This window comes from Lagopus muta, chromosome 1, assembly GCF_023343835.1.
Source record: "Lagopus muta isolate bLagMut1 chromosome 1, bLagMut1 primary, whole genome shotgun sequence".
Taxonomy (NCBI): domain Eukaryota; kingdom Metazoa; phylum Chordata; class Aves; order Galliformes; family Phasianidae; genus Lagopus; species Lagopus muta.
Genome location: NC_064433.1, coordinates 41213885 through 41285973, shown reverse-complemented (window position 1 = coordinate 41285973; position 72089 = coordinate 41213885). Strand labels below are relative to the sequence as shown.

Below are 72089 nucleotides of genomic sequence, written 5' to 3'. Positions count from 1 at the left end.
GTTCTTACTCTCTACCAAGAGAAGAAAACAATAAACTAATTTAAGTTTCATTAGTTTGGGGTATGTGCCCTATAGTCTCCACCCAACCTCTTATGCATCACCTAATCTATTCACTGGAGGGGGCAAGAGAGAAAGAGAAAGCCCTGATGCTCTGCAAACACTGGTCAGCCACTGTTAAAACATTGGTGTTCTATCAGCACTGTTTTGATCACAAACTTGAAACACAAAGCCATACCAGCTGCTATGAAGAAAATGAAATATATCCCAGGCAGACTCAGTACAGCTAATTTGGAAACCCTCTCAATTTTGGAGAATAAAAACTGAGGAGTGTCATCCTTGGCATTTGTAGGCATTTTCTATCAGTATAGCTATTCACACTACTGAGAGAAGGTTTTTAATTGTACGTACACTAGTAAAAAATTAATTCTAAATTGTATAAAATTGTTATCATATACAATTTATTTCAATTGAAGAGACAATCTCATTTTGGAAGAAAAATAATAATATTATTGTATGCTGGTTTTTTTTTTGTTTTTTTTTTGTTTTTTTTTTCAGTTTCTGTGACTGTAATTGCAGTAGAAAGCCTCACTTTGAGTGTAAAAGTAGCCATGACCAACTTGGTAAAGGCAAAAAGAGAGTTAATCCTCTCCTAAATGCAGTTAATTAGAAACAGGAAGATTACAAGAAAAAAAAAAAAAAAAAAAAAAAAACAAATTAAGAATTGAAATGGGTGAAAAGTCCCAAACAATCCTATGCAGCTTTTGTTTATCCAACAATAATGCACATAGAAAACTAACACCATCAGTGTTACGTTTCACTACTTATCTGATAAACCTAAACAAGAGACGCACAGGCACACTGGAAAGCCCTGTCAGTCACCACTAACTAGGTCAGGAGTTTCCCTAATAGAACACTCAGACTTTTCCGATATATGATTTAATCTTTATTGTGGGAAATAATTTTTAATAATATTTTAAATTGGTGTATTTAAATAAACAAATCAAATTTAAGCTGGAATAGATCACTGAATGTTTTTAATGAAGTATTAATACACAACCACAAATCTTGTTTTGATTTAACTACAGTGTGTGTAGTTAAAGGAAAAGGAATCTGTGGAAGAACACAGAATGGGAGGTAAGCACCATCACCTGTGGTTGGAAAAAAAAGAAAAGAAAAAAAAAAAAAAAAAGGAGAAAATAAAAAGAAGGAAAGTTCGATTTAGTGAGGTGGGTGGATCTCAGATTCCGTCACTGGATGCAACTGCTGGAAAAAGAGCTAAATGAAAAATGGCAGGGTGTTAACAGAAAAAAAGGAAAACTCCCCAGATTATAAATAACTTCTTTTAAAAATGGACCCTGAACTTCCATGGCTCCCTTTTGGCTCCCTTTTTGCTACACATTGTAAGCTGTAAGCTTATTGAATGCTCTTACATCTATTTTCCATCATGATTTGAAACACTGTGGTTAAACCAGGCAGGTGTCTGAGCACCACACAGTCATTTGTTCACTCCCCCTCTTTCCCAGTGGAATGAGGGAATCAGGAAAAATAAATAAGGAGAACTCACGGGTTGAGATCAAGCTATTAGATAAAGGATAATAATTATGACAAATATATATATATATATATATACACATATATACATATGAATGTGTATATAACAAGTGATACACAAGCAATTGCTCACCGGCAGCCAGCCAATGCCTAGCTAGCTCCCTGAGCAATGGAAGAGTGAGATGAACTCCCACCCCCTCCAAAATTTCTTCTGCATGATATCATATGATATGGAATATCCCTTTGGAAAATGTAAGTGTCCTAATTCTGTTTCCTCCCAGCTCCTTGGGCTCCTCACTGTGAATGGCCTTGGCTCTATACAACATTGCTTAGCAGCAACTGTATTCATCGGTGTGTTATCAAAACTGTTTTTACTCCTAGAACCAAAACATAGCATCATCCAGATACTCTGAAGTAAACGATTCCATCCTAGATGAAACTAAGTCAAACATACTTTTGCTATTTAATCTTAATTGTTTTACAAATTATTTGGTGTTCTCAGTGTTTCAAATCTCTTAAAGAGATTACTGGATTACTGTATGTTTGAAGTTTTTTGTTTGTTTTTTGAGGAAAGTTTGGAACTATTGCTTACTTCAAGTTCACAAAAATAATCAAGCCTAAGTATAACTGAATGATAACTGTAAGTCAAAATGTTTCAGACATTATAACTAAGTAAATGCTAGAAAAAAAAAGTCCAGACTGACTTCATTATTGCACACTTTATATCATAGAGTCATAAAATCACAGAATTGTTTGAATTGGAAGGGTCCCTCAAAGATCATCTAGTCCAACTCCCCTGCAATGAACAGGGACTGCTACAGCTAGATCGGGTTGCTCAGTTTGACCTTGGGTGTCTCCATGGACAGAGCATTCAACATATCTCTGGGCAACATGTTCCTGTGCCTCACCATCCTTACGGTAAAAGTCTTCTTCTTTATAACCCACTTAAATCTCCCTTTTTTAGTTTGAAACCATTTCACTTGTCCTATTACAACAGACCCTGCTAAACAGTCTGTCCCCTTCTTTTGTAATGATAGGAAAAGGTGAAATGGTTTTCAATTCAAGGAGGGAAGGTTTAGATTGGATATCAGGGGGAAGTTCTTCACAGAGAGAGTGGTGAGATGCTAGAACAGGCTGGATGCTCTGTCTCAGGAGGTGTTCAGGACAAGGCTGGATGAGGCCCTGGGCAACCTGGTCTAGTACCAGATCTGGAGGTTGGTGGCCTTGCCTGTGACAAAGAGCTTGGTATCTGATGATCCTTTGGGTCCATTCCAACCCAAGCCATTCTAGATTCTATGATTCTTATCACCCTTCTTTAGATACTGAAAGGCTGCTCTCAGGTCTCACCAGAGCCTTCTCTTTCCCAAGCTGGACTGCCCAAGCTCTCTGAACCTGCCCTTGTAAGGGAGGTGTTCCATTCCTTGAATTATTCCTATGGCTCTCCTCTGGGTGCTCTCCAAACTTCTGTTGTGTCTATTTACCAGCTTGATTTTATTTTTTTTCATGGAAGAGAAATTTGTATCTATCAAGATCAGCTTCTGTTTATTCAGAGCTGTTAAACTGTATTTTAAGCTGAGTGAGTGCTTATTTTTCTATCTGAGGATTCACTGAGCAATGAAAAGATTGCTGTTTGGAAAACTGACATTACCTGTGATATTTGACGTCAGCAGGAAAGGACATCAGATAATGTTTAATTATGATGAATAATATTGCATTTCCAGATTTGTATAATCTAGTAGGTTTATTTCATTCATGAAATCTTATTCAAAACTTGAAATTGTATGAAATTTTACATAACAACATTAAAACACTTTTGGTGTGAGCTCTTCACTAGAGTGGATCATGATAGGAAAAGGAGGAATGGTTTTAAACTAAGGTGGAGGAGGTTTAGGTTAGATATTAGGAGGAAGTTCTCCACACAGAGGGTTGTGATGCACTGGAACAGGTTGCCAAAGGAGGTTGTGGATCCCCATCCCTGGAGGTATTCAAGGTCAGGTTGGGTGTGGCTCTGGGCAGCCTGGTCTGGTGGTTGGTGACCTTGCACATAGCAGGGGGTTGGAACTAGACAATCTTTGAGGAACTTTTCCACCCAGGCCATTCTGTGATTGTATGACTCTAAAGTTTCAGCTTTCTGCATTAATGTAAAAGTTTGACAACGTGCTTTGTCCTATCTCTAAGTGTAACAAAACTAATGAATGAAGTTGACATTTGTAATATGAATGATTGTGCTCCAAGTATGTGTACTTTATTAAACTTTATGTATATTGAAGGATTTCAAGGATTCAGCGTTTTTCAACATTATCAGTAAAACAGTAGAAATACTAGTGTAATCTTGGAGACCTTTATCTTAGAGACTTTTATGTCCTGAATATGAAGATGTATTTATAAAATACTTTATTTATTCTTTTAGTCTAAAGGAAATATGTACCTTGCTAATTCATAATTACCAGAACCTTACAAAGGTTTTGTTATAATATAGGAAATGGAATTTACTGAGGATAATAAAATCTTCTTTAGGTTGTGTTTCTGCAGATTTGTTTCCCCAGGTGAATGTAAACTTTCTTTTCTTTTTTTTTTTTTTTTTAATGAACTAATGCTATGACTCCTAGTAAAGAATAAGCAGATTACCAGAAATTATTAAAGCCAATATCTCTCTTCTCGTTAGACCAAATAACTGTCATTGCACCAAATAACTGCAAAATAATAATAATAATAATAACAACAACAATAATGGCAATAAATTCAAGAAAATCTTAAATATAACTTGAGACATTTTAGAGGGGGATTTCATTAAATTGTAATACTTTAAATCCTGTCATCTTCTGCTGCATTCTCCTTTATAATGCTGTTAAGTACTAAAAGTTTGCTTGCAAATTCCACAGGTCATTAGCCATTGCGTATGGTTTTGAGTAGACTATTCCATATTTCAAAATAAAATGCTATACATGGTACCCATTTAGGAGGACTATTACTGCTCACATTAAAAAATATGCCTATTGTTTATAGCTAGGAATTACATAAAACCCCTTTCCATAGAATTTTTTTTAATTATTCCATGAGAGTGAGCTGTAATTTCATAGTCTAATAAAACAGTAATGGTATTCCACACATATGTATTACCTAACAATGCTGAACATGCTATTTTCCTGGCATCAGCTGAAATTAATTTGAATCGCTCATTAGCAAGAACACTACCATAAACCAAAACCATAATGTTAAAAATTGTATAAGATCTGTTGCCTAGTGGTGACTAATATTCCCATTTTTTTTCTGCATTTGAATGGCATTAATAGCTTACCACTGCTCTGCAACTTTTTGATTATGTATGTCTTTTCACACCCAAACTATAAAAAACAACAAATATTGTTTTAATCCAAAACACATTTTATCTGCTTTTCTGTTCTTCAGATTTCAATAACACATAGATCAGAAAGGACTGTATATTGTTATTGAAACAAGAAGTTCATCATCTTTAGTGTTTTCACTTAAGTAACCGGTGTGTTAATGGAGAAAGATCATTATCAGACAAATTTTTTATTGTCCTAGTGAAAAAAAAAAAAAAAGAAAAAAAAAAAAAAAGAGATGTAAATCACTTGTTTTGCACTAGGATTCATGGTGTGAACTCTAAGGTCCTTCTCAGAGGTCTTCTGGCCCATGAATCCATACAGCACAGCATTTACATTGTTTTCTATCAGATCAGTAAGATGCCATCCAAATGTGAAAAAATCTCAAGATCAGCACTGTTTTGGAAATCAATGAAAATATAGTTAATTTTTTTTTCTGGATAAAGTCTGGAGAGAGACCTTTGATGCAGTCTCAGATAGTAAACCAAGAGATAGTAAAGCCTCAGACAGTAAATCATAAAGTTAGTTTGGGTCAGGTTATAGCTTCTGCTATAAATAGGTTCTCTTGACCTCATACTCATCATACTCAATCTGAATTTGGCTGTGGCATCATACTAATTTTAGCTAATCTTTAGTCATTCAAAATAATTAAATATAATATTTTCTTGCTGTGTTTAATGCATCGAGGAGATGCAAATGATGCTTTATCTTTACAGATACACTTCAACTCACTTCTTTTGGAACTAAGTAAATTATCTGTTGTGTAGATGTATTCTATTTTGCTTGAGGGATTTGAAATAGAAAATATCAAAGCAGTTTGTTGTGAACTCTTGTGTCATAGTTGAATAGAAAAGAGTGCTAAACTCTTAACATGGTTATCTTTTGTCCAAAGAGTCAGTAGAAGCTAGATTCAGCTACTGGATTCAGAAAAAACAATTTACCTAATTGCACTTTCACTCAGTGAAGATTAAGATGACCCTACTGAAGTTAATTCATTAGTATGGTAAAAAGCCACGAATAAGGCTTGCAAAAGCTTTTTCTTTTTTTAGATTTTCCAAAGTTTATCTGTAATTTGGACAGCAGTGTCAATTTCAAAAATATGAAAAGAGGTACTGACATTGTCTACTTTCTCCCATGTCAAGCCATATCTTTAGAAATTTAATTTATTTAATCCTTATATCTAGATCTATGTTAGGCATGTCAATCAGTGGAGAAATATGGGAACATCTAAAACAAATTCATTCAATCATAAAGTACAGAAAGAATCAAAACATGGCAGAAAGAACTTATCTTAGAAGTTCTGGTTTTAATCTTATAACTATTGGGGAGTTTAAAAATTCTAATAGTGCCTAAACATTGGTAGAACTTGCTCTTAGCCATCACCTAAGTGTCCACAATCACCAGCATACTGACTTCTAGGAGGTAACAATATTTACAGGATAATTTTTTGCGTATGAAGGAAATAATTCTGCTTTCTTTTTTCTCATTAGTCTATAGTTAGTGACCAAGGAAAGAATAACAGGAGCTATCTCTGAAGTCAGAGACAACAACAGTAATAACTTTCCTGGAATGGAAAACTATTCTTTTTTTTTATGAGTAGTTTCTAGGTAGATCTTATTACCAAATCAACTGACAACTTCCTACATACCTACCACTTTGCTGTACTTTTGCTCTGCTGGTAATTTTTTTCAAATGGTCTTAAAAAATTCTATCAGTCCTTCAAACTGACTATGGGCTGAAGAAAGTAGTATCCTGCCTTGTTCCTCTATGAATAGAACAGATCTTTTTAATTTAACAGCAAAGCAAGCACTGGATATTTTGTCCCCTATTAGTTGTTCACATTTTTGCAGCTAACACATGATTTATTTGATAGATCATCAGTGAGGGCACAGAGCAAATATGTTATGAAATGACTTTGCTGCATTTATTTCTGGTGTGTAAGATTTGCCTGTTATAAAAGAGAAGGAAAAATATGAAGTGAGAATCAGAAGATTCATTTTTAAGCTCACCTGCTGTCTAATTCTGAAATGTATTCAGGCTGATATGATTAAGATCTTAACCTAAAAATGTAGCTGTGATTAGCTGAAATGTGAAAGGGTTTTAAATCCTAACATGAAATTTGGTACAAATGCAATACAACACGGTATTCGAAATGCAGTACAAACTTCACTTCAAAATATGTGTTTTTTAGAAGTTAGTTTTACCTTAGCTATTACAATCTAAATCCTTCATTCAATTAACTTGATCAACCACACTCAAGTAATGAAGTTCTTTTATGTAGATATGACACTTAGCTACAATCTGATTTAGTATATTATTAACTCAATATCACATATTGTAAGTACAGTCTCAAACTACTTTTTAATTAAAAAAAAAATATGCAGACATGAAATTGGTGTTTAGATCAGAGCTGTTTAATTTAACTTTATGGCTTTGTCACATCATTTCCCTCCTTTGAAGCATGCTGAGTATGTGTAGTTTTTCTTCTATAACGGGAGTGATTCGTAATAATAGAGTGAGGGAGATGGCTTTTGAACTGTTTCTTCCCTCAGTTCTGTCTGTCTTCACATCATCACATTTCCAGGAAGAAGAATTGCCTGAAAAACGATTCTGAGTAAACCCCACTCAGTGCTTTTTCAGTGTAAAACTTAAAAGTGACATTAAGGTATCAGGCAACTGCTTTTCTTCCCCCCCAGCCAGATGCAAGGGCAATGATATGAAACTGAAAGAAACCATAGCTCAATCATCTGCCTTCCACTTAATTTTTCATACAAATTTAAGGTCAGGTTGTGGCCTGGTAACCAGTAAGGTGTATGTAACATTAGAACAATAATTCTCTGAAACTGATTATAAAGAGAAACCGGGGAGAATGGACAAGAGGCTGCTCTTGGTTAAACTAAAACTAGATGAGCTCCATTACTGTGTGGAGTAATGGACTCCTTCAGATCTGTACTACTGCTAAGTAAGTGCAGAATCAGTCAGTGAATAAGTATGACACAGTTCTGTTTCACTTCCAAGAAAGTAATTTTTATGTACATATATATGAGTTTTATATATTTTACATGCATGTATATGTGCTTGAGTGCATAAAAGACATAGCTACACATAAAAAACATGACAGTATGACACATGCCACGTATTTCAGACTAGATAATAAAATCATTTTTTATATTGGAAAGGTTATTTTCACAAACAAAAGCAAAAGTATCAGTAAAGCAACATTAAAGAATTGCCCTTATTTTTTATTTTTATTTGCTAATACAAGCCTTGCCCACATTTGTTCTGTGTTCACACACTTATAGGTGATTTGAAAAACACATATATGTCAGGGCAAGTTATTCTTAAGAGGTTTTTTGGTTTTCTCTTTCTCTTTCTTATCTACCTTCTCTTATGTGCTTCTGTCATCTGTGCAGGTTTCCTCAGGCGGACATGTACATAAAGAGCCATTTATAGTAGCTTCTTAAGCTTCTTACCTTTTAAGGCATGAAGATGGAACTCACCTGGTAATTAAGAAGAACCAGTAGTTTCATCTCAGAGATCCCAGCTACCGTCTAGTCTCTGACTTAAGTTGTTGAGGGGCTTGATAATTTTTGGATTTACATATACCCTGGATCTGTAATCCGGTACCTGAAGACTGCAAGAGACATTGATAGATCATTTATATATATCTTATCAAATATTTCCTCATGAGAAATGAGTCTAAGAACACTCTTAACAACAAAAAAATCTTATAATAATACCCGCCTGTTACTCAGTGGTGAGTAACTAGGAATTTGACATGTGCCAGTCTCAGGGAGCTAGTGCCAGTCTAACAAGCTCTGACAGGCGACCAGGTGCCAGCAAAGGATGCATGCAGAGAGAAGATAGCAAGGTACTGAAAATTACATTTTTCTTAATTGTTTTCCATTATTTGTTGGTTGGGGTTTTGGTTTTGGTTTTGTCTTTGTTTTTAGCTTTTGGCTTTTATCCTTGTATCAAACAAGCCAAAAATTTTGAACATTTCCGTATTTTCCCTGAACTGCAACCCAAGATTCCAGACCGTGAATATCTTGTTGCAAATGCAATCAAATCTATGTTATTTAATTTCAGGGAAACTAAAGGATTCCTACTATTCTGCACTGTTCTCTTCCTTTTCAAGATTTAACTCTATAGGTCACCTTGTTTAAACTTCAGTGAACTGTGTAACAATAATTAATATCTAATCTTTCAGCTAAGAAAGATGGTAGGCATTAATTCTTTTTTCTTGATGAGAAGAAAGTGGAAAAGCAGATCAGGTTGCAGGAAACATTTTAAGTTTGTATCAAAGGTATTTTAGGAAGGTCTTCTGGTTAAGGTAAAGAATATCCAAAATGAAGGCCCTCAAAATGCTGCATTGACTGATTCTTCCACTTCCTATTGACCATATACTTAGGGCCAATGAAATAATAAAATACCAGAGAAAAAGCATTCAGAAAAAAAGACTTTGATAATTTATAAGATTAGTGTGTAACTGTGTCTCTATTTATGCTAGCCTGTTACAGACAAGGTTCATTGAATGGACCAATTTTTGCAATAAAGTTAATTGAAAACAGTTAATAAGCCTGTTTGGCTAATGAAGTACCATGATTTTCTAGCATTCTGATGGCAGAAAACTGCTAGTGTTAAATAATATTCTTTCCTCTGTCAGTGGGCAAAGTGATGGTTGTTTTATTACAAACATATTTCCAACTTACATAGCAAACCTCAGCTTTGCTGAAAGCATTTTGAATTTTCCCATTAATTTCTGTAGGGACTTAAGTTTTCCCCTTTGGGCTTTTTGTACAATGGGAATCCTGCTGACATTCAGAAAAGGTGAAGATATCAGTAAAAAAGTAGCCCTTATGTTGCAGAAATTCAATAAAATAATGCATCACAGCTGAGTAGAATAGCTCAAAAAGAGCAAATAATTTCCTGTTTAGATATTGAAGGAAGATCTAGGATTTCCAGCACTTTAAACAATGCTGCCCATAAAGCATATAAACATAAAGAATATTCTACTTGTGAAAGTGGTATATTTTATGTGAAAACAAAAAGTACTTATATTTAATGCACCAACAGTGTTTTCATGCACATTCTTGATAGTGTACATTTTTTTTCAGTTCCACACAATGACAACGTTCTTGTCAATCGCTGTCCAGGAATGCAAATAAGAAATTGCATCTGTTGTAATTTCCCCAATCAAACTCTGCGCTCTTTGCTTAATGTTTTCAACAATTCTAGCATATGGTATTGAGATAATCCTGAATCCAGTATGTTTTCCCGATGGCTAGATTTGCCTGTCACAAGTGTTTGCTTACCAGCAGTATCCTATGAATGAAGTGAATTTTCACTAGAAGAAGCATATTGAAAACGTGTGTGTATCCTGCTTTGTCACATCTGCGTAAAGTTTCCCCCCTCCCAATGCAATTGTTTTTACTTTCTTTTAATCTTGCAAAGAAATGTAAAAGTGGAATAACTGACCCCATGTTCAAAGTCATTGTCAGAGACAATGAAGTCATAGGCTTCTGTTTTTAATAATGTCTTGCAAAACACAAAGCATCATTAATCATATTCAGAGGATAAAAGACACGCAGATTTCCTAGTCTCAAACTTTCCTGAAGTGTTGTAGATTCACAGAGATAACATCCTCCAGCTCTGCACAGAAAGTTCAATCAGTAAAGGAAATGTGAAATAAAACCATTTTTTATTCTAATATATAGAAAACTGAGACTGTCCTTTATGCAAAGCAAAATAGCCTAGAATGTCTATTTCACAATAGTAGTTTCACAAAAGATTATGTCCTTTCATAGATTTTCTTATGATCCCTTTGAGACTGATTCATTTAAAATACACCTGGAAACAAAAATATGGATGTTCATACAAGAAGTAAAACTGACAAAAATCACACTTCTGCAATATTCACATTCTTACTTCCTTCCCAAGTACTTCCACTTGAAGACAAGTCTGAGTTGAATGGGTTTTAGATGAATGGCAGAAGGTAAGCCGGACTACAAATTCCTTTAAATATTAATCATTTATCCAACTGTCCAGATGTTCATATCAAGCCAAATTCTACCAAATCTAATTACTTTCAATTTTAAATAAATTTTTATCCTGAAATACAGTCTAAGTTCCTTTGTGCATTAAGACTTTGGGAAAATCATGTTGCTCTAAAAGGGGAGAAATATAATGGTACAGTTGAAATTTGGACCTCTCCAACTCAGCACATGCCAATTTGGATCCAACAGAAGAAATAACTGCAATATTTTCTTTAAAGATATTTGTCTGTGTTCAGCAAAATGTTTGAGAAATGGCTTCATTCTGTCTTATATTTAAATGTGCTTAAAATACAATTATGTTGGGACTATGTTCTCAATATGAATGTAAACCAGTAATTAAAAATGAAATATTTATTGTATACTTAAGTGCATATGAGAAGCAAGAAAGACTGTGTCTTGCCTAGAGCTGCAGTTTATGTGGTCACATACAAAAGGAGGACTCAATGTAGTATTTGGAGGAAATTCAGCCTTTGTGAAGGTCATGGAAGATTGACAATTGATTTCAAGACAACCAAGATTTCGGTTGCAATAGGATGGATACAGTAAAAATCTTCTCAGCACTGTAAATAGTCAGCAGAACTGAATTTACGGTGAGACTTACTGCTGGTGAGAGGAAGGAAGTGAGGAGTAGTTAACAAAAAAGATGGAAGATTCACTACAATTTTGAGCAGGAGGTAAGCAAAACCTTTAGAGGTTCTTCCTTCCCCATCATCCAGAAGTTGACACTTCAACAATTTCAACCTAGCACCTTCCAATACCCACAGACACTAGCAGTGCATACACCTTCTCTCAGTTTGTTCTTCAGTGGCCTTCACAGACAACGTGATCCACCTTCGTGCCTTTACAACAAAAAAGTGCATAGCAGAGACAGATCGTTTAGACTACAGCATCCTACTCACATTTCTTCAAGAGGAAGGTGAAAATGAAAACCTTGCATTCGATTGTGTAAGGTGTCTGCTGACCATCCATAATACTATCTTGAGCCAGCCCAAGAATGTTTCCTCAATACATATGACAAAAAAATATTTTAACCATTATTTATAAGTAGGAATGAATTTCAAAAGGATAGCTACTACAAGAAAAATCTTGAAAATCTATGTTAATGACTTGGCTTAAACATATTCATAAATTAATGTTACATATGTATGTATGCTGATAAATATGTAGCTCTGTGACTTCTGTACAGTGTGCTTAGTCATCTATGTGAAAAATGTATATTTTCTTTTATTGTTCATACCAGACAAGAACATACCATGTACAATTTTATGTAGCTGCTTATTTACAGTAAACATTTTCTTTCTTAGTTTATTCCATCCTAGTGTTAAGTGGCATTTCCTGCTAAATGATTTCACTATTATTATTTAGCACAGCTACAAGAAATTTGAAGAGAATTGAAAATATTCTTATCAGTCTAAAGAGCAAAATTTATTCACTGATACAAGCCAGGAGTGCAGACCAGAAGTACAGAGGTTAAGTGTGAAGATTCACACTATTCCCTCCAAAGAGTCAATAAAAAAGAAATTGTGTATTTAGAATTTAGTATATGTAGTTACAAATAACGGTTTGGCTGAATGTGCTTATCTACATTTACAGCAACTTTTCTAGGCACAGCCAAGAATTTCTATAGCTGTCATCAAAAGTCATAAACATTTACATAAGGTTTTTATATTCATTTTACATTTATTCTAAGAAACTATTTTAAGAGTTACATAGTGACTATTAAAAAACAATAATGGGAATCAAAATTTGAAAATTTTAACTGTAATTGTCCTCACTGAAAATCCAGTTCTTAGTATTGTCTTCAAGTGTGAAAGTAGCCTATGCACTTCATGATCTTCTGTTGAGTCAATTTGTATAATGATATGCTACGAAGGTATAATAAAACAATTACTGTAATAGATTTGCTGTCGTGTTTGTAAGATATACAAAGCAATATTTGGAAGAAGCCACTAATAACCTGCTATCAATAAACTAGTCGAGTTATTCCTAACAAGAAGTGGGATGAAATACAAAATAAAACCAAATCATCATGCTATGTTATCTACATAGCAGCAACTAAAAAGTACACTTTTGACTCTGTTTCCCTTTCCGAAGGGAAACCATACATCTAGTGTTACATCTATTTCACAATGATGTGATCTTTAGATGTGTTCCAGATTCAACATCAGAAACTGTATTTTTTTTTCAATGTGATATAGTTCTGTCTCTGATTGCTCTCTTTCTGGAGAGCTCAGACTATTCATAAATGTGGGAACGGGGCTGATTGGGATGGCTAGAAAAGGAACAAGAAATTCTTGAAAGGGGTTTCAAGATTCAAGAAGTTCTTAAATTATACAGATTCATGGGTACATCAAAAATTTGTGCAGAACAATTCTTCAGAAAAAAGATAAAACATGAGTAAGTAAACATTCTTTCCTACATTCTTCCTTAACTAGCTTACTGTATCATTTAGAGACCTGTATTTTTTAAGTTAGCATACAATGTGTCTCTTAACTTCAAAAAGACATTATACAATTTCTTGATTTCCCTTCTACCCAAAAAGAATGCAATTTGTACTCATTTCCTCCATTCTGAGCACTGCAAAAATACATAAGTTATGCGAGGTAATGGTTTATCTTCTGTACCCATATATTCTTTGTTTATCTATGAATGAAGCAAAAAGGTAGCTCTTAGAAGGCCATTTCTTTGCTTCTCATATTTTTATCTTCTATGCATAATTCAGCATAAACAAAACCATAAATTAAGAGTTAGGCGTGGCAGAAATTTTCTCTTTGTTATCTAAATTGCAGCTTTTCCTTGTTTTATCATTTCATGAACTTTTACTTTAGACTCAAATTTTGCTTCTTAAAGAACGTCATCTGAAAAAAATAATATCTGATTGTAACAGATGGTAGATTTTTGATCCAAAATGCAGTATAAAGAGAATTTATCTGTATCTAATAAAAATAAAACTATTTCTAATCAATTCATATAATGAACAAAAGAGAAAAATATATTTAATGAAATTTCTCTAAAAGAATTAATCAACAATAAAATACTTGAAATAAAGAAGGATAGCAGGGTGGAACATGCTAGTTGTAGTATAGATCAGAGCAACAAAATATGAGCTTCAATAGCTTTTCTAATTTATTTCAGATGTCTGGGAAAGAATACTGGCTTTCACCACTAGGGAGGACTGTGATATACTCCTTTTCTCATTAAGGTAAAAGATTTACATTTTGAAATCATCTTTTGTACTTTATAAATATTTTAAAAGCTATGGAGCACCTCTGCCTGTACTTTCTTTTTTTTAAAAAAAAGTATTTTCTACTAACAGCTCACACAATCTGTCCCTCTTTCCTCTGTTCCCTGCCTCACTGAGCAAGAAAAACATTTATACTTAGATAGCCAGTCTGGGAAAGTGTTTTGTGTTGAAATTACCTTTCTGTTCTTTAAAACTAGATCCATTCCCAATTCTGAAATATTCCTTATCTATACTATAAGAGCAGGTGTGGGAAGAAGATGGGAATGCTCCTTCCATTAGCATTAAGTGTATGACACTTTAAAATGTCTTTCATTCAAGGCTAAGCAACATCAAAATCAACTATCAGAGTGAAGATGGGAGATCTGCTGCCACCACTTTTTTTTGTCATATTGTCAAGTACCACGCATGAATATTGAATATACTACAATTGCTTAGATGGCTTAAATAACTGAGTTACTTATGGCTTAAAAATCCATAAGGTAGTATTACAGCAGGACCTAATAATGAAGCTGTGCTATGTCATATGTGAGAGCTCTTTTTATTCTGAGTGTAAACAAAGGCATCATTTTAATACAAAATGAAAGTAAAAAGTTAAAAACAAAACCACAAAAGCAAACAAACAAACAGACAAAATCTACCTTACCTGGGAGGATATCTCTCTAACCAAAGCATTGAAATAAGGAGTGTTTTCTTTCACAAGTTTTCTTTCACAATATCTTTTCGTTTTTAAATGAGGGATTATAGAATAGAGGAAATACAGCACAGAATCAAGAATATTCTCATTTTTCCTTGTCCAGTTCTCAAAAGCTAAAAGTAACTGAGATTCTGATTATTGGCAGTGTATTTAAATATTCCATAGTCTTGCCCAAAAATAATTAAAAACAAAAAAATTGTTCAAAAGGTTTAATACCAGACTTTATTCAGAGTGAGAGAAAGTCAAGAGAATGAATGTTTCTGAAATGTCAGATATCTTTATCTTCTACTGAGGTTATTTGTGCTTTTCTTTTTCACATATAAAAAGGAAGATTCTAAACAGCTTTTGTGGATGTTTACTGAATTTATCTGTGACAGAGTTGTTTTTTTAACACGTGGTAAAAAGGCAACCTTAGTCTATTTCTTTTTTTCTATAAATGCCTGACTACTACTTGATGATTTCTTTAACCTTGAACTATATAAATCAGTAAATCCTTTCTGGGAGCAGAACGATTTTGTAATGCAATGTTGAACATCTGTCTTTAGAAAAACTGTAAATTTATTTTATAAAGAAGCAATTCAGCATAGCTAATAAATATGATTTCATGCTTCTTACTTTCCAGCTGGTTCTAAGTTCTGGAGTACAATGAATTAGAAACTTCTGAAATCTACTGTAAGAGAATATGCTACTAAGTGCAAAAAAAAAAGTTTTCCGAGTAATAGCATAGTACTTTACAGAAGTATTAAGATGTTCATTTCTCCAGGTAGCACTAATGTCCGAGGATCTGAGATGTGCTGAACATCATACTGAGACAATTTCTTAGCTGGTGTAAATTCTAAGGGTTGCAGCAGCTGCAGTGAAGTGTATTTTGAAGGAGAACAATCACATCCAAGATGAGAAGCATCCTGTCCTACTGGACATACCTGAAACAATATAAATCTTTTCACTCTTCTGATGGTAAGAGAGAAATGCAATTAGCTCAAATCTATATCAGGGCCTGAAATGTGGGCATCTACAATTAGAGAATTTTTCAGAGTGTTGAGAATGCAACAGCCTCAACTCAGTTTTGAAAGATATGTGCAATGTTTCAGTGGAACAAGTTAGAGTAATGATAGCGCTTATCTTCAGCTCAGTCCTCTGGCATTAATATTTGGTTCCTCACTCAGACTTCTACAGAATACTTCCATTTTAATTTTTTAAACTGAGTACCCTTTGGGCGTGAGCAAAGTCACTGCAACCATTATTCTTAGTTTCTTTTTTATATCTGTTGGAGAGAACTCGTAATCTGCAATGGTATTTCTAAGGAATCTTGTAATTTATCCTCATATTATCATAGGTGTCAGTGTATTGATCTTAACTGAGTTGATACACTTAGCCGTGCTGCTTTATCTACAGGATCATTACCCTGAATTTGTTGTCTTTGTTTTCCAGAGGCGAGCTATCAATTAAGTGCATACTAACCAGAGTAAGAGGATGGACTTGAGGCATTAGCACTTCCTTTCTAAAAAGAGAGCACCTGCTGAGAGCTCAGTGGTAAACCTGAAATGAAGGAAAGCGTCAAAATATTTGCTGGATGGATACTTTGAGTAAAGGCTGTCCATTAAGCTTAACTGCAATTAGGGAGCGAGTGGCTATCACTTCTCTTAATTCACTATGAAAACATGAATTCTAATTAGCTTCAGGCAAAGGTGTAAGTTTCCCCAGAGGGATTTTAGGTCCATGTACAAGCTCCCAGTGGGAGACAGCCTGACCATCCTCCAGCAGACTGGAGATAGGTCTTTATTAGAAACATCTTTAACCTATCTGCTATGCCTTCAATACCACAAATAGCAGCACATGGAATACTTTGTTTAATAAATCCTGGTTTCTGCTTGTAAAACATCCAGAGGATATTTTATGATAATAGCAACATCATGGGCTCTGTAGTCTCAAAATTTTCCCATGTACTTACGTAGGTGATTTGCCTTTGAAAACTGAGCAATGTAATTAGTCAAATGATAAATATAATTTTCAGATTATCTATAAAAGCAATCTCACTGCACATTCTAAACTACTTTAAGCGGCAGTTATGAACTAATTATGCTTTTAAATCTGTTCATCCTTTATTTCTTGGTTTAAATTATACTTAAGTGGGATTTGAAGTTGTGTGATTGGAAATCCAATGTTAATCCCTTTGTTGTTGACTGAATTGCTACTTCACATTATTGTGAAAATGCATTAAAAAATATGCATCTAACACTCAAGGAATGGCATATTCACTCATTAGCAAATGCTTTTAGTAACTTACAGTTTTAACACATAAGATTATTCCAAATTAGGTTTCCAGAAACCAGAATTTCTCTGAATTTCCAAAGTTATTTACATATTTTATTTCTATGAACTCAAACATTCTGTGAAGCCTTTTCTGAGTTCTGTCTTTAAGTTTGAATACAGACAAATTTTTATCAAAAATGCTGAGGTCAGCTATTGCCTAGGACTTTAGCTTTAGTAATTAATTATTTCTTTAGATTTAACGATTCAACTAGTGTGGGATTTAATCCTAATTTTGGTACTAATCTGTCATCCTTTCCTCAGCAAGATCCAACATCCTTGTTCTAACTTTTTACTAAAAAGCACTGGCTATCATACTCTTGGCCTCAGCACTGGTGGATCCACAGTGGACTCCATGTGTGTACCCAATTGACTGCCTTGAAAAACTAAGGTGGTACAAGGCATTTGCCTTCCCTATTCTGGATTGCTCCTGCCCTGAGAGGACAAATAGGAGGCGTGCCAAAGGGACTACAATGTTAGCAAGGCAACAGAAGTAAAATAAAAGAGTGAATAACATGGAGGAATTACGAGCTGACTTGCTTAAGGCCACACTTCGGGGATGATTTTTCACACTCTATTCTCTTCTTGATGTGGAGAGTAACACTTCCTCTTCTCCTTCCATGTCTGTCCCTTCTTGGAGCCATTGGTAACCACACTCCAGGTGTGTCATCTGACGTTGGATCTTACCCCTTTTGCTCCAGTTCATTTACATTTCTTATTTGAGAATCTCAGTCTGTGTGTTCTGCCCTTCATGCATTATATACTTACTGTCAGGAGTGTGACAAACTATAAATGTCCCATGTTGATTCTTTGAGGAGCGGAAGAATGTAACGTAAAATGTACAGTAAGCTGCAAAGTAACTGTCATTCTTTAAATGCTGTGGAAAAACAACACCATTATGTGCATGAAGAACACCAGAAATTAGTTTTTCATGGATGGAAAATACTTTCCCAGAGGCAATAGAAACCAAATAAAACAAAACACAGTAATTCTGTAATCATAGGGCATAACCAAATATTTTCCCTACCTGCATTTTCTGTTCAAACTTTATATATCTTTTGAAGGATTGCCAAAATAGTCCAACTTGTCTCTCCATAAAGTTATGTGCTGTTCCTTCTGGAGTGGGTGGGGAAAGGGGAGTCAAATGAGGCATGTTATCAAGTAAAATAAATAGTTTACTGTGTTTTGAAATCACGGTGCCTTTGTCTGACAGGGAATTTTGCCAAGAATAGACATTAAGAGCAGGAGGAATTTAAATAAGATTGACTACTAGCCTGCCAGAAGCACTGATCTTTATAATTTCATCCCAAACCTGCAGCTCCACTGTTTTTCCAGAGCATACATTTTGGCTTCTTTCCATCTAAAACTTTTGCTGATCCACAGTATTTGGCACATTCATTTTCTTTGATCATTTTGGCAATCATTAGACATTGTGAAAAAGAAAAAAAAAAAGAAAAAAGGAAAGGGAAAAGAGGGGAAAGGAAGGGAAGGGAAGGGAAGGGAAGGGAAGGGAAGGGAAGGGAAGGGAAGGGAAGGGAAGGGAAGGGAAGGGAAGGGAAGGGAAGGGAAGGGAAGGGAAGGGAAGGGAAGGGAAGGGAAGGGAAGGGAAGGGAAATGGGTATGTTTGACACAGTGCAATTTTTCTGTTCTGTTATACTACTGATAGCAAGGGACAGGATAGGAGAGAAACACATGTTCATCACATTCATCAGTTTGTGAAGAAACAAGGAAATTGTGCAACACACAGAGGAGAAGGAGAAATTGGGGTGGCCATTGGAATATATATGGAGGTCAGTACTGTATTTATTCTCAAGTATTTCTGATGTCTCACTGGCTTTTGAATGTGAATATGAGACTGATACTCAGGAAAAGTGAAAGTGTCTGGCTTCTGATGTTCAGGTCTGTCAAACAATAAGTGACCTCTCCTGGCAAACACATGAATCACCATACATCTACAGTGTTACAATAAAAATTTTACATGAGCTAAGTAACAAAAGCAATTCCAAGTTAATAAAACTGTTTTAGAAAATCACAATATTTTTATAATATATCTTGTTTCAATAATAGAATGCACTATAACCAAAATAAACCATAATTAGTGGAAAATCCAAAAAATAGAACAAGAAAAGAACTGATGTCTTTTATGAAATACAATAAGAGAACATATCAAGATCCCATAGAAAACTTTTAATAATTTTGTGTTGCTAATCAGTTCCTAATTTCCTTGTTACTGCCATTGTTTTATGGCTGTAGTACTGCAGTCAGCAAATACTAAAAAGGGTTTTATGCCAGAACTGGATTCATATTCTCTCCACAGTTATCCATCTGAGTGTGTACAGTGTACGGCATCTCTAAATGTATCCTACTGATGATATGTAAAACAAGAGAAGATTAAGCAAGTAAAATACACATTAAGTTTGCACAAAACAATCTATTAATAGTGGTCTGATTTCAAACTGCCTTATTCAGGCTGCTCACTTTAAGAAAACACCTTTTAAACATAATCAGTGGCAAAAATAATCAAATATATCTCAAAACATGGTGAAACTTAAAGAATGTTAAGATACGCACAATTATTTTCAGACTCATAATTTTCAGCTGTGAGAGGATAGAATATTACATGTGTGTGTGTGTTTAAAATCAGTTTTGATGCTACATGTCTTAAGCCAATTATTAAGAAAATAATTAACCAAGCCAATTACTGGTAAAAGAAATTCTTCAGTCTTTAAAATAGTACTGTTGCCAACTGAGATTCTCAGTAACAAAGAATTGTGCAGCTTGGCCAGCTAATTTTTCCTAAGAGAAGCTATGGCTTACAACGTGTTTTTCAGAAATGCCACTTGTTATTTTATGTAGAAGCCAGTAAGTATGAGTGAAATCTCAAAATAGCCAGTAGCCCTACAGATAAGAGAAAAATTCCTAAAAGCCGGTATTGTGCATTTTTCTATACTTAATATTCTAGAAAAAATGTAGACTGTTTCAGATTTCACTTTGTTGTGAAGTCATTCCCTTCTGTCTCATACAGTCTTTTACCCTGAGTTAACAAGTGAGTTTCTCTACTTTTGAAGTACTCTCATTTAAACTACTTTGAAATCATTATATATTCAGCAGCATTTGGATTCCGGAGAACTCCAAACTACACACTAAACATACTAAGAACTTGTGTTGAACTACATAGTGTTAGACCGTGAACCTCCATGGATGTGCTACAGCTCAGGTGAGTGACTACTGGCATTCTTCTCCATCCTTTTCTTGGAAATTCCCAAATTATTTGAGATGCCTTGGTAAAGAACAAAAGCAATGGCTAAACCTCTGAATATTTCAGTTGATATTTTTTCAGGCAAGTATAGAAAATGTAGAAGATGTTCATTCTATCAGTGTGAAAGCAGCATAGAGAGGAGTTGAAAAAAATGAGAAAGTGGATTATTATTGTTGATAAGCTTCTGTTATTGAAATTTTCCTCAGATAAAGAGAATAAAATTATGAATGGTTTATACATAATGGTTAATTTTCAATTTTTTTCAGCTTTCCACTCCTTTAGGAAGCTGCAAGGATATTTTACATTAATTCACTCCGAATTTGTATGCGTGATATGTTCTTTTGCACTGTCTTTGGGCCCACATGAAGATCAAATAAGAACTCATTCTCTCTTCCTGCAGATCTCCCAAAATATTACAGCTCTGAGGAAAACATTTATAAAATTCTTAATTATTAAATTTAATAAACATATAAGACCAGAGTGTTGCCAGTTCCTATACTATGTAGCCAACAAAATATCCTATCCTGCTGATGAGAATCATGAGACAGCCTAGAGTTAGGAACGCAAAGGAAGAAAAATGGTTCCTGAACCAGTGTGCAATATAAGCCAGCAAACAGAAGGGAGACTCACAAAAATTCTTTAACAGAAAATTCTCAGAATAGTAACCAAATCAGGCTCCATCTTTGTCTTTCAATCTTATTCTGCAACACAAACAGATACTTCCTTGGGGTTCACAAATTCCAAATTTTGCTTACATTGAGTATTATTATTACTTTTCCTGCAAAATAATTTGATTCTCTTTTAACCCATTTGATGAAAGCCTTCTACAGAAGGCTAGAATTCCAGCATTAGCTTGAGAGAGTAGAAAAGTTCTGCTTTCATGGAAAGTGTTACAATGCTATTAAAGTTATTCCGAATAGATTACAAATGGCACCAAAAAAAAAAAGAAAAAAGTTTTATTAGATGAAAGGAAATAAAGTGATAAAGTGTAGAGATAAGTCTGCTCTTTTTTCATCATTAGAAAGTGAGAAAATCCTAGTTCCAGTACAATGTTCAGGACACAATGAAATTGTCATTTGACTGTTTGATGAAGACACTATCATCAACAAAGGAGATGGGGGGAGAACAGAACTTTCTCAGTTTTGGCTTTAGTCAGTCCAGATTTGATAAGAATTATTTTCTTATTTGATAAGGCTGCTAGAGTAGCCCCAACTGGACACAAAATTGGTAGAATGTTCATGTCTTGACTCCCAGTGTACTGATGTGTGCATAATTGCCTCTGTCTTAGAAAACCTAGTGAAATTCTTCAGGCATCCCACTGCAGATACATATACAACTGAGGTCTTGAAGGATAACAAAACATCTACACTAGTAGCAGAAATTTTAACTTAGGCACTTAACATGTGAATTTGTCACCCTCATTGTTTCACGAATCTAGCTGCTATGAGAGATACTATAGCAAGAGTTTCTTACTTAAAAATACAGTACAGGGCCTGAAGATACTGTAATCTAATTAAAAACCATTGACATATAACAATTCTGAAAGAGAAATAATCAAAACTATATGATTTTTATTAGTGCTTTGTCACTCATGAGGGTTTTTTTTTTGTTTGCACGTTTTTGTCTTGTTACGTTTTTCCTTGTGTCTGGCAAGCTTGCTGAAGGCATCAAGCAGAAAAGCTTTACTTGACTGTGATAAACGTATTTATTCTGAGTATGAACTCAGTAATGTCTCTCATTAAACTGCCATAAGAAAGAGCAAAGAGCTAACTCTTCAAAAAAAGAGAGAATGATTATAAGCAGTGTCTTGCTCAGTAAAAAAATATTTTAGGGATGTTTTCCATGAATTTGTAGTGTGTAATTATCAGCATCCTAAAGAGAGCCAAAATAAAAAATCTTGGAAAGGAACATATATTTATATTTCCAAATGCACTTTGATGTCTCAGTAGGAAACGCAAGTAGCGTAACTCAACTTATGAGTTGTTTATACTCATTTCTTCTTACTCTTTTTTTTTTTTTTTTCCTTTTAATTATTTGTTCAATATTCCCACAGAGAAGTAGACGAGAGGGAAATAATTATTTATATAAAGGGGACCACAAACGACATAATGAAATATTTCATAAATAGCACACTCACTCTTGTTCACATCTTGTTCACATAAGTTTTCACAAAAGAACGATCTTATCCTTATAAGGTACATTTATCCAAAGCAAGTAATGTACTCCTCAAGGAGTGTTTGTTGACGTATTTGTGAAAAATGCACATGGTCTACAAGAGAGATATCGCTCTGGATTACAACTAAAAGCTGATAAAGATAGATATTTTTTGCAAGAGATGAGGAAAATTGCTGCATTGAGGGTATAACTCATGTTAAGCTTATTAAGAGAAAATCTTTATATTTAGGAACAAATGAAGCTTGTTGCTATTAATCTTCATTTGAAAGGAGGTACTAAAATGGCATTATGATAAGTGAACTGTTTGACTTTGTTATAGAACCAGTCAGGAATTTTTCAAAGCATTGTTTATTCATCTCCCTGGTTCTCACTGAGAACTAACTCATGTATTTCTACGCAGCACTGCACTGTATCATGCAATGCATCTGTAATATCTCTTAGTCTAAATGAAAATGAACCCTTTTTCCACACTGGTCCACTTTTGTAGTAATTGTCTTCAGTATGTTTAGAAGGAAATTCTTCATTAGGTATCAACTTGTGGTCAAGATGAAGATTATTCTGCAATTATAAATTTCAGTATCTTTGATGAACATGTCTATTTCATACTGGAAACATGTAAGTTCAGTGTTTATTTTTAAAACAAGGCACTCTTACATAAAGTTGCATCTTTTCTTTCATAACTTGAAAATCAAATTATTCATTCAAATTATTGTTCAGTTTGTAAATATAATTAATTATATAAGGAAATCACATTAAGAAATTACTGAATTCAGGTCAAATCTTTGAAGTACAATTCTCTGGTTTCAACTTTATGCTTTCTGTGATCTTTTCTGTAATCCCATTTCAGAATGGGATACACTACAAATCTACCTTCTTATCACCTCCAAGATTTTCTAGTTTTGGATACATACAGGAATGTGAGGAACTTTATGATTAGAAATGTTATTGCAAATAATAGATTTAAACACCTCAAGAACATAACAAGAATTCAAATATCCACATTTTGGATCTATTTTTCTGCAGTTATACACATGCAGTGGAAAAGCATTCACAGTTCCTTGGTCCTGCTGCAGTCCTCAGCTATAGCCAGATTCAATACTGGGGCAAGAGCCAGCTGCAAAGCAGCTGCCCTCACTTATTCCTTATTTCCTCTGGAATGCCTTCTCTGGACTTGGTGTTTAGTAGACAACCACAGTGCACTCTAAAATATGACTGACCTGGACAATAAGGCATCAAAGCATGTGATTTATATGCCACATTGTTAATAATTATTTTCAGCTTAATGTTCTGGAACATACTCAGTTCCTTGTAAGTATCATGCAAAAATAAATAAATAAATAAATAAATAGATAGATAGATAGATAAATAAATAAATAGCAGCTATGTTTCTCTTCCTTGGAATTGATGTTTAATATATAATTTAAGCACTTTGCCTATCTTTAACTAAATCCAGAATGCCAAAGAAGTCAGGTATTTCTCTCATACATACAGTAAGAATTTTGTCTTCTATTTTTTTCCTGGAACAATCAATATCCAGAGTGCTTATGGTGGGAAATATATATGTGTGAAACTTCATGAAATAAGATGACATGGTTTAAATTAAGGGAAACAAATGTCTTGAGGAGCAACTTTGAGAATGGAATCAGAAGCTAGTCACAGTGTGTTTGGAAACAAAACTCTTAACTAGTATATGATTTATAATCACAAGATAGATTGTTATAATTTATCATAAGTGGATCTAGAGCGATAACAGAAGGAAAAAAAAAATGTAACTCTAAAATTAGAAAATACTATGCTGAACACCTAAAGGGACAGATCAAAAGAGACAATTTTTTATTATTATTGTTTTTTTTTTTTTTTACACAACCCTTTTACTGCACACAGTATCAGTTTTGCTTCCTGGTGTAGCACACCATAGATCTGAATTGGACAGAAAGACCTTCATAAGACTTTCTTGATCTTCCTTTCGTACACAACAAAGCTAAAATTTTCAAATGGAATTAAAAGCATGAGAAACCCATCTGTTAAACAGAAATCCTTATTGTGCCTTCCACATGGGACTGAGTTTCACTTGATATAAATAACTATATAGCTGTTGTAATTAGCAAAATTTTCTGACAAAATAACAAATGACAAAGTTCTCTTATTAAATTATATTTTTTTACGGCCCACAATTCAGAATATTTTATGTGATGTGGCATAGGTCTTTTTGATCTATGCTTCTAATATTAATCCTTTGCACTGAAAACTAACATCACCAGATTTATTGAAAAAAGTAGGCTCCAGCCATTTAGTCTGAAGTGATATTCTTGATTTTCTTAAAAAACACTTTCTTCAAATCATCTTTTTGAAATATATGATATTCATAACCATCCAAAGCCATCAAGTAATGAACATTGAGCTTACTGTCCCAGATGTACAACCTTATAAATATTAATTTTCCTATTTTGCTATTTCAATTAAGTTTTATGTAAGGTAATTTTGTCTCATTCATACCTTCATGCCTTTGTGAATTCACTTGGAAGAGAAAGACTCAGAATTAAGATTTAGTTCCTTTATATTTTTATAATTGATAGTCTACCAAATCTTAAAAAAAATTTAAAAACCACTAAGTACTCTGTTGTGAAGTGCTGTCATAATGATTTTCATTTACAACCAAATACCCTTTCAAGGTTTGTTTATTACTTTTAAATACCCTCAGATTGACTGTTTGCTTGTATTCATGTGTAAGAATTTCTGTATATGCTTTGGAGGTGTTTTCTGCGTGGGATGTTAAATGTTTTCATCATTTTCATGAACTACCATCAGATGTCTTCCAGACCACTACTTGTTTCCAGAGCACAGATTGAGGAATACTGCATTAAAAGAGATGTTTCCTTTTTACATTTATTGTGGAGGGATTCCGGGGGGATTTTGCAACTTAGGCTAAGGCTAACCTTTCCAAACATCATCTGTAGTTTAATTTTAGACATGCATTTTGTGGGAGGGTGTTGTGTGATCACAAAAGGCAAATGTTCATGGGTAAACATGCTGTAAGAAAATAGAGTTCATATTCAGAAAAAGATGCAACAAAATGGGACAGTAAAAGCTGCTGCACAATAACTGTACTATTATTATGACATTATTGAGGTCACAATTGGCAGAGATGATTGACAAAGGCAGGAAAATTGCTACAGTGGAACTAGAAGGATCATATTGCTTGTCTTCTTGAATCTCTTACATTTAGCTTTTGGGGACCTTCTGGACATCCACGGACTTTTGGGAGATGCTAGAACAGGGACCTTTTCTGGGATCAGTACTATGTAGCTTAGAAATTCCCATGATTCTGATAATGAAACTGGCATCAGTATTGATATGTCATAGTAGCGGTGTCTGGTGTTTGCCACAGCAAGTGATGTTGTAAGGCTATAATTATGGCTTTCAGAAGATTACAGTTGGTTTCCAGAACACTTCCATGTACTGTGCAAGTGTTAGTTTTCAAACCAGAGGGATAAGAAACAAAACCAAACACATCTGAAGAAGCAGAAACCACTACTCTAAAGCTTCAAACTCTGTTCTCAGAAGGAGCTAAAGAAGCTAAGTCAAAATGGCACAGTTGGAATTGTATTTAACTCTGCATGAATGCCACAGGCTCTCAGTAATCATATTTCAGATGAGTATCACTTGAGGAAGAAAGGAAAAACTGAAATTGTGTAAGGAAAGAGGTAAAAGACATTATTTGTAAAGGAGTTTTACCCATGAAAGGGAAGGCTGCACTCCTTTTACACATGGATTGATTTTGTTGTCTAATCGAAATGGAGAACCACTTAAAAACACCTAATGATATGAATGAGTGGTTAGTAGTGGGCATGTGTATCATATTCAGTTTTCCATTAGCATTTCTCCTTTTTCATGTGCTTTCCCTTCCACCTCCTGCATCCTCTGGGTTTTTATACTAAGCTCTGAAGTGCTGAGACAGTTACTCTGCTGTTTCAAATTCCCACTTCATCTAGTCAGTAGCCAGAAACATTCTGCATAGCTCACAAGCATGACATGAACTGCTCATATGAATATTTTCAATAAAACAATGAGTTTGGACTGATTTTCCAGCTCTCTTATTGCATTAGAGGTTACATTTTCACAAGTCTTTGTATCAGAAAGCTAACATTTCCCTAGGAAGGGAGGGTTGCCATGTGCAGACGTATAAAATATAGATTACAAAGTATACAAAAATGAGTACCTCCTCTGCATACACACACAAACTAATCTTTCTTAACTGACTAAATACATATGACCATACAGTATGTATGCAGTATGATACAATGAATAGTATACATAACAAAATCAGACTATTACTTGACATTTGCAAAACTGTTTACCAGGAAACAGAGAAAGGTTTTATTCTGAAGACACAACATTAGGATAGGTACAAACTGTTGAAGCAGTGCAACTGTGTCAGAGCCGACCAGGTTTCAAGTCTTAAGCTACAGAAGTGGGGGGGGAGAAAGATATTTGGCTGGCTGAATGGGTTCCAAGAATCCTAACCAAAAATGTACTGATTAAGGGTAGAATGACTTGAGTCATTCTCTAAATCACTAAGAAAATATCATGCTTACTGTGATGCTGGACATTAAAGCAGGTAAAAGAAGAATAAGGAAACAAACAAAACAAAAAACTGTGATCTCTTGAACTTTTCAAGAAATACCTGATTTCTGCAAGGCTGCTGTTTCTTCTCATAATGACTCCTGTTTTTAGAGGCTGCCCCATCTCTTCTCGTCCAGCTAACATGTCAGAGGCAAGACAGATGGTGCAGGTTATCAGTGGCCAATACAGATAAGCTTGTGCTGTCACACACTCTTTGTAGCTACATCATCTGAAACCATTTTTTGGGTTTCACTGAAATCTGAACATGTGATTTACCATAGTTTCAAGACACAACATATCCAAAAAGCCAACAAATAACCAAAAACAAGATCAGTATTATTTGAAATGTCCTGAACTATCTGCAGTTTCACTTGAAATAATTAAATCCAAAGCAACTTCAAAATTCTTGGCTAATGGAAATGTTTCTAACATAAATACCAATGACACGTCTGACGGACTCCTGGTCCATTAAAGGAATGGAAAGTTTTATTGTGAGATGATGAGAAGAGGGAAAATGTTCATTCTGACTTAGCTTAAAGTTATTAGGGAGCTTGAAATTCTGAAACCAACTGAAAAGGGTAAGAGAGACTCCAATATTACTTCCATAATTGCTTTTATATGTACTGACGCTACATGCTGCTCTACTGACATAGCATCATACACAAAGGTGTTTCATTACACTGTAAGAGCTTCCATCCAGGAGACACCATTCTCCTACTCTTTGACATGTGTGTAATGTTTACACGTATGAGTAGGCTTACTAGTCTTCTTGATATAACCCAGGCCACTATGGGAGCCTAAGTAAGGATATTTTCTCTTATAGTCCTCTTTTAGGTGTATCTTATGTACACTGAAACAATTTCCATTTCCACAGCCCTTTCCTTCTTTATTTACAGCAAGAAAGTTAGTTTTTGTTAGTGGGGAGAAAATATTTGATCTGAATGATGGCAAATAATTAGATTTCTGCCCAGCGTTTCCTTGGGTAGTGTCACTTTGGTACATATGTGTATGTTTAAACTCTATCAATTTATAGATGAAGCAAAGCAATGATTAAGTATTCAAGAAACATAAAGCAGACTTTCAAAAGAGACTCATTAAGGACAAAGACAATTAGTCAGACTTAAAAAAACAAAACACTGAGATATATATGTCTAGCCTAGATACACACAGTAGTTGTAGTCTGGAAGCATTTATCACTGGATTACTTTTTATCTATTAACAACATTTGAAAAATGATTCTTCCTCTAAAGTTATTTTCATGAGTCCAAGTATACGGTAAAATCTTATACTGTCTCAAAGTTAACAAGAGCTGTGTATGGTACTTGAAGAGCTCTCCATGTGTTGCCTTCTCTGGACCTAAATAATTTTATTGCTTAAAATCTAGATAGACATCAAGTTTGACTGTTATGAACAACAGAGAAACTATGGGTTAATTTATTTTTTTTGCTGTGACCAGCTTAGATAGAGATGAAGGGCACGTGAACAATTAGATGCACAAGGAATAACCTAAAATGATATGCCCTGAAAAATCATGTTACTCCCTTGACAACAGCTTAAACCTTCTCACTCATCTGACTGTATTTTGCATTGGAGACTTAGCTACAAAAGAAGTACAAAATAATCACAGTTGACTGCTGATAGTTGATTTTCTTTTCCTGAGTCATAAGAAACTGCATGATCAGACCAACAATGAGAGTATAGTAATGAGATTGGTAAGGGAGAAAATCCCAGGAGAATATATAATGTGGCAAGTCACATTCATTAAAAGATCAAAACCAAAGGAGAGTGCATAAATCAAGAGGCAGCCTCAGTTTGAGCTCTGGCTGTTAATGCAGGTTTTATTGCAACTCTTTTCTGTGACTTTCAATAAAAAAAGCATCTGCTGAACTATCAGCAGGATTTGATACGTACACTGCCCCCAAGATACAGAGCACCTTTTGAAAGAAATGTGATCACCCCTGAGCAATTTGAACTGTTGAATCTTTTACTGCATTTTAAAAGAAAAATATGTTCTATGTAATTCAATCATTTCCCCACTTCTTGCTTTTTTTTTTTTTCTTTTCCTTTTAATGTTAGGGCTTAAAATGTTATTGGTTCCTAAATCAAAAGCATACATACTGTTCATAAGAAAGAATAGCCTGCAGATGCAGAGCAGTAGCAATATGAAATACATGGCATTCACATTAACATTGATATTATAGCTTCTAAACAACTGTCTCTGGAAGCCCTTTCTCACTACAACAATGGAAATGGAGTAGAGATATGTGCTTTTCAACACCTTTGAAGGAGAGGAAGTATTCTATAAATCCAGATGTGTTTCCAATTCTACTTCTGCCAAAGTAAATCTTCTTTGCTTTCGCATCTGTAGTGTGCATAGGAAGATACTGTCTTCTTCCTTTGTGATCAATCTGAGTAGACCAGAATATCATTGCTATACAGATTCTGGTTTTTCTTGATGAAAAGACTAAGGAAACACTTACCAATCACAAATACAGTTAATCTCTTGGTGTTATGAGAAACACAGAAAAACAAGTTCAGTTCTGAAGCCATTTCTTATGTGGTTACCTGTCAAATTCTCAAGTGCCTGTTTTGGAAAAAGTATATCGCTTCACAATCCTAGTGAAATAAAGAGTAGAATTGCTGTTGTCATCAGGTACCATAGAAGACATGATGAATATTGATGGTGAGAACTAATTCTGATGCAAGTGCATTTTTTGTAATGAGCAGGATGGGTTTAATACAACTTTTACAAACCAGAAGGCTAAAGTAAACCAGAAAGCTGTAGTAAATGACACTTTGAAATAATAAGTACTGGTGAGACAAACATGAGGTTGTCCAGTAACTCTGTTCTCACTACTACAGACCAAATTAAATTGTGTTATTGATGCAGGATGATTGAGTCTCCTTGAGTTGTTCATTTTTACTGTTTTTCATTTATAATAGTTCCTGAGACAACAGAAGTGGAAGGTTGCTCAGAGAAGTGAATGATCTGAGCCAAATGTTCAGCAGAAAATAGCGTACACACTGTTTATGAGCTGAGTTGTGAACTTAGGTAGAAAATCATAGCTGTGTGCTCTAAAATAAAGACAGAGGGGAAAATGTTGCATACCTTAAACAACTGATGTTTGGCTTGGAAGGTCATCCTTATGGACTGGAGTGCTGGCTGAAATACCTACTATGTGTAGGGAAGGGAAACCACCTGATTGGATGTCTTTCACATTTTTAAAGAAAGCTGTAATTATTACTTTTCACATTAATAAACAGAACAAAATCAAAGATACCTCACTGCGTAATTCATCTGTTTCCAACTGGAATAAAACCTCAATTTGTGTGGCAATTTAATTCAAAATTTATTATACATATTATACATAATTGTAGCAAACTCAGAGTGCTGCAAGCATCTTCAATATTTAATTGTTAACAATTGATATAAGAAACACAGATAAATCTCCATGTGTGGAGTCATATTTTATTCAGAATAAGAGATATTAAATAAGACATAGAAGTACTACTGTTATAACTATCACAGTCTCAAGATCAAAAAAGAATTGTGTCTAAAGTGTCCAACATTTCCCAAATTCATCAGTTAGTCTAATAAAAGTGTCTTATGTTTTGTAATTTCATTAGAAGATACGATATGTAGAAAATATGATAGAATTTTTCTGACATTAAATATTATCATAATAATACTCCTGGTAATGACACAAAAACTTGGATCATGACATCATATTTCTGTGTTTTTATTCCCTCTAATGGTAGTGCAACATAGATAAAGCTTACCTCTACTGCAGAAAATGTCTAGAAAATCTGACATACAGTCCCCGAATGTTTGTCAAGCAGAAGCCTGGTGGAACAGATTTTAGAGATACTTCAAACCACCTTGAGATCAGTGGGAAAGTGGCTGTAATGCCGCCAAGATTTCATTTTCTGTGTCTCCATTCACTGAACAGATAAATAGTTTGTTTTCTTAAATAAGTGCTCTGCAACTTTAGTTGACTTTTCTTTTAAAGTTGTTGGATGCCAGTGTGTAAACTGATTAACAGTAATAAATGAGACTCAAAAATTGAGTTACTACAGTTCAGATTTGAAAAATGTTAGGTTATGTAATTTGTAAAGTTTCTTTACAAAGGATGACAAATAGCTAGACCTGCGGATGTCAATTTAAAAAAAAAAAAAAAAAAGCATTCAAAATACTGTATTTTCAGATTGTATTTATATTCAATTTCTGAAGCAAAGGGATTTTTTTACATTGAACAATTAAAATGCCTTCGTTGAAAATACAGTAGCTTAGAGATTCAGTTGTTCTTAAATTCTAGTGTAAGTGTTGAATCAAATGTTGATATTTTATAAGGTGATTACTTTTTCAGCACAGGATAAAACCATTACATGACATTAAAAGAAAGTACTATAGAACTCTGCCACTGATTTAACTAATATGTTTGTTTTAGTTCAAATGACTGCATAATGATAGCTATTAATTTATAGTCCATTTTCAATATATCAATAATAATAATAATAATAATAATAATAATGTATATGATTATAATATTCAGTTTTTTATTTCCTCTCTATGTAGGTCCATGTTTCTGCTTTACTCTAGGATGCACAATGAAACTACACACTTACTGCTTCCACTGGTTATAAAGGAAAAGACCTCAGCCTTTTTTTTTTTTCCTCTGGTGTCTACAACAAAACAAACCTGTTTAACATGATTAAAAATATATAGTTCTGTTACTTCTCATGACATTTGAATTGTTGGAGTCATTCTGCTTTCCTCTTTTAATGAGGTGCATTACTTAAGAGTTAAAGGACCTCTGACCTAGGATCAAGTGCCTACCCTGCAGGGACAGAGCTCAGCATGTGGGATTACAGGTTGACAGGAGACAGCTGGAAGAAATACCTGAGAATTCACACTTAGAGTAATCCCTGAAAATTGAATGTGGGTTTGTGGGAATAGCAATTATGTTCTCTGGTGAAAAGCCTTATAAAAACTTAACTAGGGTTTTGGGACTCCATCAATAGCTGTACTACTGAATGAAGTAGTCACACATATTTAACGCTATACTCAGTGGGGACAGAACATTTGTGAATGAGTTTAATCTCCAATTGATTTTATTGCTGACTCCTTTCCTCTGCTAATGATGTTCTGTGTTGTATATGAGTTTAATACCAAAGGATTTACCCATTAGCAAATAACAAAATACCAAATGGTTTCTTTGTAAAAGTTTTTCAGAGGAAAGTGTTGACAGATACTTATAAATGCTTGAGATACGTGGATTGATGGATATATAGGAGAAGCAGAATAAAAGCAGTGTTCATGTTTTCTATACTGAAGAGAGATCAATGATTAAAAAGAAAATGCTCGATATCATGAACACTTAATTTCAATTTTAAAAATCCATCTATCCTTTTTGAAGTATTTCTCCCTTTTTGTTCATCCATTTTCATTCTATGATAAGAGATTTATGTTTTAAAAAATAAAAATTATTTCAGAATGCATTTCAGCAAAAAATTATTTTCTTGTTGACTAAGGGAATACAAATATAAAATACATATATATTTTTGGCACAACCTAAGAATGAGTATGTTTCCTAACCAAGATATTTAAATGTTTATATTAAAATAAATAAAAGAAAAAAATTAGAGTCTTCTCAATTTTTCTTCTGGTTTATTTTCTGTTTTTAATGAAATTAGATGAAATTTGCCAGTTCTGAAAATATTTCTCAGTTTTTCAATAGAAAACTAATCACATAAAGATATTTCTAATTTTTAGGTAAAATCTTGGCAACAAGAAAAGACAGTATTAAGATTTATATACATATAGCTCAGCCAAGGTACATATATATATATATACCTCAGTTCTGTGCTTTAAAAGACCTTATGCTGCTTCAGACCACAACAATTACTAAATGCAGCAGGAATTTGAAAATGTAGTTGGCCTGATAAAAGACAGGAATATTTATTTGTAATCATTATATTAATGCAGAAAAAAATATGAGTAGGATACAGCTATTTTTCTGTCTTTCCCTTGTTTTCCCTTTCCTTCCTTTCTTATTTCTTTCTTTTTTTTATTTTTTCCCCTATTTCCTTCCTTTTATTTCCTCCTTTTTTTTGCTTTCTGCCTTTCCTTTTCTCTCTCTGTTTCATTCCATATTAATGTAAGTTCTGAACAGAGATGATTTTACAGTTCTTGCATAGGATCTGCAGCTGCAGTATGAAGCCATCATAAATATCACCTGAGAAGCTATCAAGTTAAAAACTGGGAAAAAAAAAAAAGAAAACACGTTATCAGTTCATGAAAAATTTATGTCCATTTACATTAATGGTACATTTATATATATATATATTACGGCCTTAATCCTGCCTCCAGCTTTTTGAAAAGAAGTGGCACAAAAGCAATTTGTCTGTGTCCAAGAAACCTGAGGTTTCAAAAGGAAATCTGTTCCCTTGTCAGCACATTTTGGTCTTCTGTATTCAACGACTCCATGGCTGATACAAGCATGAGTTTTATCTTGATAGTACTCAGACATGATCACCATGAACTAGTACCACTTCCCAAGGAAGAGTACGTCATTTTTCATATCTTGTATATACTATGTAGTTGCAATTTTTTAAATGCAATTGTTTTAAAAACACAATCAGGATTTTGTCTTGAATGACAAATTACAATCTAACGCTAAGTGAGCTTGTTTCATGATAATCCTGCAAGATCAACAGCTGCCTGGCTGTCTGGCTTATATTGGCTATAGAAACCTAAAAACAAACATGTATTGGCCATTATTCTAATTGCAGGGAAAGGAAGGAAATCTGTCCTGCTTTCTGGAAAACAAAATAAATTTCTTGCAAGGAGAACATTTATTTACAATTTGAATAATCACAAGGATAGTAACAAAATAAATCCTGTAAACAATGCAATTACACTGTTTATTGTAAACTTGGCTTTGCATTTAGAATGAGCTCCTGGGATCTCATTCCGTCCTTTGATTTCCCTTCCACTACTACCAGGATGGATATTTCTGCACATATAAAATGAAAGTTCCTATCTTTGCATAGTATATGTACACGTGTGGGTGGATGGATGGGTGTGCTTAAATTCTTGTTACAAAAACAAGTGGGTTAAAAGGCAGTGAATCTAAACTAAGTTAACAAAGTTTCCACAAAATGAATTTATTGAATAGCTATACTTCTTGTTTTAAAAAAGGCTTTTTTTTTCCTGAGATTATTTTAGGTTTCTGAGTTGCTGGGAAGCAAAAGGTCAGCTGCTTTACAGCATTTTACTACATTCTAATCATCATCAAAGGACCAAAATATTAAGAATTCACTGAGGCAAATTACCTGGGGATTTATGGGTTTTTGACTGGCTGGGTATATCAGGCAATTAGAAATACATAAAAATACATGTGTTTTCATTGTTTTCATTCATTGACCCAAATCAAACATAGATACAAATTGAGAAAAATTTAAAATATCAATGAATTACTTATAGCTTTGAAAGTTATGTTTCTAGACATTTACACACACAAAATTACTAATGAATAACATCTTAAAAATACCTTTTTTTCCTTTTATTTCTTATTTTGGTAATCGAATGTGCCTATCTCAAGTTCAGGTATAACTTATACTAATTAGGACAATCACAAAAAGACTGAGAATGGAACCTCATCTACTAACTTGTTCTTAATGCATAACTTCTTGCTGAGTTACAGCAGCTTTTAGGAGTACATTCAAAATTGGTTACATTTCTAAGCAAATTGTTCCAGTTGCTATTTGTCTCCTGTTAAAACCATTTTTATTTCCAGATAGTGAAAGAGAATGTGTGAATTAGTGATGGCTGCAATTACAAATGTGTTTGAAGCAATTATATTTTACGGGTATCAGATAAGCAAAACATGATATTTGAGATTCTGATACTATCATAGACTGTTACATCATTTTGTTTGTGCAGTATGACTTTCAAGACAAAGGTCTTTAAGTGTAAAAGCTTTAGAACTTTCCTCCCTCCCTACTCCTTACCCCATTACAAGGAAAGGCAAGTGGAAAAGAATCTTTATTTGTTTCACAGTTCCATGGAAATTAAAGTAAGAAATACATTCACAACAGGAGCAATGTCAAAATCAGGGACATGGAAAGCCTTCAGAAATATTGCAAAAACAGAAAGAGCACTCCAACTAACTTGTGTTTTAGCATAGCATTCTATATGTACTTTAAAATTAAGTACTTCCTTTGTAAATATAAATGGCCCCATTTTTCTTCTTTCTTCAGTTTTTAGTGATTTTTTCCCCCTTGGTTTGCCTTTTAGGACTGATGTAAGTGCAGCTGTGGTTTTTTAAGAGGTGTTTACGCCATTTCTTGCACACAGCTCATCCATCACTCCGCTCAGATACAGCAAGTATTCAAAATACAGCCTGAGAGTGGCATAGCCATTTGCCTTTCATGAAGTGGCTTAGATGAACCTGGAACATCATAGCGTGTCACCAGCACATTCCTGATGTGAGTCTAGTTGTCTTTCCAATGTTCCATAATATGACAAAGAGCAGAAACACTCATGTTTGCATATGCTCTAGTGGAATTGGAGAATCATATGATGCAGTAATACCAGCTGATACTCACTACAGCTCTTTTTCAAGTGTCTTCCTTGGTGTGAGAAATTTTCCTTGGCTCCAGCTTCTCTCTCTTAACAACAGCTTCACTTTATTCTGCCAAAAAATTGTCTGTTTTTCTTTCATATGTAAGAGTATTTCTCTGGTTAAATACTAGTTTCATAATAACAACATAAATATCAACTTCAGACTCTGCTTCCTTACAGTTAGACCAACTCAAGTTAGAGGTGATTATATCTGCTACTTCACTAGGCTAGCCAAGTCCACCCATAGTGATACTTATGATTGCTTTACCTTTAGCACATCTTGCAATATACCGATTAAGAGGTATAGCTTTAGTTTATATATGAAACAGCAGTTTACAAAAACATTCCTTCAGCTTTATGAAGCTTTAAATGTGTGCATACAGGAGATACTAAATTTTAACTAGCACTGGGAGAAGATAGAGGAAAATTCTGAACCTTTAAGATATTGGAGATAAAAATGAGCTTGTAGCAGACCAAAATGAAAACTATGTCTAACCCTTAGTGCTTCACGCCACGAAAAAGCCAGAATTTTATCCTTTATAACATAAATTACATCTTACTGACAAAAAGAAAACAAAACAGTAACTAGATAGCCTGATTTTTTCTAAGGATACATAATTAAAATATATAAATTTTCAACAGTCATTTTAGATATTTGCTAATAATAATGCAATTTAAAAAAAACAGTGGTAAATATAAAAATATATAATATTATTTAGCACTACATAAACAATTTACTATCAAATAACTAGTGGAAAGTGTAATGGGTGAATCAGATTCACAAGTTAAGGAAGTGCAAGTTCCAACATCTTTTTCTGAGATTTCCAGTTAGAACCAGGAATGGATGTGTTTTCCTTCACCTCTGCTCTCAAAGGTGACAATTTCATAAGCAGACCACTTAGAATTTAGATCATCTGTAATTTTTGAACTTTAAACTTGCTTACTGAGTCTTAAGAGTTCTTTCCAAAAGGAAAAATCATGGATCACAATTTAAAATAGAAGAATACAAAAATTGTTTTACAGCATTCAGAATAGATAAGTGTAAATCAGAGATGAACAAGCATTACAAGATAGTTTTGCCTCTCCCAAAGAATCCATCTCTGTTATAGCTCTAGCTAAGAAACTTGGATTTCCACATACTCCAGCTTCAATGCAGGCAACCAGTAAGTATGCCTGCTGATGTGCAAGAACATCTCTGAAGAAAAAGTTGTATCTATATAAGAATAATTATAAAAAATAAAAAAAATAATATTTATACCATGTTCATCTAAACCAGTTGTACTTGTGTTGTATCATTTACCATGTTTTTGATTTTACTTCAGACTAAATTAGGGAGTGTTATGGGCAGAAGAGCCTGCATGCAGAACGAGCTTCTTTGCTCTGCTAGTGTGAATTACATGTCACAATGTAACATTAACAGGTACCCATGTCCTTATAGAACATATTCCGAACAACAAATTTACAACTCTGACCCAACCTGTCTAGCACTGAGGTTAAAGCTTAAGTCCTAGACCAGTACTCACAGTTCTTTCAAGATGTCTGAGAGGCACTCAGCAATGTGGAGAAGTTTGAAGAAAATTAACCTGTAGAAAGAAACTAAGAATCATAGTGAGTGCAGAGCTACCTATGAGAAATGTGTGAAATTTAGACTACATGTCTCCTCACCATGGTTGCTCAGCAAGGTGCCACCTCAGGACTCTAGGAGTTCTGATTCTGTTCATTAGCTTTTTAACTGCTGAGCAATAAATTCATGTCCATATCCTGAGGAACTTTTCAAAGAGTCTCACTGGGGCATGGCAAGCGGTTTGCACTTAATCAAAGTTCAGCAGTGATGTACAGTCCATGTTTTGGAGATCTTCAGTCAAAATTATTTGAATTTGAAAAAAAGTTCCATTCAAAATGAAGAGGCATAGTATACATTTCATAGTGTCCAGGGAAAGCCTACCCATAAAAGACAAGTCTACTACAAAGCTATTTGAGTTATAAGTCTGCAACCAACAATACCAAAAGGAGTTTGTGGACTGCAGAGCAAAGCATCCTTACTAGAGGAGAAACACAAAGCCTTTTGCATTTGGTCAATAGGAAACAGTGGAAACACTTTAGGACAGTGTAGGCAAGAGAGAAAAAAAAAAGAAAAAAAAAAAGAAAAAAAAAAGAAAAAAAAAAAAGATTAGGATTTGGAGGAGCTTCCCCTATGATTTCTTTTGTATTAGGATTTAACTTTCACTGCTTTTTTTTATCTTGTGATAATATGCCCACTAACTACTGAAAAATCCAAAGACGTTCTATTCCAAATTTTAGTATTTAAGATTTTTTGTTATTATTATGTTTAGAGGTGTAATAGAGGACATAAGTCCAGGAGCAACTTATAATCTGGCATTCATATATATAAGCACTTAAAGGAAAAATAATTATATAGAAAAAAAGTAATCCTAGACCAAAACATGCATGCATTTTGTTTAAGCTGACTTAGAAATATGAAGTTTTAATTGCTTTTATTCCTTTTTACTTCATGTCAGTTTCTCTACAAAGTCTCAGAATATATCTCAACATGGGGATGTTCAGAACTTGATCCCAATTTTGGCTGCTCTAGGTCTTAAGATGAAACAGAAACATGTATTTTTGTCCTATAATAATGGAGAATGTTCAACTTCTTGAATTAAGTACATCTGCCTCTTGAATTGATTACCTAACAAAAACTTTCCATAAAACCTACCTAGGATTACTACATTTTAGCCAATCCACCAGAAGCCTGGAATTTATATTTATATTGTTAATAATTTAATGTTTTCTGCCAGCAGATCTGCAACTGCCGAGACTTTACTTTCTGTTGTATGTTTCTAGTTGACACAAATAAAAAATCACAAGATGATCATTAGAATATGAAGCACTAGAATATGAAGTGCCTCTCCTTGCACAGCTAGCTGGAGATGTCACTTTTCATCATAATGGTCAGAAACCAGTATTGGGGTGCAAACAATGTGAACTCTGGAAAGAAGAGATCTCAGCATTTCCATTGATTCCAGGCAGCTTAGTCAGCCAGAAGTCTCAGGAAGAATCAGTTTAAGTAATTTTGGTTACTGACTGCCAAAGCAATTTTTCTTCAAACAGACTTGATCCAATGGAGCATTTTAGTTTTCATTTTGGTATTGCTTCCAGTTATATTTTTGTTTGGATTTTTTTTTCCAGTTTTGTTTGTTTGGATTTTTTCTTAAGTAAAGTTAATTTTTAAAAATGGAAAGAATCATGAATAAAATTATTCTTTTTTTTCCACCTCCTTTTTTTCCTTAACATTTATCTCCTATCCAGATTTACTTGTTCTGAATGTGTGTAATAGTTTGTAATTACATTTTTGTTTTTAAAAAAATGTAATTTAAGAAGAAAAATGGTAGGAAAGTAGATCTATGATCAGTGATTTACGGTCCAATCCATAATCTCACTTATCCCTCTTCTCATAGATTGCTCATTTCACCCAATAAGTTTATGACATTATATATAATATAATATAATATATATATAATATATTTATTATATAATATATAATTATATTTGATTCCCTCTGTTCTACCTGAGTAGTAGTTAGCAAACAGACTTAAGAAAAAATATTGTTTCCAAGTTATTACTACTGCTTCTGATCATCTGAGCACAGCTTGAGGCCTGCCTGCCTATGGCATAAATTAAAGTAGTCTGAAAGTCTGTGTGCAGCTGACAATAGTAACCTTAAATAACTTCCTCCACTGTTGTTGCAAAGGAGAAACAGCCTCCTTGATCAGCTTTGTGTTGACTAGAGAGTCACCTTACTTCAAAGGAGAGACACCAGCTTTAAGCTTCTAGTAAATCCATGGAGCATCTGAAAGGAGGTGTATGAAAAGTCATGCTTGTTTCTCTCAAGCTGTCCTTTTATTGTTATACATGTATGCCACTCTGTATGTGTATCTGAATAAAACATTTCTAGTCCTGTAGCTGATAATCTAACTTGAATATTTGTGACATATTCACAATATGCTGTGCCTGAGACTCATTTGCAACAACTACAACGTTTTCTATGGAGGCACATACATTTTCCTTGGAGTTCCTTTTTCCAAATTTTCTCAATGAAAATGAAATGAAATGAAATGAAATGAAATGAAATGAAATGTCTGGGGACAGAAACTGGAGGAAAGAAAAGTATTGATGTCTGAGCAGAGAAACTAGGGGAAAGAAAAGCTTCAGACCTATAATTTTTCAAAAATTCACTTTTTTTTTTTTTTTTTTTTTTTTTTTGCAAGACAATACTAGTTTCTGAAAACCATGTACCCTTTAGTCCTGAATTAGTACTAGATTCCTAGTCTCTAGTTTGCTCAGTGTCTTCTAAACTTGGTTCTATAACTTAGCATCTTTTTTAACCTTTGACAACTGGAAAACTGAAAACAAATCAAAACAAAACAAAAAAAAAGGAAGATTGGACGAATACTCAAATGTCATAATGCTACCTACTTAATCTACGCATACAAGCTTATATTGTCACTGTTCTGAGGCCTGAGTGACAGTTCTTGTGCAAGTCCCTCAGTTTCTGAAAGTCATTAGCAAAATATGTGTATATGATTGTTCATGGAAACTGAGAGGTAAGCAATTGTAAAATGAATCTAGCAAATTAAGTGTCATGTTCATTACTGCAAGAGTCAAAGCACAGGATCAAAGACTCAGGAAAAAACAAAGTTTGACAAAAAAAAAATAATCAGTTGGGAGTAAGGGTCATAGCCAAACAGGAACAAAAGAATAAAGAGCAGAAGAAAACATCTGTAAGCCTTGCTTGTGAGGAGGGAGAAGGAAATAGGAAGAGGGAGGAACCTTTCCACATACTTGCCCTCAGAGGTTTGCATACATTTGTGTACTCCACATTGTTGTTTGAACCTGATTTATAAAATAGTCACATTTCAGAGATAAGGAACATCACAGATGACCTTCTTAGAGGGGTTTTCCCTCCTCTTAAAGGATAGGGGATAGAGAACTTTCTCACCACCAAATATAAAGACTTGTTGACACTGTAATTACCTATCCCTCCAAATTTTTGAGAGATATATCTGTGCAGACCTGTGCATATCATTTTTTAAAATATGTTGCCTGTTTTTCCTTACTTTCCATCTCAGTATTCACATATGGTTCCATCAAATAGAAGAGCCATATGTGAAATAGAAGATCAGGAATCGGTGAGCACTTTCTCAGACGAAGACATGAGAACAGCATTAAGAAACAATGTAAAAGTGTTTCACAACCAACTCGGCTGCTAAACCTAGCCTGCCCCGTAGCCAGTTAGAACAAGCTGTGTCTGGAATGGGGCAACTGTGGCTTGGTCTCAAAGGGAAGATTGCAGTCCCTAAAAGCCCATGGTACATGGACAGTTGTCACAAGGAAAGGGGATAAAACCCAGTGGCTGTTAGTACAGAGTTTCAAAACTGATGCGAGGCCATTAAATTGTTACTATTGATTGTCAGCATTTGTTTCTGTTCATCAAATGCATAAAAGATACAGTATTTTTATCTCAGCAAGTACAAATACCTACCAGTCATTATTTACATCTAGCACCTGTAATCGCCTAAACAATTTGTCTGTTATCTTTTCTAAATCTGAAAATAAAGATTTTTTTATCAAACTCAGAAAATGAATACAAACCCCACTTTGTAGAAATTGCACACTCTGTGCCTTTTAACTGTTTTTTTGTTTTGTTTTGTTTTTTGTTTTTTTTTTTTACTGAACACTTTTTCCTATCTTAAAAAAAGGGGGGGGGGGGGGGGGGGGGGAATGTGGTTTTTAATATTTTTGCTCAAAACTTTCTGCAGAGAATGTTGTCTTTAAATATTAAAATGTAAAAATGCATTCTGGATATCCTTAGTTGTAGTAACAGTTTTTTATAAATACGGCCATAAATATTAAAACCTACATCATGTTTGATTGGAAAACATAGGCTTTTTGAGACTCAGTGTCATTTCTGCTTTGCAATTCATGAACATGAAGAGAGACATCACTTAAGAGAGACAGAAGAAAGAAGATAGATAGATCCATGTAGGAACTGTAGGAACTTTCCATGTAGGAAAGAATTAGGCATTTACCTCTCGTTGTATTTGCCTAAATATAAAGGTTACAACTTCAACAAACCAGTTAAGATAAAGCCTAATGCGTGATGCTTTATTTTAACACGTACCTAAAGAACAGAGTATCAGGAGAATTCTGTTCTGACTTTGTTCTTACAACCTTTCTTCCTATATTACAGCAACAAAAACTAAGCTCACATCTAAACATTTCAGGATTTGCAAACTTATTTGCAAAATGTGGGTTTTAATGTTCTTGCTATATCAGAACATCACAAGTGGGATTATTACTGGGATTTTATGAAACCAGGCTCAGTGCCTTCATCTTCCCAAAAAGTTCCAGTCATTATTTTTAATCTCAATGCTATCCTTGCAACAAAGCATTAGGTATTTAGAGAAATGTCCTTCTGATTCCATCTGTTGAAGCCAGAATTTTAGAAATCATTTTGCCAGGAAAATAAAAGAGAAAAGGCATGAGTGACTGTGGCTTCTGTCAATAAATAAGTAGATTATCATCAGTACAAGTTCCCATTCTTTTCCAGAAATTTTATCTAGATTCCTTAATTAAGTATTCATGGGAACAGAAACTAGATTCATTCCTTCAAATACTTCATGTGGTAAAATTCCCTTTGATAACCTTGAACTGAGTGATAGCTTTGTCATTTATTCTAATGATGCTTTCAGTGCTAAAGGAAGATTCCTCTGCCCCAGATGTTAATTAAGTCTTAGACCAGGAGCTGAAAAGCTACTTCTCACCTCCTATCATCTGGGCAAAGTAAAACTTACTGGGAGAATTCTTGGGGAAGGAAGCACAAAAGTGGGTCAAATATAAGCAGAGAGGTAGATTTCTAATTCTACCTTGAAAAGCCTTACTTGTATTTTCTTAAAAGGTGAAAGAACAATACAGCTTACTGTGTCTTCAGGCAAGATAAGGCAAGAGAAATGTGATGGCTAGGATTCTTACTTGAAATTCCAAAAAGACAAAAAGGGAGAAGATAGATCATGGCTATTAAACCAGCAGGAAATCCTTTGTATTCTGTGACATATGCAAAGTTCATTTGTTCAGTATGAGTAATGTATTTTAAAAAACAAATAACTCCCTGACAGCATGTAGCTCATGCATGTTGTTCTTTTTCCACTAATTGCCTCCCCACATTCAATATAAGAAATTTTTTCATGTGTTGGTCAGTCAGAGAAAAACAAGGCTACATTTAACGTATCTCCTCATGAAATACTTCTGTAGTAAGAAAGAATCAAATTCCGTTCCTTCACTGGTCTTGAAATTTGCAGAAGGGCAGCAGATGAAGGAGTAGTCAGATCCAGGGAGATGTTCATTGCTTCTCTGTTCCCCACAGTTCACATGGAAAAACACTTAACTTCTGGTTAACTGAATTTTATTGAATTATTTATTCAATACCATGATTTTCCAACCACTGGTATATTTACAGTCAGTGCATGATACTGATAAAAAAAAAATGGCACCTATGTAGTAAACACTGAATGGAGAAAGTCTTTGAGTTTGAAACACATATGAAACAGCATCAGCAGAAACAAAGATTGCAGACACTTCTGCAGAAAAATATGTTGGCCCATACATAAAAATCTTTATTAAGACTCCAAGCATAAGAAGATTCTGGACTAGTGAAGAGAAAGATACAGTTAAGAAATAGTCTGTGTAATGACTAAGAGGATTAACTTATGAGTCTCAAGTAGCTGAATAAATAGAAGATAACCATACAGAAGCAAATAAAGATTGTTGGGAGTGAAAAGTAAAACATTAAGAAACTGAGAAATCTAAGTTTGGTGACATGCAAGAATTATTTTATGAAGTTATTTGTGCCAGGCATTGTGTACATAATTATGGACAGTTCTTGCTTTTAGGTGTCCCAGCCGGAATATTTGGTAAAATGAACGATACTATATCATTTTTGTAGAAATTCATAACATCCTACAAAACAGATAAGACAAATCAAAACAACTAATTTTGGATTGATCAAATAATTTCAGGGACACTAACAGTCTATCTGGATTCCATAAATAAAGCATATAAATTGCCACACAGCTTTACAAGTAGTCTTGAAGCAAAGACAATGGGTTATAGCAAGCCTGCAAATTACCAAAACAAAGACAGAAACATGTAAAATCTTGAAGACTTACACAAAATTTGATTTTTGTTTGACAAAGTAGAGATTTAACTGAGCTATTTTATATAAAAATAAAGGACTTTAAGCTCAAACTGGTAAGTAGCAGCAACGCTTTATATATGCATTTTGGATGCCAAAGAAGAATGGAGGTGGTGAAGTTTACATAAATAAAATGTCTTATGTAGCAAGCTATTGCAGTTTTTAGAAGTCTTGCCTCTGAACACTTTTGAAGGTCTCCAGATAAATAGAAAATTTATTCCGTGTTCCTGTACCACTTTTCATCTTAGATTAGAGGTTAAAACAGAATGAGTAAAACTGAAGAAATGTGATTGTGCCATATATTGAAAGGACCAAACTGAATATAGGAAAATATCTTCTTTGGAAACGCCCTGGCGAATTTTCAGGCAGATTAAAAACATGAGGGTTGATTTCAAATGAATTAGTGCTTTAAGAGAAATTTTGAGGAAGAAGAGAATAACTTTCATTAGATATCACCCATCTTTAATGTTTGCTGCATGGTGTGAAGGTAGAGAGAGAGACAGGCAGATTTGGTTTTGTTTCATTTAAGGCGAATAATAAAGCATATTTTCTTCTTTACAAAAATACACACATTTCTTCCCAGGATAATAAACTTCCCAGTGAACCCTGATATTCATCTTAAAGAGAGTAAACAGATGCATACTTATATAAAAAATATTTTTCAAGATAATTATGTTACACAGTTATAATCACTTCTTTGCTGTGTTCTTTTCCTATATTTTTTTATATCTCATATATTTTCATTGTAAGTATAGTGGATCCAAGGCCCAAGGTTTTGACTTCAGTCTTCCTTAAACTTTTAGAAATCAGAGTTGAAGTGTGATTATAATTCTAAAGAAATTAATATTGTAACTGGGTCCCATCTCTGTATATGATTCAGAAACATGTAGCACATGTTGAAAGGGAGAGTGCATTAATAAAGAATAATAACTGAGAATAATAACTGCAAGCAGTAGACACGGGATTTTTTCTCAGTCTAATATCAGAAGACCTTGAGAACTTGATGAATAAGGCATAAATCTGCTATACAACTATGAATATATGCAGTGTAGTGGCTCCTAAGGACTTGGGAAATTCTTTTCATTGTTCTGACCTCAAGAGGGTCAGTATTTTTATCTCCTGGCAATGAAACATGGTTGAGACCGTTGTCTTGTGCTTTTTGAACATTAAAGAGCATCTAAGATGTAGTAGTTAAGCCTTGGACAGAACTTATTTCTTCCTCACAAAAATATGTATAAAAATCTTGGCTATTCAAATAAGACTCATAAATGATGGAGTCTCCCTATATTTTGAAAGATCTGAGAAATGTAATGGCCTGAAGCACTTTTCGTATAGTCTACTAGAGCTTCTAATTGTCTGAACAAGGAGCTATTTCTCTCAGCCATCAACCTTAATTGTAACTTTTAATACAGTTTCAATAAAAATTACAATTATGCGTTATTATTGTACATGGGTATATATTACTGTAAACTATGATGTAAGTAGTAACTTCACCTTTTTTTTAATGCAGAAGATAAGTCCCATAGGAAGAGTGGGTCTAAGACAGTGAGTATGTTAGTTAATCATTTTCTATAAATTTTCCATGATTCCCTTTTTGGGGGCTGGGGGAGATTACCACGTCACCTGGCTCTGTTGATATTACTATATTACTAAGGTTACTGTAGGTATGTCTAAGAAGTCATAGCTAAATCTTTCTTATCAATGATATGTAGCTTATAAATTGAGTGAGACTTTCCTCCACTTTACCATGCAGCCACCCCCTTGGATTGGCACAGTCTTCTCTTCCTATAGAAAAGGACTGTCTTTGAGCCAGTTCATGTCCTTTCTTTTCTGCCTTGTTTATCACTGTTGGGCAGGACATAATATGGACCACTGTACTTTTGTACCCTTTGAAATGCTGTTCCCACTTAAAAACAATATGTGACTTAGGTTTGGAAGAAGGGGAGTTAAAATCTTTATCTGAAATTTAAGAATCCTATTGAAGGGGGAAAAAAAAGAAAAAAAAAAATTAAAAGAAAAAGCAGAACAAATGAGAACACGAATCGTCATCATCTGAATTTTGTAGGAAGCCATTGACTCCTCTTTTCTAAACCTGGAAACAAAACAAACACACTGAGCTTGTATTTGTTATCCCAGTAATATTCTGATAGATAAACCCTTTTACTCAATTGAGTAGTGAACAACTGATCAGCAACTTTAAGCAAGAATACGATAACAAGGTGGATGGATATATTTCTATACAGCCTCTAGGGAGGGAAGTAACCTGTGCTATCCCAATGTTTCTAGGTACATCTGCAATATCTCTCAGCACCCTATATTTCAGGAAGTCAGCATGTTTGTGAAGTTATTGTAAGGTAGCAGCGGGCATAAGTAAAACACTGCTAATATAGTACTTGGCCAAAAGTAGCCTCCCCTGTAGGAGTTTGTTTATAAATTGCTTTGGTCCACTTGACAAGGTCAAATCCATTCTCTTAATGATGAATCTCATCTGTTCTGGTGCAGAAAGAAATGTTTTCTTTCACTTCTACGTGTGGTAAAAGCTCATTCATCTCTATACATTCTAAAGGGAAATCCAGCTACATCAGAGAGAGAAGGAGTATTCAGAGGGCAACTGATGGCCAGGAAGATATATTGAATTCACTTTCCTGGGATAGACATTCAAATGGTAACAAGTGATAGAAAACAGCTCTATATTTCAGCATGATGTGTGTTCTCTCTCTTATGATTAAACCTCCTGTGGGCCATCTGCATTTAATGGGTTAGAACTACTTTGTAGCTGCAGTTTTTTCTTTCCATGGCTCTTATTTATTTGAGAGGAGACCAAGCTGCACTCTTAAAAGTGCAGCATGTAGGAAACGCTGCCAAAAGAATGAGAACGAAAAGGCAAATTTATGACCTACTGTTGTTTTAAGCATTTAGCAGCATAAGTAGGAAGTATAGATAAATGTGCATTTTTAAGTGATTCTCTGTTTATCTCAGTTACATTATTTGCTTAAATTTCTGAGGAGAATTAGACGAATTAGTTTATATAAAAGTTAATACTCTGCCTCCGGACTACCAGTTTAGTATATTTGTGGAATTGTTTTCAAATTAAAACTAACAATTCCCTTTAGAACAGGCTTTCCTAAAGAGGGAAAAACAAAAATTATCCAGTCCATCCTCGTCTCTCTGATTATTACAAAAAAAAATTGCGTGTTTATTACTGTAATCAATTAGATATAAAACAATGATTTATTAAAATTCAGTGCTTTAAAAATAGCAGAATGGACTACCTCACAAAAAAACCTTCATATAAAGTGATGTCGTTCCAGAACAATTTGATTTAGCATTGTAAATCTATTAAGTATTTATTAGGAATCATATTGTAGTCTCAAGTCAAATCCCTGGCAAGACTCCCACTAGCTTCGATTAGGATTTGATCGTAGGGAGATTTCTGAGTAAAGGAAATTTCAGCCCTCTCTGCCAACACTGAATAATCTGGCTCCAAATATTCAATAAACTCCCAAACAACGAGTGAATTTTCCTCCTTTCTCATTGTATATATTGCATTTGTTAAATAGTACTCACTAATTCAGGTCTCTACTCCAAACCATTTTTTTTCTAAAAGGCTCCCAGAATGATTCACTTTTTTTATTTATCTTATGTGTTCAAGTGACAGCTGAATTTTTTCCATATTCCATTATATGTTAATATTTACAAAGATTAATGAAAAAAATATTTTTAGTACTCTAGAAGCTGAGTTGTTCCCTTAATATCACTTTGAAAAAAATATGCAATGAACATGCTTTATATTGCCTTTTCATAGTTCAAGATCTCATCTGTTTTCCATTTTTAATGATTAAAATAAATTCATTTGACTAAATACACCTGAGTAAATATAGTCATACTGATTCACATACTTGTGTCTTTTTTTTTTTTTTTTTTTAGGATACTGCTTAACAAAGCTTTCATTTTAGCTGAATTATTTCTCAAAAGGGCAAAAACATGGAAGTGTTAACTAGGCCCTTACTTTACCTACAAGTAGTTTATTATCAGACTGGATACTCCTGTGTTTTTAACAAGAAAGGGATTTAGACCTCTTTGTAATCCCTCTCCATATCAATGAATTTCTCATTCACAGAGCAATTCAAGGGACAAGAGTCAAATCCTTTGCAACTGATGGATTATAGCAGAAGACTGCACTGCTGTAATGACTGTGGGACAAACATGCATTTTGTTCACATATGGGTATTCTCACAGGAGTACAAGGCAGGCAAGATTAAGCCTACTTCTATTATTTTTGTTACATAAAAGGATGCAGAGATCATCACTGCTCTCCCCAGCTTCTGAGGGATGAAACAGTTGACAGCTGTTGGAATACGGAGTGTTACTGTAGATAGAAATGAGCAAAGCACTCATGTAGAAGTAATCTTGTTAGCCATTCAGAAAATATAAATACTGTCCTATGAAGTGAAGTCTTGCCAGCGGTGTTTATTTGCTATCCTTGTCTTTCATCAATATAATTGTCTATGAATTGATGCATTTCTTAGTCTATTCTACTGCTTATTACTATGGGAATAATCATCTTTATGAAGGTGAGCAACATGAGCTAAGTGGAAGTTTTGATCTTTTCCATGTGAGGACTCACAATGACCCTATTCCTACAGAAGATAATGGATTTTGAAAGATCCACTGTGGGTTTTTTTCCTATTTTGAAAAATCAATGACACCTATAGCGGACTGCATTTGAACACTCTGAGTCTCCCTCCTCCCAGAAGATTATTCTGCCATTCCCGGTCATCATACTTCCATGCTCGCTGTACAGTGCCTCTCTCATACACATGTCTCACATTCAGTACTTGCCCAGTGTTCTGCTTATTTTACACAGTTTAAATCTAAAATATGTTCTTTAAACTACTACAGCTTTACATTCTGGATATTTACTTAGTAAGTATGCTTATGCCGCCAATATTTCAAGTGATAATTCACCAGTGTACCACAGCTGTTTTGTGTTGCACTGGCAATACAAAGCAGCTGTAAACCAAGTTTAACCAGATAAGTACTTCAGCTTCTTCAGGCTGCTCAGAAGTGATTTTAAATAAGTGGGATAAAGAAGTAGCCATTAGCATAAGCTTTGGGTAACTGCTCACTATCCTTCAAATGCCAGACAAACCTAAATGATCATTGTAGAGGGATAAGAGATACTACAACTACAATGCATGGACTACTTGTTACTTAGTTACGAAAGTGCTGGAGGAAAAAAAAAGAAAAGCAAGACAGTCTTTTGCCAAAGACAACAGTTTTCCACTGGAAACGTTCTGAATTTTAGCAGTTTCTGTGTTCTAAGTTCAGTTTTATCTCTGATCAGACGGGCAAATATCTGGAAATTTACTGAGAAAACATTAGTTCATCTGTGTTATTTTGAAAACACTGAAATATTTTATACTTTGCAACCATAAGTATTTATTTATTTCTGTCATTTAAAAATATCTCAGTATTAAATGTACAAAATACAATGTATTTTGTTGGTATCTGTGAAACAGTATACTTCATGGCCTTACTATAAAGTTTACAGTTAAAACAAATGCATTTAATATATTGAACTGGAATTTTTCAACACTTGACAGTGTAAAATATTACTACATTAAAGAAATGAAGTAAGAAATACGGTTCATTTCAGCTCTTTCTCAGCAACAAAAGTTGCCTTCATTGATACATTTCTCTGATGTGTAATACTGCCAATTAAACTGTAGGTAGAAATCATCAGTTGTGTCAAAGTCTTCTGATCACCTTTATGATAAGCGGATGGTCTTTGGCTCCTAAATGCAGCGTTGTCCATCATTCACATGAGTCTGTATAAATCTTAGAAAGCACTTTTAATTTTCATGGATGAATTTACATCTGTTTGAAAATTTGACTTCAAACACAGGCTTAACGTTTTCAAATTGCTAATGAATCAATCATAGGAGGGAAAAAAAACAGCTCTGCACTATGTCATCACAAATTGTTCACAGTAATAATTACAATAATATTTCACTTTCTCTTTTAACAGAACAGGGACTCTTTGCAAAGAAGTGCTAAAAATTTACTGCCCAGCACTGCATGATGATCACATATCTCAAACATTAGTTAAGGAACTTGGCAGGAAGGCTATGTAAATCACCTCCTTTTGTTTTTAGTGCATCTGCCACATGTTGGAGAAGTAGTGAACAGATTAGTTGTTCATGCTGAGAAATCATTAAGTGAATACAATCAAAAAACTAGAACACAAGTCCTGACAAATGTAGTAGTATAGTCCAGTGAAAATTGAAGTCATTTACACTGAATAGAAATTTATTCTAATTATTTGCATACACAGAAATGCCTCTTCTCAAGATTTTTTAATAAAAAGAGAACACTACAAGTAGACCCTTCGGCTTTATTTGCACTGCTTATGGAATAAGGAGCTACTCATCTTGGTTAAAAAGTCTGAGTCTGGCCTTAAGCCAGCGTGGGCCAGATTCTGCCATCCTTACCAGAGTTAAATAGTACCTTAAGCTGGGCCTGATTATGAAACGATTACTCATGGTGAGCAACTCTTTGCATGAATAGGGCCATTGTGAATAAACTTCTACAAGTGATTCACAATTTGGTCTATGTGACTAGTCTTGCTCACGTCAATGCATCTACACATGGAGTAAAGCAGTACTAAATAAAAGTGGCAGAATGTGACCCTGTTGTAGTACTTGACATCTAACATGAAGATGCTTTTTCATTAGCTAAATGAAATGCCGCAGCCAACAGACTATCATTCATTCTTTAAGACAAGGCTGATTCAAGAGCATGACAAGCTTAATGCAGGTCTGCAACTTATCACACCTCAGGTTTAATGAAGGGTTTAATACCTGTTTGCCGAATGCATAGTTATGCTAGCAACATGTAACAAATAATTTCCAATGCTAAAACTGAGGAAGAAAATTTAATTAGAACTGTATCCCTTTCATTTAATTAAAATCAGCTGGAAGATGACATAGTATTTTATTTTTCCCTTCAATTTTGAAAGCTTCAAGCATCTAAAAATGCTGTAATGTTTTGAAAAAGAATGTTTATTTTCCCCAAACAGTCTGTCACTGTAATAAATTCCTAGAAATTGTTTAATTTTATTCTTTACATAAAATACCCTGTAAAAATGAACTTGCTGGACTCCACAAGAAAATAATTACAAATTCTGCTTTCAAAATAAATGAATAAAACTAAAAGACAGACAACAAGGAAAACAATGGCTAATTTTGCCAGCTTTTGCTTCTTAGTTCAGTAATCATAACTTAGTAAAGATTATCTGAAAATCAGTTTGACATGTTCTATATATTGTACCTTAAAAAAGGATTATGAGGAATCTAAAGAAGAAAAAAAAATGGAAAAACTTGCATTTCCAGTACTTGTGTATCTGGCATAAGTGTCTATATAAAACTAGCATCTTTACATGTACTAATACAATTCTTTTTTATTTAAGTCATTAGAATCATTTTACTTCTATCTAAGCAGATCATAAAAAAAGGAAATGATAAGTTCTAGCCAGAATATTCTTTCACAGTTAATCAGCCCAAAGTTGAAGTTCATTTTCAGAAGAAGAGTAGAATCAGGAAACCACGAATTCAAGCATATGTATGCGTCTTTCAATAGTTTTTCTAAGAATTTACTGTAAAATACCCATTTACAACTGATCCTCATGGTTTCAAATTTAAGTCTAATTGTTCCACTGAAAGATTACAGAATAGACCCATCTCCTATTTTTGTTTTCAAGTTATGCCTCATGAGTAGGAGCAGAGGCAAGCTGGGAGTTTCTGAGAGTGTGTTTTAACGAGTACTGGTAGTTTTGCTGTTGCTGTGACAAAATGTGCACCCCTGATCTTCCCTTCTCCCCTCACCACGCTCTTTTTCTAACTAATGTCCAGAGAGAAAAGCAAGAAGGAGCAGGGGGCTACTCAGAGACCTGTATCCTGTTTAATCACAGCCGTGTGAGTCCTACTTTATTTCAATTAATTTACTTTGCCTTTATGAACCTGAGAGACTGACTGTTGCTTTCAAAGAGGCTGACATTTCACTCATCTGAAGGAGCCTGGAATGTGACAGGGGAAAGGGAGGAGAAGTAAATCAAAGTAGATAGCAGTTCTCCAGATGTAAAGTATTTTTCTTCTCCTCTATTTTTTTTTCCACCAGAAATGTCAGAAAGTCTGCTGACATTTTAATTCCTTTGTGATAGGCTGGGAGCTGAGAGCCAAATCCTGCTGCCACTGCAGTCGAAAAGATTTTTCCTATGGACTTTAAAGGAGAAAAAAAGTCTTACACTCTGAAAAAAAATAAATAAATAAGCAACGTATCAACAAACTGTAAAACTAAATGAAATGTACTATCATAACATCTTGAGGTCAGCCATGGACTGAAATTGGAAAGACTTGTCGGACTTTTTCCTTTTCAATTTGACCACAGCATAGCAAAAACAATAAGAATGGAGCAGAAGTGGGATTTTGCTGTTGTTGTTCTGTAAGTTTCAAGACATTCTATCTGAAACCTTAAATATTTCATTTAAACTCTAGTCAGTTTACACAATCTGTGCACTTATTTGAAACTCTGTTAAACACTGATTCTGCTTTTAGTGATACTTTTATTAAAAATCTCATAATCTGTAATAGGAATACACTCAAATTCATAAAATGAAGGACTACCCTCTATTCTCGTTATGTTAGTTGTGCATTGCTACAACTCCAGTGAGCTCTACATACATTTAAAAAAGCAGCAAGCTGGCTCAGAGCCGCAGCACAGTACTGAGAAATTTAGGTCTACAAATTCCACCTACAACATAAGTGATGATATGTTTCCTTCTCTGCATCATGTTCTTAGAGATTTACATCATGGTTCTAATATTTGAAATGTATTTTCCTTTACATAGTTCTTCCATTATGAAGTATTAATTTGAAAAACATTAATTTTGTGTACAGAATTGCTAAGAACCAGTGGCGTAGACATATTTGCTTAATTGGTTTATTCTTTTTTGCAGGTTCTATAATCATTTTTCATCAACTTGTACAACAAAACATGTTTCTATATGAAAACCAAAACAAAGAGGGCTTGTTGAACTTGATGCATGGTAAATTTATATGGTTTACTCTTTAGTTTTATTGTTAAATATGATATTGCATTTTTGTAAGCAGATGTCACATATATTGTGATCTTTAGCATTCCACACACAGCGGCTTATTGTTGTGTCCTTTAAATATAGAAAATAAAAATGCTTTCAGTTTAGTATTTAAAAAAGGATATGAAGAAAGGGTACAGCTATATTACATAGCCCAGGAAATATTGGCAGCATGCTCTTTGGCTTTCATCCGTAGAACTGCAATGCTGGAAGATCTCCTTTCAAATTCCGGCTTGGTTTCAAAAGCATGTCCATTGGTTGCCCCAGAAAGTAAAGAGTCAGTGAAAAAATTATTGAGGGGCACATGGCTGAACTGATTCTGGTGGTTTGAAAAGCCTGTGTAGCCAGAATCTGTCCGGGGTGAATGGGAATAAGGTGTCATACAGGAGGAAGTATCTCGTGGTATCATGCAGGAAGTAACCACAGAACCACTAGCCGTGTTCCCCGCCCACAGATTGTTCTGAATCTGGAACACATAAAATGAATAATATTAAGTATAGATATTTCATCTTTTGTTTTCTGCACTACTTGATTTCACTTAATACATCCATAATTAGTTTCTCCTCAGAAATATTTACCAAATAATATCCTAAGAAACCTATGAATTAATCCATAAAATACAGACATGATTGATAATACATCCAAGAGTTTTTCCTGAAGTTCTTTCAAAGATAATTTTAAGATAAAAAATTATTTTTGTGCTTGTTTTTTTAATATGAAATTACACTTGAGGGTGTTTCTTTTTCAGCTTGCAGACTGAACAAATTGTGTTGTATGTTCCTGGAAAACATTGCGTGACAGACTAGGAGACAAACTTTGTGGTTACCAGTGAGGTCTGCTGAAGATCTGGAGTAACCATATATTTAAGCTTTGATGTGTAATGTTTTCTATATTAGGCAGGCACTTAAAACTTCATTCTGAGCTTCACGCCTTCTTCTATCATCTATGAATAGACACTGTACATAGGTATTTTTTCACATATTTATTACTAGATTAACATATTTTGCAATTACTCTTTGGTTAGCACTATAAAGTGAATTCCCCCTTCACACTTAATTTTATTTTCATGTTGCAAATGAATTTGGGCTTTAATGAATGTAAGTAATGCTTGTAGCTGATTTTTTTTTTTTTTTTTACTATCAGATTTGAGATCAGTGGAAGTAAAGAATAATGAGAGTCACAGACAGTGAAAAAAAATCTTCCAACTCAGCACTCTTTTTCCCATTATCCTAATACTTTGCAACAGCACATATCCCCCAAACCACCATTAAGTTAAAGATAAATTATGGCTCACTGAACTCATCTAGTTGAGATATACTGCAGATAGAAAGGATTAGATAATTACAGTCTTATTTTATAAATTATATGTTGAACAGTTGTATTAGCAGATGCTATAGGAGCTGACAAACTAATTTGGACTCTGGTAATTCTGGCAGTAGAAAAGAACCAGTAACTTCTCTATCTTGGTTTCCTGCAGAAAAGTAGGGAAAAGGCATGGTAGCAAATCCTTGGTTCCCAAACTCTTGGTCTTCTCAGTCTCCCTGTTTGCACATACAGACATATGCACATTGGCACACCCCCTCACATGAATGCAGATTACCTTTCCACACAGACACATACACACAACTATTTGGGCACACCTCAGGCATCTTCTGCATATCTTAGGTGATCTGCTGAGAGGTAATGAAGTGAATAAGGTGCCTGAGGGAGCTGATCAAGGATTTTTCCTCCTTCCTGTGGACTTCTTGCGATCTACAGGAGGAAAGAGACTCTAGTGAGAGTTTCAGAGCTCTTCATAGAATCATAGAATATCTCAAGTTGGATGGATCCACAAGGATCATTGAGTTCAACCTCTGGATCCACACAGAACCACCCAAAACCAAACCCTATGTCTAAGAGCGTTGTACAAATACTCCTTGAACTCCAGCATTTTGGAGCTGTGACCACTGCCCTGGGGATCCTGTTCTATGCCCACTATCCTTCAGAGAAGGGCTTTTTCCTAACACCCAACCTGACCCTTCCTTGATGCAGTTCCATGCCACTGCCTCAGGTGTTGTTGCTGTCACAGAGGAGCTGTAGGCCACTGTGAGGCCTCCCCTTATCTTTCTCTGCTCTGGGCTGGACAAAACAGTTCTCATCCTCACCTCTTATTTTCAGCAGTTTATAAATTCTTCTCAAACATCAGCTCATGAGAGACCCTCCACAGTTTGACTTGATTTTCAGCTTCCTTATTACCCTACACCTGAGTCTGTTTTCACTTATAATCAGAAAAAAAATGTAGTCGTCATGGAGCAAATGTTTTAATTGGGGGATTCAAGTATGTATCTTAGTAAGACCCATTTGAACCATTGCCTTGGTTAATAAAGTTTGCTGCATTCAATCATACACAATAATCCTGAAGGCACCAGTGTCTCTCTTATGGCTCAGTATTCAGAGATTACTGAGTATCCTTTTGCCCGGAAGGTTATTCAGATCCTTTGCAGAATCTGAGAATTTTGCTTCTGACAATAAGGAAATAAAGGACCCTGAAAGAGTTGGTAAGTATGATTTTTAAGTTTATGGCAACTGAAAAGTCATTCAGGACTTGCTGCTTATTATTGCTTGCAAACTTATTTTGAAGGAGAGATTTTGGAGCCACACAGCATGCGATGAGCACACAAAGAAGAGTAGTAAAGAAGATAGCAGTTGACAACCTGTAAAATCCAGAGAATATCTTTTCCTTTTCTTGAAAGTGCAAACTGCACACATTCTGTTTCTATCATGAACTCAGAAAACCAGAAACTCTGCCATCTCTACAGTCTTGCCTTTCTTTTATATAGGAATAGTAAAATCTTTTAATTGCTGTTTGTTTGTTTGTTTGTTTGTTTGTTTGTTTTTCATGACTACATGTGCATTTGCAGCAGCATTTTTACTTGCAGCAGCAAATAAAAACAAATTAAGATTATTTCCCTTTGTTCCTAGAGAACAAGAACATTCCCATATCCATGCTATTTCACTCCAGTTGGTTTTGTTGTTATTTCTCTACTAATTTGGAAAACAGTCAAGGCAATTTTAAAAATCCAGGAAAAAAATGATATTTCATGCAGATGCAAACATAACACCATTCTTTTTGATGGTGTTTCCAGGCCAAATTGTTAATCTCAAAAAATTCTCAACAGGATGAATTTGCCTAGAGATAGACCAATGCATCCATGTAGTTTCTAATATGGGAGCTAATTCTGAGGAAGCTCCTCATCTCTGTGTGTGGGACAAAGTCTCATTTATTTGACCTACACAGATTTCTTTTTAAGAAACCCCATACTAAATGCTGCAGATGGTCAGACTGCACAGATGTAATTATGGGAATAGTTTTCCAAAAATAAATAAATATATATATGTTTAAATAGGAGCGTATACAAATTTGCCTTTAATATGGTCATTATGGGAAGACTTCAAAAGATCCAATGGTCCAGTTTGAAAGTGTCCAGTAACCTATGTGGTCTGGAAGTATCAAAAAAACACTCTTTCCTTCTATTTTTCTATTAGTTTGATTTTCAGTAAATTATGTTTAGCACCACTCTTTTTTCTGATATTTTTATCCTGGACAATCTCTTCCAATTTAACTTCAGTGTGATTGCACAGGTGTAAATGAGAAAAGTATTCAGCCACAAATTCTAGAATAAATAAATGTTTTGTTAAAGAAGCACTTGAACAAGCTATTCATTGCTAAAATTTTCAAAGTATCACCCTAGGTGTCTTCACGAGAGGAAGGAATTCAAATTAGTAAACTGAACTTCAGAATTGCTTTAAGATGCTAGAAGAGCTTTACATCTTCTTTCAAGAGACAGTTATGTCTTTCAGAAGTATATTTTAGTCATATCTAATTTCTGCTCATTTAGTTTGTTGAATGACTTCCCTTTTGATACTAGATGTTAATTTCTCAGCAAGGATTTAGACACATAAATTTCTTACAGGGAAATCTAGTGCATAAGATATTCCTGTATTTAAAAAAATGCAGTAATGTTTTACAATAAGTCAAAATTATCAGGCCTTCTTCTGGTATGTTGGAAGGAAAAGGGACATTATGTACATGAATTTAAAGAAAATATTTTTCCTCTTAAGCTCTTGTGTGATCCATGAACTATATAAAAGGCAATTCAGAGACTGTGAATGAGCCCATACATGCAGTCCATCTCTGGTTTCTGTTAACATCACAAATAGCTTGAGCTTTGCTCTTGTGGTTACCATGAAATTACCAGAGCCCTTCAATATATTTACCTACTGTATATTTTATACACACACGCGCGCACACACACCCTCCCAATAGGGGAAAAGAAACATAGAATTGCATAGCTGTGACAAGAATATAACCGGAGAGTTATGGCTGTTAACATGATTATGATGTTACTTCCTAAACCTATGACCTTCTGCTTGACAATGTAGAAGAAAATAAGCTGAGGTAATAGGTCATTCTTTTTGGTCTGCTTTTATTTTTTTCAGTAAAAATACAAGATTCCTAGAGATTCATACTTCTTGTATCAGACCTTGGGAAATTGTATAAACTCATTTTTCCAAAATTTCTGAGGTTTGCTATCTTTTACTCAGTTTTGATTCTCCCATCACCAAATATATTGCACTTTAAAGTTTTTTTTTTTTCTTTTATTGGAGCTAGAGGCCTATCCAGACCAGAGACACACAAATACAAGCACATGCATCTTCCTTTTGAGTGATAAGTGTTTTAGAGCTCCACATGAATAAACGAATCTCCTTTAAGATATTTAGATATGAACTTATTATATTATGCAATACATACTATGTTATTCTACTATAATAAATATAATCTGTAGTTATTAGAGTAGTTAGACAAATTGTCTTTATTTTTACAGTGTTCCTTTACATTGCAAAGGGGACAAAGTGACACTAACTGAGCAGTTAAGCACTAACCTAACTATAAAAAACATACAATTGTTGAAAGACTGAATTGCAAACAATATGTCGCTCCTTTCTTCATGTGAAGCAACAACCCTTGCACTGCAAGAAAATGTGCAACCTGGGCTTGCACAAGTGGCTGCCTTAAGCAGATAAAACAAATTAAAATACAATTGCTGTTAAACTGCTTAAAACAACTAGTTTACAATGTATAATCTGTAGGCTGTTCCTAGTCCATCAGCACAAATAATTTGGCCACCTTCCATTTATCACCACAATTTTTTTTCCTGAGGCCCTTTCAGGAACATCAAAAGTATGGGTAGAGAAGCCTGTGCTTGCTAAGTTTGCAAAATCATTGATTCATAGAAGAATTTAAGCAGAAAATTATTATTTCTCCAAATATCTGACCGCAGCTAACTTTGAATTTTGGTCAGGTTACTCAAGCTCTATTGAGTCAAGTTTTGAATACTTCCAGGTATTCAAATTCAGTAACTACTATGCTCAACTAGTTCCAAGGTTTTACTGCTCTCACAGTATTTTTCCTTTAGATCTATCAGAATACTTCATGGTGTAGTCTGTTATTCTTTCTATACTAGAGCAGATATTGGTTCTGGTGAGCTTCTGAAGATCAGCTGCACTCTATTGGGTACAGGCACATATGACAGCTGCAACGCATCATTGTCAAATACGTACATAAAATGCAAGTTGGCTTGGAAGCCAAAGACGTAGTGTTATAGCTCTAAAATACAAGATAGGCCTATTCAGCCCACATGTAGATCTTACAATTGTGAACTAAATAAAATTTTGGTATAAAATCCATTTTACTCCATGATTAGTCAGTTTGCCAAGATGCAGAGTAATGCAGGATTTGAAAAAACATCAAGTTTTGTAGATTAACCGTAACTTCTCCCCCTGCAGTCTCAGGGACAGATACAATAAGAATTAATTACATTTCATGTCTGCGATACAGTTAAGGAAAATACCTTATGCTTGAAAAATATCATTAAAAATAAGTTCCTACCTCAGAAAAAACTATTTGTCTTATAATTTACCTCCAGAACCTGTTCACTGAGTTATAGTAACACATGTTTATAGAAAAAAAAATAATGTAAGAAAACATTGAGACTCCAAGAAGTCTCACTACAAACAGTGACATTTTAGAATCAATAATAAAGTAAAAAATTAATGAAAAAACTGCACTGTGTGGAATAGACACCACCCAAAAAGATGAGAAGTGTTACTCTTTTGGAAGATCAGCCACAGCAATGCAACTACTCAGCAAATTTGTGGCAAGCAACATACTGCCGAGGTGGTGGTCCAGCCTGAGTTTCATGCTGTCACAGACAGATAGCATGAGTATGTGATAAAGCTTCTTTGAAGCTAGCTCATATATGTCTACCACATCTACTCCTACTTAATCAGTGTACCCATAGCTTTAATGAACTATTGTGATTAACTGTCATTTGTATGTCTACTACAGTTAAAAGAATTCTTGAGTCATATAACATGTGGTGTCTAATACTTGCCATATGAAAAATTTAATTGGAGCATGTAATTTTGATTATTGCTAATGAGAATTAACCATATGTACTAAGGCTAGAGCAGAACTATAATGGTGATCCAAGGACTTAGCATATAACACATGTACACTGACACCACCTCTATGCTCTTCTATTGCCTAAACAAATCATGTGATGCCATGTCCTTTAACATACTTAACTGATTTATCAGTTTCATGGATGGAGTATAAACTTTAACATCGCCTCTTCTATTTTTGAGATTTCAGCATTCTCCCTCTTTCTATACCCTATTTCCTGAATCTCTTCAGTTCTTATATCTTAAAAATATTTTTGCCTTCTCTTCGGATTCCCACCTGCACCACAATGGATTTTTCATTAAAGTAAGTTAAGTCCTGTCCAAATCTTGCCTGCATTTTCAAGTAAAAATGATAAACAAGTACACTATAGTAGGAAGAAAAGTATAACAGTGTGACAGGAAAAAACATTTCAGAAGGGCTTTGAAGAGTAATGAGAACTGAACTGGACCCACAGAACTAGAAAGAGGAAAAGATGCACAGTGTGGAAATAGACTAGATGGAAAATATGTCTGCTTTTCAATGACACAATTCAATTCAACTGTTTATTAAATAAATATTTATTAAATAAAGTTGAGCTAGGCAACTGAGAGAAAAACACACTTCTAGAGATCATCTTACTTATTTTCTATCTACTTTAGGAAGAGACAATTTCACTGACCAGATTTTTATCAACTTTAAAAGGAACCATCTCTGTCATAAAAGTCCTTTTGATTAAATTTCCTATGCATGAATGTCTAGAGTTTTCTCACCACCAACTTCTTCCTCTGAATGGTGTGTGCTTCTCATAAGCCTTGTTTGTCAGCACCATAATAGTGTCAAAGATATCCCAAGACATTTTAAATAGCACTAGATACTGTATCTAGCAGACTGAACCACTGAACCAAGTATCACTTGTTAATGAAGCCAGTGAATTTGTGGAGTGATACTGCACTCATCCACCCTTTATTAGGATGTTGCCTCTTAGAGATTATATATGTGTGCAGAATTTGGATAGATTAGGAAATATTTAACTTCTTGACAGCCAAGCAACAAGTTTTGCACAATAAACAACAGCTAAATTCCACATCCTAGAAAAATAATTCAAGGTCAGTTGAATTAGCAAAGTAAAAAAATGATCATCTAGAAAAAAAAAAAAAAGAAGAAGAAAAAAAAAAAAGGCTATTACTATTTCAGAGATAAAGATCTTTAATGTAATAGCAAAATTAAATTGGATTATAGAAGATTCTGAGACACTGATTTCTGAAATAAATTGAAAAGGTTTTATTCCTTACAGGAAAGCCTTTCAGGTTTATACAGTCACACAATGCATAGCAGCATCATGTTTTTAATTTGCATGTGATTAAGATAATTAGCAAAAAGATTAAGCAGGGATCTCCACACTCTATATTGTTGCCTGCAATATAGGGTAATATTTCTGATTGAATGCAAGTGGTATGTCCATCTTGGGAATATATCCATGATGGGTCTCAAAGCAAAAATCATCAGACTTCACATTCATATAATGCACATCAGAAGTTCACATTTATTCCTGTTTCTTCTGCCACATATCAGTAAGTATCTCATTCATAATCAAGCTAAAGTGATTTGTGTTCCATGATCTCCAGGGAAATATAGTTATCTGAAAGTACAGAAAAACCTGTCTAGTCTTTAGTGATGTCACTGTCACAGTAAGAGCACTTGTACACAAGGAAAACAAAATATCAAGAACAACAAAATATTTGATTTAATTTCTTGTATTAGTTTTTACATGGATGAGATTTCTCCAAGTACTGAATTAATGGAATTTCCTAGAAAGTCAGTGTATAATGATGATGATCAAGCTGAGTAGAGCAGTTGATGCAACAGAAGGAAGGAATGCCATCCAGTGGACCAGGCATCCTTTAAAAGTGAATCCACATGAACCTAATGAGGTTCAATAAGGCCAAGCGTTGCAGTAAGACCAAGTGTTGCACTTGGTCAGGGCAATCCCAGATAGGAAGAACTCATTGGAGAAGACCTCATTGAGAGCAACCCTGTGGAGAAGACATCAAAGGTCCTGATGGACAAAAAGCTGAATATGAGCCAGCAGTGTGCTCTTACAGTCTCAAAGATCAACTATCTTGAGCTGCCTAAAACAGCTAGCTGCCCTGGCCAACAGAGAGAGGGAGGTTATTGTCCTCTTCTACTCTGCTTTTGTAAGGCTCCATTTGGAGTATTGTGTCCAGACCTGGAGTCCCAGTACAAGAAAGAGCTTTTGGAGTGAGTCCAGAGGACAGCCATGAAGATGACCAAAGGGCTTGAAACATCTGTCTTATGAGGAAAAGTTGAGAGAGATAGGCTTGGTTAGCTTAGAGAAAAGAAGGCTCAGGGAGACCTCATTGCAGCCTTCCAGTACCTGAGGGAGTCATTAGCAGGAGGGGGAACGACTTCTTGCATATTCTAATAGTGATAGGGCAAGGAGGAATGTCTTTAAGAGAGGGCAAATTTAGGTTAGATACTTGGAAGAAATTCTTTACTCAGAGGATAGTGAGGCACTGGAACAGGTGCCCAAAGAAGCTAAGAATGCCCCATCCCTGGAGATATTCAAGGCCAGGTTTGGATGGGACCCTGGGCAACCTGATCTAGTGGGTGGCAATCTTGCCCATGGCAGGGGGATTGTAACTGAATAGTCTTTAAGATCCCTTCCAATCCAAGCCATTCTGTGATTCTGTGATACAATACTAAGACCAAACATGCAGATCACAGTTTTAAATATCTCTTTCTCCCTGAACTATAAAATAGATTAATGAGTTTAAAGGCAAATCATATATCAAACATATATTTTCTGTGAATGAGACACTTACAAACGAACACCTAATTCTAGAGATTTGAATGTAAGGATGTTAGTGGTCATTGTGTTTTTAATATGGATTTTCATTTTTGTAAGTATTCTCACTGGAAATAAACTCTGTGCATGTGATACATGTATGGATCGTGAGGATTTAAGAGTATGAAACTGAAGAATCACCACTAGGCTAGCAAGAATGTGAACTTATATTGTCTTTTATGTGATAACTTCCTTGATATCTATTTCTTATTCTCATATCTTTACAACATGAAAACACAAAATCGACTTTTCCATAGGATTTAGATCTAAGTTAGTAGGAGTTTCCTATAATTCAAAAGTGTTTCCTTTAAAAAATTTAAACAATTTTAAGTACTTGCAAATGACCTAGTTATTCCATTAGTTTATACTAAAAAACTTGACTGCTGTGAAAATTTGTAAATGATGTCCCCCTAAAAGTACTAGATTAGTCTAGATAGAACCAATTCAGTCTAGAAAAATGAGTCAGAAATAGAAAGCCCAAAGTGTAAGCACTATTCCTTGTGTCACACTTCACCTGCTGTGAAGAGTAGCCAGAAAGTTCTTCAAAAGATACTTGAGCACCTTGAGATCTATGACTACCTGTGCATCTGCCTAGGTGTGATTCAAGTTATTGATTGTTTGGTGCTTTTTTCTGCACTCACTTCCCTGGGACTCAGATAAATCAGACAAATCTTGAACCCTCCTACTTTAACACACAGCGTATCACAGAATAGTGGTATCAATCACAAAATCACAAGAATAGTCAAGGTGGGAAGGGTGGATGTCACCTGGTCCAAACCCTGCCCAAGGAGGAACACAAAAAGCGGATTGCTTAGGACCATGTCCGGGCAGCTTCTGAAGATCTCCAAGGAAGAGACTCCACATCATCTCTGGACAGTCTGTACCAGTGCTCTGTAACCCACACAGCATGTAGGTGTTTCCTGATTTTCAGAGTTTTGTGTTCCAATTTGTGCTCGTTACCTCTTGTCCTGGCACTGGGCACCAGTTTTCAGACAGAGCCTGTCACTGTCTTATTTGCATCCTCCCTTCAAACTCTTAAAGGCATCTATAAAATCTACTCCAAGCCTCATCTTCTCCAGGTTGAACAATCCCAAGTATCATACAATGTTTTCTGATGTAATTTGGACTAATACACTGTTACATTATAGAATGTTAATGCACAGAATGATGGGTATCAAACAGTTTGAAATGGTATTGCCTATATTCTGAGCTGCTGGAACACAGACTAGCTCTGTCCCTAACACTGAACTTAGTAACAGCCTTCTGAAAGGTAAAGCAGTTGGAGTGAGATAGATGAGAAATGAACCCAAGTTCTCTAGTCCTAAGCTAAGCTGATTCAGCAAAGGCAGATCACGACCAAAGCAAACCTATGTAGACATAGCCAATAATTTTTTTGAATATGAGTGTATTCCTAAGTCTAGCCAGAGATTCTGTTACCTGATGAAATAGACGAGCATCAAGATACCGTCATGAAACAACTTTGGCAGAGGGACACTTTCTTTGGAGCCTTTTCTTTTTGAAAACAGTGTGGGAAGCAAAAGACATGACAAGCAATGGCTTCAGTACAAAAGTATTCAGTGTTATGAAAAAACAAAAAGCAGGAAAACAATGGCATAGAGTGAGGCAAAGCAAGAAAAGAAAAAGGATGAAGAAATGAAACAAACTACTATTGCTCCAGATAGCTTTGTTGTCTTCCTGTCTCCATCTTGAAGCTGTATAGATTCAGTTCTGATTATTCATGTCCATAAAAATACTTAATGCTAGCAGAAGCCTAATTGTATTCAACTGCCTATTGAGGTCCATAAGGAAATTATGCATGTTTAAAGCATCAGAATGAAACTGCCTAATGATAATATACTTTACGGTTCATCTTACCAAAGCATACATGAGCAGAGTTTTTAAGACAGGTATACCTTAGAATATAAAAATCCCAGAAGTGAAATTCTAGTCCATTCCTTTCAATCTCAGCGAGTCCATAATTTATCTGAAACTGTGTATGGACCTAGAGGTTATTCAGATCCCCACATAACATTATGTGCAGAATGTAATTAGCTCTACAAACATATAGCCAATTATTTTTAGTACATAACTTATGTGAAAATGCAACTCCTAAGGTCATTCATTTAAAAGTACACGTATTTTAGGAGTTATTTACACATATTAGATGTTGGAACTGTAGTTCGCAATGGCAGCTCTTGGCAACTTGTCTAAAGAAAACAAAAAGATAAACACTTGAAAGTCTTCATGCATCCTCCATTAAGATACATGCCGATAGCAAGTGGAGAACCAAAGTACCATTTGGTCTTCAGCATACCTGAGGATAGCTGTCAGTCCTTGGAAGAACAGATATATCATAAGTGGCAGCAAAATGGCTCTTAGCTTGCTGGATCTGCCCATAGCGTTCTCTTTTCCTCCATTTTGCTCTCCTATTCTGGAACCAAACCTACAGTAAAGAAGAAAAATAGTCAAGATTTACTCATATACTCAACTGCAAGTGTAGTTATTTCTGGATATTTAAAGAGTGTATATTGCTTCCTTTCTGTCTAAAAAAAAAAAAAAAAAAAAAAAAAAAAAAAAAAAAGAGGAATAATCAGCTAGTCATGCAGTGCTAATTTTGACAGTTCTTCAGTAGAAAATCTCCAGGTAGCAGCAAGTCACATTGTGAAAAGACTTTATCTTAACTTCAAGTGACCACTCATTCGATATGTCAACCCCGTGCTGCTCCATCCCTTGGAGGTATGTACAGTCTTCATTAATTGCATTAATGAAAAGACAGGAAAAGCTAGCACCAAGACTATCCATCCCACTTTCTATAAGGAAGGATCATAGCTGTCAGTGAAGGAAGATGATAAAAAAAATCATCAGACCATAATTTATATTATGATATTTTCATACTTGTGTTAGGAAAAATCTTTGTTTCTGACAATAGAAATCAAAGAAAATGACACTTAGATTACAAAATAATTTAGTTGTGAAACAATGCCTCAGCTTAGGGCTGCCTTCTTTATACTTAAATAGCCTTTGAACTTAAATAGCTATGATATTTTGAGTGTCATGTTATCTCAAAATCTATTGTATATATGCTTTCACTGTTGGCTGACATTCAAAGTTTTCTTCTTTAAGACAATTTGCTTTGGGCTTAGTAAGACTTGTCTTGTTTAACTGAAATGACTGCTAAGAAAAGTAACTGTCCCTTTAAAAAACTAAAATTATCTAAGTCTTTATTGCTCAGCAAATTCGTTTTGACTCTTCTTAAGAAGTCATGCCATTAACAGAATGCTGTGGGTTTTTTTTTTAATGGAAACAATGGCATTTGCTAGCTTTCCTCCTAAATGAATGGTGAACCTATCTGAATAGATATTTACACTAATACTTTTATAAAAAGTGACTGTGAATCTCATTTTTGAGGGTTGTTTTCTGGTCCTTGATGGTAGCAGTACATGTTTTGTAATTAATTTTTTTTACTCAATCTCTGGAGAACTCAACTTTCCTTTCATGCAACCAGAGCACAATTTTTCTCATTTTCATTCTCAAGAATTTGTTGGAAATTTAGTATGTACAATCTTTTAAAATGCAGCAATCAAAGCAAGGTCCATGCATGTAACTACTGAGTGTATATTCCTAAGGGCTTTTCTGGTAAATCTGTATTATTTATTTTGCCCGAGGCTCAGCAAAAGGAAAAGTAAAGGAAAAAAGAATTCTCTTGTCTCCACAGGAGGCACCAAGAACACACTAAGGGAATTTAGTAATGAGGCTCTTTCATTGAAAAAAGACCTTGACAATCTCCTTAAAATGGGTGCCAATTACTTCACTGACATGCAGCAGGAAAGAGAACAACTTAGATAAATTAAGTTCAGGTTGGCTCTCTCTGCATGTATGCAGGACAAATATTAAACTGGATCTTGATGAAATGGCAGTGAAGGGAAATGTGGGCAGTGTATCCAGCTGATCATTCTGCTAAACTAAATCAAACAATTTGCTTGAATTTATCGTTGCTGAAGGAGAAAAAAAAGCACACATTTTTTTCCTTTGACAATCCCCAAAAATCTTTCTGTTTACATCGCTTTACTAGAAACTGACTCTTGGCAGAGATAAAGTAACCATTTGCCTCCACAAAGCAATGTAAAAATCTGCTGCTTGTTATTCTTGAGTTGCCACACGCTTTCCTCTAATGTTGTAAGGCTTTTTAAATTGCTTAATTTTGGGATGGAATACTGTCGCTACTCTGAATAAAAATGATCACCATTTCCTTTCATATTTAGCATATAAGAAATGCAAAGATCACTTATCCTTTAAGGGAAAAATGTTTATAAAGAGAATAGATAGTCTGTGAAAGTCTGGTGCAGACATATACATTTTCATATTTACTCTCTTATTTCTAATACTTTTACCATATGAAGATTCTAAAGAACAAAGTGAGAGAAAAAACAAATTGACAAATTTTACTCTGTTCTCCCTTCCCTGTTCTGTCTGTTAATTTATATTACCATATGAAGATTCTTAAAGAACAAAGTGAGAGAAAAAATGAATTGACAAATTTTACTCCATTCTCCCCTCCCTATTCTGTCTGTTAATTTATTCTTGGAGTAGTTCTCATGATTCCAGAATTATGCAATTGTAAGAACAGCAATTTAACACTGTAGCAACTTTTTTTTTTTTTAAGTCATGAGTAAATCCTAATGAATACAAGTTGTACTTACAATACTAACCCAGATTTGGAGGGGAGGAATTGCACAGAACCTGAAGAGTTAAAAACCACCCAGCTGAGTTCTATTGGCATCACTGATATCATATTGGTATAACAGGCACATGATTTTAGACTACTTTCAGATGACAACAGTGAAGATGCCATCTGGTTGAACAGACATGAAAAGAGCACTTCTTTATAAAATTAATTAGTGGAGTTCATTTCTGAAAGTGATCCTGGTTTAATTTCAGTTGTATGCATGTGTGTTGACGTCTATTTCTCTATATGAATGCGAGAGTATGTGTTTCATTACAAGTTGTGAAGTTGTTATCATATTCAAGCCATTAAGTTGAAAAAAATCAATCCCAGTCTGCAAGAATCTACAGGACTGCTATTCCCTGAACTGAGATGTTGAGTATTAACTGAACAGAAAGTATCTCTAAAATCTGTGTAAACTTGCAAAATGCAATTCACACGCTTTTCTGAAGGGAAGATCTCAATAGGGAAGGTGATGCATTTCCTGGACATTTAGCTTCTTTTCTCACCATTATACATCCAAAGTCACAAATATTCTTTGGATTAGTGTATGTGCACATGCTGAATGAATCAATTTCATATGCAGTTAAGATATTCAGATACTGCTCTGAGTTGCCAAAAATACATATTTTTCCAAAAATTAGAATAACATTATCCATTGGATATGCAAGTTTAAAAGCAAGCAAACATACTTTCCAAATTTCCTAATTTGAAATATGCTACAGAGATGAGAGTATTGTGTCCTTGTGGTACATATGCATCATGCATACTCACGTACAACTTACACACACAGACATTTATAAATATGAACAATTCCTTTGCTTACTCTTTGGATATAAACAAGAAATTTGAGTGCTCTTTAGATTTGTGTTTTTCATGCCACAACACATGCAGAATCCTCTATGGTCAAGTTTTGTATCATCAGTAGTCTGAACTACTTAAAATGTATTTCTTTAATGGGATCTTTACACATTAACACTTCATGCCTTTGGTGCCTGGAATTCTGACATTTAAGCATGACTACCAGATATCAAAAGCGCTTTAATATTGATTTGCTCTGTGGTATTTTAAGCAAGTTGCTAAAACAGCAACAAAAACTATTAAAAAATATGTAATAACAACAGCAATATTTTAGCACTGCAACACCGCTCTTTATATCTAGAAGGAAATAAAGCAGAATAATCAATAATCAATTTATGTTAGCTTTGTGGGCTTTTGTGCAATCCCCAAGAGTGTCATTCCTCAGTTCTTGCAATGTACAAATTGTCAAGGAAACGCTTAAGTTTGGTTCCTACCTGGACTCTGGCCTCAGTGAGCTCTGTCCTCAGAGCTAGCTGCTCCCTCACATAGACATCAGGGTAATGAGTTTTCTGGAAGACTTTCTCCAGTTCCTCCAGCTGCAAACTGGTGAAAGTTGTTCTGTGTCTCCTCTTTTTACTGCTGGAGACATTGCTGTCACACTTATCACCCAGTTCGTCCAGTTCCCCCTTCTCCTGCATCCCCTTCACAGGAGACATCCTCAGGTTGTTACAGCTGTCCAAGGGCCTGTTCAGGTCTGTGTGAAGAGGCTGTCCTTCCACTTTAGTAATCCCATAGTTCACTGTACACAAAGCAGGGGAGATAAATAACTGGTAAATGAGGGCTTTAGAGTGAAGGATACATATGAAACTGTTTCATGGGGAACCACATTCCATGTATGCCTATTTCTATGTGAGATGTGGGAAAGGAATCCACAGTGTTAATCACAGATAGAATAAGAGTATTAAACCACAATATTTAAACTAAGCATTGTATTTGAAAAGATCATCTAAAATATTTCAGTGTAAGGAGAGTACTTGAGTGTTTTTATGCTGCCACTAAAGTAGGTAATAATCCATGAAATCAGCTTTAACTGGAATTGCACAGATAAGAAATCTTAGCATAAAACGGTTTTTCCTATAGGTGGTATAAAGCTACTGGCAAACATTCCTTTAGACTTGGAAGCAGATAGACAAAAGTCCATCTGTTTACATGAAAATACAGATTAATTTTAGTATAAAGGAAATAGCTGCAAGCTGACAAATCAAGAAGTAAATGAAACTGAAAATCAACTTCTCTTTACAAACTCAATAGATTCCACATACTTTCCCTTGGATTTGTAAAGTGGAATTGTTTCCAATTAAGTTTGTTATGATTGGAAAATGTAGAGAGTTTCTGCAAAATGTTAACATGTTAAAAGAGATTGTTTCAAATACTTTGTATAAGAATTGCTGGCACTATTTGTCTTTAGGTAAAATTCGAGTGGTACAGACAAGAAAAACTTCTGTATAGCATCTTAAGAAATCGAAGAGTTTTCTATTTTTCTATTTTTACACATCTCACATCAAAACAAAGACATACGATGTGTTACAGGATTCAGAAGGACTTTCTTTTTACTCTCAGAAATGGACAAAAAAGAAAAAAAAGGTTTAAAAGTGTTGAAATCAGAACTTACACGGCTGTCATGTCACATAGGAAAAGGAGCCTGCTTTTGGGTTTTCTCGCCTTCTCAGTAATTTGTTTTCTTTCATCCCGGAGTGATTTGAACCAAACGGAATTTTGAGATACTTACCATCAGTATGTACATAGATAGGAAATGCTCCCAACGCCCCTAAGGCACGCACTAAACGAGCTAATTAAGAAAGATTTCAATGTGTAAATCAATTTTCCACAGATTTTCTAAATTGCACTTGCAGAACTCTGTCACTATTTCTTATGGACTGTTTCATACAAAAAAGGATGCCCTCAAAAAACAAACAGACAAACAAACAAACAAAAAAAAAATCAAAAACCTCAATACCTGTATGAAGCCAGAAAACGTGGAACATGGTTAGTCTCATTAAGGCAGCTGATTTTAACCATATTTCCGATGCTGCTTTAGGACAGGCTTTTAATTTTTTTTTTTTTTCCCCCTAAAAATGAATTCCATCCGGGGGGAATAAAGGGCAAAATTCTGGATTGTTTTATAAATAAAAAGCAGCACACTCTCTGTTGCCGATCAGCTAGGGGAAGAGGGGGAAGAAAAAAAAAAAAAGAAAAAAAAAAAAAAAAAGAAAAAAAAAAAAGTACTAATACACTAGTATGTAATAGCATCGTGTGAGCTACCTAAATCGTTTTCAGTCCGTACAAAGAGTCACATGTCATGTCGACTGCACGTTACTCAGTGGCTTAGTAAAAATAATAACGATAATAAAGATAAATACTATAATCTCTGAGAGTTATTTAAAGAGCAGAACACGACCAAGTGACCTTCCGTTTTCAACCCGCGGTGGTGCCTCTCTGATCCGGCGGGTTCCGCGCCCGCAGCCCTCCGGGCCGGCCCTCCTAGAGCGGCGGAATGGGAACCCCGAGCCCAGCCAGGCGCGGAGCGGAGAGGCGCGGGGCGGACAGGCGGCAGCGTCCGCGGGTTCTCTGCAGCAGCCAGGCCGCCCTGCCCCGCCGCGGCCCTTCCCCGGCAGCCCTGCCCGGCTCCTTCCTCCCTCCGCGTTGCGGTTCCCCCGGCCGGGCTGCGCGTCCAGGGAAGGAGTAAAGCCCAACGACTTTGCTCGGTGCCGGTGGAGAGGGCAGCAGAAAGGTGAAGAGCGCTTCCAAGCAAGCAGTCGCCTTTTCCCATTTTTTTGCATCTCTGTTATCATCGTTATTCTTACTGACGTTACCGATAGTGTTGTTATAATTCTTATTTAGCAGGCTGCACCTCGCATGCCAGCTCCCAAAGGCTGCATGGTTCCCCCCGCTCTCCCGGGCAGGAGCAGAGGCTAACCCGGTGAGCAGGAGCAGAATGCAGCGGGACTGCCGCCTTACCGTTGTTGTCCTGGCAGGGCGATGTCCTGTCCAGCCTCACATGATGCTCAGCCCTTTGCAGAGGGTTGAAGGCCTGCACGCATTTGCTGCCTGACGTTTTGCTGTAAAAGGACTCATTGTCCAAGGTTTCCATAACGTGCTCCAAAGTGCCTCCTGCTCCCATGTAAAAGTCACTGTTCTTGCTCGGCTGGCTCTTCAGGGCAAACTTCTCGCTCAGAAAATCCATAATCATATAAGGCTGCCGGATAGCCTCTTCCCTAGACAGAGGCCAGACTGTGAGCAGGGGAGGGGGAGTGGATGGGAGGGAAGGAGGGAGGGAGAGACGTTCAGAGCTCAGGGAGCTGCTTTCCCTTCGAGCTTTTGATTTGTCTTGTCTTTAGAGGGGGAACCTGAAGTTGCTTTATATCTTGAAGCTCAGCGGGGCTCCTTACGCAACCTCCCATTTCTAATGAATATGAAAATCGGCGAGTGCCGTAACTCCACCCCGGGTCCCCCAAGACCTAATCCCAACACAGGAGGGAGTTCCAGGCCCATTTTAGACAGACAGATGTGTTTCAGACAGACACACATACACGGGCATGTGGGGAGGGTGAGGGGAGATAGGAGGGAGGGAGAGAGGGAGGAACGCGAGAAGGACATTTCCCTTCCGTGACCCATTCTCATTTCTCCGGGGATCCCGAAAAGAGAGCAATCTCTCACTTCCCTCCCTCTTTCCCAGCTCCCTGAGAGGCACAGCTCGGGGACTGCAGGGGCACATACCCTAGAGTAAAGGATCTCCCATAATCAATCCAACTGACACTCAGTAGCTGCAGTCCTGCTCTCTGAAGCTGCAGAGAAGAACCAATGCTCTTTCTTCCCCAAATAGCTCAGCAGTTCGATCCTAAAGCTGGAGGGAAAAATAAATGTTGTT

At 35.0% G+C, this 72089-nt stretch overlaps 1 protein-coding gene across 3 annotated transcripts; it reads right to left on the bottom strand.

The window, feature by feature from the left end:
* Positions 1-49269: 49269 nt before the first annotated feature.
* ALX1 (ALX homeobox 1) lies at positions 49270-71596 on the bottom strand. Of its 3 annotated transcripts, none has more exons than XM_048934651.1 (4): positions 71180-71596; positions 68656-68960; positions 64952-65080; positions 49270-53753 (listed from the first exon to the last, which is right to left on the bottom strand). In XM_048934651.1, the coding sequence occupies exons 1-4, from the start codon at positions 71409-71411 to the stop codon at positions 53433-53435; spliced, it is 987 nt and encodes a 328-aa protein (XP_048790608.1). In that variant the 5' UTR covers positions 71412-71596; the 3' UTR covers positions 49270-53432. The 3 variants fall into 3 exon arrangements, with proteins under 3 accessions (XP_048790608.1, XP_048790607.1, XP_048790610.1); XM_048934650.1 differs by lacking the exon at positions 71180-71596 and adding an exon at positions 70620-71143; XM_048934653.1 differs by lacking the exon at positions 71180-71596 and adding an exon at positions 70179-70301.
* Between the last annotated feature and the right edge of the window lie 493 nt (positions 71597-72089).

Coding starts and splice junctions, on each gene's coding strand:
- ALX1 (XM_048934650.1), bottom strand. CDS start 71,013: ATGATAACAGAGATGCAAAAAAATGGGAAAAGGCGACTGCTTGCTTGG. Junction 65,081..68,655: donor TCACTGAGGCCAGAGTCCAG/GTAGGAACCAAA, acceptor TCTTTACTGTAG/GTTTGGTTCCAGAATAGGAG. Junction 53,754..64,951: donor GGACTGACAGCTATCCTCAG/GTATGCTGAAGA, acceptor TATGTGTTCCAG/ATTCAGAACAATCTGTGGGC.